This window comes from Dendrobates tinctorius, unplaced genomic scaffold (assembly GCF_039654945.1).
Source record: "Dendrobates tinctorius isolate UK_male_01 unplaced genomic scaffold, ASM3965494v1 ptg000007l, whole genome shotgun sequence".
In the NCBI taxonomy this organism is placed as follows: Eukaryota; Metazoa; Chordata; class Amphibia; order Anura; family Dendrobatidae; genus Dendrobates; species Dendrobates tinctorius.
In genome coordinates, this window is record NW_027361675.1 from 6221353 (window position 1) to 6293441 (window position 72089).

Genomic DNA, 72089 nt, shown 5'->3' on the forward strand with positions numbered 1-72089 from the left:
TTAGATGGTAAGGTGCAGAGGAATGCGGGGAGAGAGGAGAGAGGACGACAAGCATTTTGCGTTACTACAATTGATACGAGCTGAAGGCTGCTATCAAAGCAACCTGGGCTTCCATAAAACCTCAGCAGTGCCACAGGCTGATCACCTCCATGCCAAGCTGTATTGATGCAATAATTGATGCAAAAGGAGCCCCGACCAATTACTGAACATACATGTCAGTAGGCCAACATTTCAGATTTTAAAATGATTTATCAAGATGATGTTATAAAGTATTCTAATTTACTGAGATAATGACTATTGGGTTTTCATTGGCTGTAAAATATAATCATCAACATAAACAGAAATAAACACTTGAAATACATCACTCTGTTTTCTAAGGACTCTACATAGTATATGAGTTTCACTTTTTGTATTGAAGAAGAGTCCTGAGGAGATCATGTGCATGTTCCCAGTGCCTTCTGGGATAAGTGAAGAGTCTCCGCGAGCTCAATGATCACTGGATTTTGGCCGCTGCAGCTGAAAAAAAGGAAATCGGTAAACCGCGCGCTGGCTCATTTTTCATCATTTTGAAATCTCTATAGCTATAACAATATGGAAGAGGCCTGGAGCCATTTGGTGAGCTGCACTTCTTGCTACATGTTCACAATCTTACCAGTGGAAAAGCCAAACTTCACATGCCACAGATGCAAGCTTGTGTCCTTGTTGGAGGAAAATCTCGAAGAGAGGTTAGCTACGTTGAAGATCATTAAGGAAGGTGAAGAGTTCTTAGACAGAGCAGAATTATCTCTTCCTGTTACAGAAAGAGAAGAAATTCGAAGTGCACCTGAAGAAACAGAGGAATCGAAGCATGTGACCCAGAAAAGCAGAAGGATCGGGAGGCAGTCAGCACCCATACTTCTCAGGAACCAGTACCAGGCTCTCACCCAGGAGAATGATGAAGAAATACATCAGGATAAGACTTTGCCCACAAACAGCAACCTTGTATTCCTTCAGAATTCTCCTGGATGGAGAAAGAAAAATGTTGTGAAGAAGAAACGGAGAGTGATAGTCATGGGGGATTCCCTGTTGAGAGGAACAGAGGCCGCTATCTGCAGACCGGATATAACTTCAAGAGAAATGTGCTGTCTTCCAGGTACAAAAATTAAAGATGTGTCTGACAGGGCATCAGGACTCTTCATACCTACAGATGACTAACTATTCCTGCTAATACATGTGGGGACAAATGACACAGCAAGAAACGACCTGGAAACCATCGGCAGTGACTTTGAAAACTTAGGTAAGAAAGTGAAAGAACTGGGAGCGCAGGTGGTCTTCTCTTCCATCCTCCCAGTGGATGGCCATGGAACAAGGAGGTGGAATAAGATTCTGCATGTGAACAACTGGCTACGTCGATGGTGCCATCAGCAAGGATTTGGATTTCCGGATCACGAAGTGAATTACCTATACGATGGACTACTTGCTAGAGATGGGGTGCACCTTACGAAGACTGGAAAACATGTATTTGGAAGTCGCCTTGCTACACTCATCAGGAGAGCTTTAAACTAGAACAATGTGGGAAGGGAAGCAAAAGGCCAGAAAAAGCCATACACCTGGCAAATGCTATTGGGAACTCTGCTATTAGAAGTGGAAAGGAAAAACAAAGACAAAAGAATCTAAATAATAAAAATATTGGAGAAAGAGAAACCAATCACAAACTAAAATGTTTCTATACTAATGCACAAAGCATGGGCAACAAACAAGGAGAAATGGAACTACTAATGCAGGAAAAGAAATATGATGTCATTGGAAACATTGAAACTTGGTGGGACAATACACATGATTGGAATACAAGGCTAGAAGGATACAACTTATTTGCAAGAAACAGACTTGATAAACGAGGAGGAGGTGTCGCATTGTATGTTAGAAATGCGTATATCTGCACAGAGATTGAAGCTTCAGAGACTGGGAGTTCTGTGGAAACTGTTTGGGTAAGAATACAAGGACAGAACAATGGAAAGTACACCATTGTAGGCATTTACTACAGGCCGCCTGTGCAAGCTGAAGATATGGATGAACTCTTTATGCATCAAATGGCCAAGTTCTCCAAAATATATGACATAGTTGTCATGGGAGATTTCAACTATCCAGACATTTGTTGGGAATCTCTCTCAGGCAAAATTAACAGGTCAAGGAAATTCTTATCCTCTCTTGCTGACAACTTTATCTTCCAAAAGGTAGAGGAGAAAACAAGGGGATCTGCTACCTTGGATCTAATCCTTATAAACGGAGGAAATGATTGAGGAGGTAAAAGTGGCTGGGACCCTAGGAGGTAGCGACCATGCTATTTTAGAATTTTGGATAACTAAAGGAGGAAGACCTGTGAAGACTCAGACGTCAAGGTTAGATTTCAGAAAGGCAGATTTTAAGGGATTCAGAAAGAGAATTGGAGGGATCCAATGGCTGGATATCCTTAAAGACAAAAATGTCCAGGAAGCATGGGAAATCTTGAAAAATGAAATTCTCAAAGCACAATTGTTAACAATTCCGAAAAGAGGGACGAATAGGAAGCATTTAAGGAAACTAGGATGGATGAACACAGAACTTAAGCACATGCTAAAAAGGAAGAATGAAATGTTATAAAATGGAAAGAGGGCGGCATATCTAAAGAAGAATATAATGCTGTCTGCTGAACCTGCAGGGCACAAATCGGATTATTTAAAGCTGACAATGAATTGAGGCTTGTAAGAGACGTCAAAAGCAATAATAAAGGATTTTGAGGATATGTCAAAAGTAAAAGAAAAGTCAAAGATACTATAGGATTTTTACAGGATGAAAATGATGAAATGGTAAGACAGGATGTTGAGAAGGCCGAACTTTTAAATTCCTATTTTGCATCTGTTTTCTCTCAGAATGGAAATGTAACACCAACTGTTCTTCACTGTCCTATTAAGGGAATAGAAGAATCCAGGATATCTATAAACAGAAAGATAGTGAGGAAACACTTAGCTAACCTAAATTAATTCAAGTCTCCAGGTCAAGATGAATTACACCCCAGAGTACTGAAGGAGATAGCAGAAGAAATTTTTGAACCCCTCTCCATAATCTTTGAAAATTCTTGGAGAACAGGAGAAGTCCCAGAAGACTGGAGAAGAGCAAATGTTGTTCCTATCTTCAAAAAGGGGAAGAAGGTGGACCCAGGCAATTACAGGCTGGTGAGTCTGACTTCTATAATAGGAAAGATCTTTGAACAAATTATTAAACAACATGTATGTCAGTACCTGGATAAGAATGAAGTGATTAAACAGAGTCAGCATGGGTTTGTAACTAATAAGTCATGTCAGACTAACTTAATTTCCTTCTATGATGGAATCACTGATTGGGTGGATCAGGGAAATGCTGTAGATATAGTATATCTTGACTTCAGCAAAGCATTTGACAAAGTATCTCACACAATCCTTATTGAAAAAATGACTAGGTATGGAATGGACAAGGCAACTGTTAGGTGGATTCATAACTGGCTTAGTGATTGGACTCAAAGAGTGGTCGTAAATGGCTGCACATCCAGTTGGAAGAATGTTTCAAGTGGGCTACCACAGGGCTCTGTCCTGGGCCCTGTAATGTTCAACATCTTTATTAATGATTTAGATGAAGGAATTAAGGGTAAACTGATTAAGTTTGCTGATGACACAAAGCTAGGAGCGATAGCTAATACTAGAGAAGAGAGAGAGAGGATTCAAAAAGATATAAATAAACTGGAGCAGTGGGCAGCAACTAACAGAATGGTTTTTAACAGGGAAAAATGCAAAGTACTACATCTGGGAAATAAAAATGAAAAAAGCATATACAGAATGGGAGGAATAGGGCTAAGCAACAGCACATGTGAAAAAGACTTGGGTATACTAATAAATCACAGACTGAATATGAGTCAACAGTGTGATGCAGCAGCAAAAAAGACAAATGCAATTCTAGGATGTATTAACAGAAGCATACAGTCTAGATCACGTGAAGTCATTATTGCCCTCTACTCCTCTTTAGTGAGACCTCAACTGGAATACTGTGTCCAGTTTTGGGTGCCAAATTTTAAAAAAGCCATCAACAAACTGGAGCAAGTTCAGAAAAGAGCGATCAGAATCGTGACCAGTCTGCAAACCCTGTGTTAGGGCTGGCGGAACACACCAAATTATAAAATAATAGTAGGTGCGTTCGCAGCCCGAGGTCCATCGTGCAGTGGTGGTACACTGCTGCTAAGTAATGGCGGAAGAATTAAGCGGTGTGAAACCAGTCACACGTGGGTTACGTCACACAATGTGAAAAGGGCGAACTCTGTTACTGCACAGAGCCGCACCACCACTGAAAGTAGATGCCGGAGCCTGGTAACTCACAGAGCTCGGCCAAAAGAGCGCACAGTGTACGGCCACAGAACTCTACCCCAAGGACATGGGGTTAAAGTCCTTCTAGGCCCACTGAATGCGTGGCGTTGCTGCCGCGAGCGCCGCTATAAACGCTGGCTATGGAGCACATGCACTGAGGCGTGCCGAGTCCCTGGTGAGGCCAGATGCCTGACTCAACTACAGACCTACCTACGTCTAAGCCTGGGCGCTAGAAGGCTAGGGTGCACAACACATGCGTACCAAGGGTAGGGGTTTCTTAATGAGTCATTCACCAGAGACATTCATACGTGCATACATCACTCACTCCACATAGTCTGTAAATACAGTCTATACTAGCGTATGGGCGAGAGGCCATGTGAACCTTTTATAGCCATGGGCATCAGGGACCTTCCTGGCTTCTCGGATGGGCCAATCCGAACAAGAGCAGGACCTGAGAACGTGACCATCGATCTCCAATGGGAGATCACTCCACGGGCATGCTCAGTGGCCCGACATGAGGACTTAGTCCCTGGAGAATCTTGCTACTGAGCAGCATGCATTGTCATTGCTGTACCAGAGGTGGCAGCAGCAAGCAAACCTACAGAGTTTGCCTGGGCAGAGTGCCGGGACCGACGAATCTGCTGAGCAGGCTCCACTGCGGCCGAAGAAGAATGGGAGACCACTAGGTGCAAGGCTCTGGATTCCTGCTGTGCAGTGGCAGGAACCTGATGCCTAACATTACCTCCCCAAGGGCCCCTTCCCCTTTGAGCCTCGCTATGCTCAAACGCCGCAATGAGGAGCGGAGCGTGGATGTTCTCCACTGACTCCTAGGTCCAAGCCTCTGGACCATGACACTTCCAATCCACCAAATAAAACTTTTTGCCCCGCATCACCTTGCATCCCACGATGGCATTGACCTCAAACTTGCCCGAAGACAAGTCTATTGTCCCGGCAGATGACTCGGAGAACCGTGACAAGTGAACAGGCTTAAGGAGGGACACGTGGAATGTATCAGAGATAGCCAAGTGTGGTGGAAGAGCCAGACAGTAGACCACAGTGCTGATCTGCTCGAGGACCTTGAAGGGGCCAATGTAGCGCGGTGCGAACTTAGCGGACTCTGCCCGCAGCCTGATGTTTCGGGCGGAGAGCCACACCAAGTCGCCAGGGGCAAAAGTCGGAGCAGGGCGCCGCGTGTGTATGAGGTGTACGGAGCAGAGCCGCATGTGTATGGCGCTGAGCCGTGTGTACGGGTTGAACGGAGCGGAGCTGCGTGTGCGCGGGGTGTACGAAATGGAGCCCTATGTGTACAAAGTGTACGGAGCTGAGCCGTGTGTTTGTGGAGCGGAGAAGAGCCGTGTGTGTACTGGGTGTACGGTGTGGAGCCTCATGTGTACGAGGTGTATGGAGCAAAGCCGCATGTGTACGAGGTTTACGGAGTGGAGCCATGTGTGTAAAAGGTGTACAGAGCGTGGCCACGTGTGTACAAGGTGTACGGAGCAGAGCCGCATGTGTTTGAGGTTTACGGAGTGGAGCAGTGTGTGCGTGAGGTATACGGAGCGGAGTCGTGTGTGCACGAGGCATACAATGTGGAACAGTGTGTGTATGAGGTGTGCGGAGGCATGCATGTTCAAGGTGTATGGTGGGGAGCATTCATACCTCCCAACCGTTATGGATCCAACAGGACAGTCCCGATGTTGAGTCTGCCCCACTGCCCCGGCCGGGAGGTTACTTTTCCCATGGACACAGGAGTGCACAATGGAGCCCCGAGGAGCACTTTAAAATTCGCACGTGACATTCCACCGGAAGCGACATGCTGGAAGCTTACCGGAAATTAGGTAATTTTGGGAGGAGATTGTTATGGAACCATAGAGGCACTTCAGAGAATGCTTCAGATCCATCACCGTTTCCTTCTCCAACAGCGGGATTGCATTGGAATCGGGGATGCCAGCCTTGTGAGTGGACCATGATATGTCCTGCATCAGGATGCTCATGGGGACTACATTGTGAGCTGGGCTGCTATAGTATCTTTATAGAATCTTTATTTCTTTCTATCTCTGTTTCTTTCTTTATTTCCCCTTTTCCTTTCTCTATCTCTGTTCCTTCTTTTGCTCTGTTCTTTCTTTCTCTCTCTAATCTTTCTTTCTCTCTCTGTTCTTCCATTCTCTCTCTGTTCTCTCTTTCTCTCTCTGTTCTTTCTTCCCCTCTTTCTTTCTCTCTCTCTGTTCTTTCTTCTCTTTCACTCTCTTCTTTCTTTCTCTCTCTCTGTTCTTTCTTTCTATCTCTCTCTGTTCTTTCTTTCCCCTCTTTCTTTCTCTCTCTCTGTTCTTTCTTCTCTTTCTCTCTCTTCTTTCTTTCTCTCTCTGTGTTCTTTCTTTCTTTCTCTCTCTGTTCTTTCTTTCTTTTTTTCTATCTTTCTTTCCCCCTCTTTCTTTCTCTCTCACTCTCTGTTCTTTCTTTCCCCACTTTCTTTTTTTCTCTCTGTTCTTTTTTTCTCTCTGTTCTTTTTTTCTGTCCACTCTCTTTCTCTCTCTCTGCTTTTTTTCTTTCTTCTTTCTTTCTCTCTGTTTTTTCTTTGGCCTCTTTCTTTCTCTCTCTCTGTTCTTTTTTCTGTCCCCTATTTCTCTCTCTCCGTTCTTTCTTTCTGTCCCCTATTTCTTTCTTTCTTTCTTTCTTTCTTTCTTTCTTTCTTTCTTTCTCTTTCTTTCTCTTTCTGTTCTTTTTCTTTCCTCTCTTTCTTTCTCTCTCTCTGTTCATTCTTTCTCCTCTTTCTTTCTCTTTCTTTCCCCTCTTTCTTTCTCTCACTAATCTTTCTTTCTTTCTCTCTCTAATCCTTCTTTCTTTCTCTCTCTGTTCTTTCTTTCTCTCGCTTTTCTTCCTTTCTTTCTCTGTTCTTTCTTTCTTTCTCTGTTCTCTTTCTTTCCCATCTTTCTTTCTCTCTATCTCTGTGTTCTTTCTTTCTCCCTCTCTCTGTTCTTTCCCCTCTTTCTTTTTTCATTTCTCTCTGTTCTTTCTTATGTCCCCTCTTTCTTTCTTTGATTCTTTAGGACTGATTTATGACAAACCAGACGAGGTCAGGATGGCAGAGGACATGATCATGGGTCTTTCCCAGGGTAAACTCACTGCTGAGTAGTACTGTTCAGGGTTTAGACGTGGTCCACCGAAGTGTCCTGGAACGACTCTGCGCTAAGACGTCAGTCCAGGAGAGGACAGTCAGATCATCTTAAGGATGCTCTGGCTCTTTGGAGGAGGCCATGACTCAGACCATTTGTATGGATCGGAGGTTGTGGGAGAGAGGCATAATTCTGCGAGAGGTTCCTTTTGCATCCTGCTAATTCTTGTCATGGTATAGGACATGGTTATGTCCTGCTCTCTCAGGGTTAATTTTTGCTGGCCTCCCTTTGGATCTGGGGTGGTATTTATACTCACTACAGACTAGGATTCCCTGTCAGCTATATTGTCGTTCTGTCTGTGTGTCTGATCCCCTGGTGTGCTTGTATACTGCCTTGCTTGATTGCCTCCCGAGTATTACCTGGTCTGTACACTCAATCTGTTCTCTGTCTCATGTTTTGGTACTATTGTCTTCTCCAGTTCTGACCTCTTGGCTTGGCTATTGTTACTCCATTACAGTTTGTCCCTATTGTATGGTCTATTGCCCGTTCTGGTTTACTGATCTCTTGCTACGTCCTGACTATCCGCTCTGTCTTATCCTATGGTACTGTCATGCTATCTCGTGTTTGACCCCAGCCTGATCTGGTTTACGTCCCTGTCTATGCCCCTTGGTAACGGTGTCCCATAGTTACCCTTCTAGGAGTTTTCCTTAAGCTCCTAGCTCTCCGGAGCTTAGGCCACGCCCCCAGCAGTCAGGTGCTTCAAGTCCTATCTGGCCTGAAACATTCTCTCTCTGCTCCTGCTTCCTCTGAAAGACCTGTGTCAGGCTCTGCACCTTGGCAGTCACATGCTTCAGGTCCTGTTTATCTGAAGCACGCATCTTCACCGTTGCTGCCCCACTCCACAGGTATCTTTGAGCACAGTTTGTTTTACTCAGGACACTCGAACTGGCTCAGTGAGCAAGTGCAGTGTGGTGTTCATGACAATTCTGAAGTGACGGCATATATGGAACCTATGGAGGTTGGGGCAACTAATCTCAAGGAGAAAGAGCGGAAGCGACAACGTGAAGGGAGATTATGTTTTTTATTTTGGAAGTCCTTGACAATGGAAAAAGAACTGCCCTCTTGCCCACCGACTAACAAGTTGCAGGGAGACGCCTAAGTCTGGGTGATTGCCGAGGAGGTCTCCTAGACTCTTAGGTACCTTTTTCCTCATTTCAAAAGATTTTCTTGGAGGTGGAACTTTGCTGTGGGAATGGTTACACACCAACTTCAGCTTTTGAAATGAAAATTCAAATTGAAATGAAATTCATGGATTCAAGCTTGGTGCCCAAGAGTAAGAAAGGGACAATTAGGCTTGAAACCCCAATCCAAATCATTGCCATTGATAAGGCACCGCTGGTTAAGAATATTGTTAAGTTTGTCTCTGAGGAGTTTCTCGGCAAGGTGAGTTCCTTGCATCAGGAATGAACTTCATAATATGTTCTAGATAATCTTCCAGCTGGACTGGTGTTGAGATTCCCCTGGTTACAGTTGCATAATCCTGTTATTGTCTGGGAATCTCAGGATATTGTGAAAAGTGGTCCTAATTGTTCAAATGGTTGTCTTTCTGCTGTTCTGGTGTCGTCCATTAATCTGGAGGGTATTCCGGAGTACCTTAAATATTTTAAGGACGTGTTTTCCAAAAAAGAGGCTGAGGTCTTGCGACCACATCGCCCCTATGATTGTACTATTAATCTCATTCCGGGTGATAAATTGCCCAAGACCCATTTGTACAATCTTTCCGGCCCGGAACGTATGCTATGAAAGATTATATCTCAAAAAAGTTTACGAAAAGGTCACATCCATCCCTCTGTCGCTCCTGTGGCTGCTGGGTTCTTTTTTGTAAAAAAAAAGTTGGTGGTTTATGCCCATTCCTCGATTTTTGGGAAAAATAAAATCAATAAAGTTGAGCGAAACAGGTAAGTCATATTCAAAAGTCGGCGACTTTCGCTGAAGTCGGGTTTCATGAAACGAAACCCGACAATGGCATGAGGTCGGCCACGAGATCGGCGACCAGGGCTCCAAAGTCGCGTTTCAAAAGATGCTTCCAGCGCCCTTTTTCAGCCAATGATGGAGGACGCACACTGTGGGCAACGCGATGACATAGGCATCGGTCACCACCATCTTTGAGAAGGGCATGCAAGTGATTGGCTGGCTTTGTATGGCGTCACAGGGGCTATTAAAGGGCGTGAATGCCGACCGCCATCTTACTTCTGCCGATCTTAGCATTAGGGAGAGGTTGATGGCTGCTGATTCAGAATAAGGGAGAGCGTTAGGCAGGGAAGAGGAACCAAAAAACTGCTTCTGCTGTTAGAGATTTCCACTTACAACACAACACTTTGTGTGCAGTGACAGGGGGGGCTCTATTTTTGTGCATCAGCTCTGTTGGTTATTAGGCTGCCTTATAAGGCTCCCTGATAGCTGCATTGCTGTTTGCACACTGCTGTGCAAACTGCTTTTTTAAAAGCAAAAATATTTTTCTTCCTCTTTTCTCCACAGTTACCATGCGTTCATTTTTCCACCCTTTTGTGTGTGCAGCAGTCCTGCTTATTAGGCTGCCTGCGTCCATACTTGGATTGAGAGCATCATTGTCAGCGTCCTCAAATCTCTAGTGAGATCCAAATTCTCACCAATCCTATAGACATCCTCCACCTTGTCATACACCATCCAATTTCAGCCTGTTACATTGAGGTGTAATCTCTCCTGGGCCTGAGACAATAGTTCTGCGTCCTCAAATCTATAGTGAGATTCAAAATCTCACCAATCCTATAGACATTCTCCACCTTGTCATACAACATCCAATTTCAGCATGTTATATTGAGGTGTAATCTCTCCTGGGCCTGAGACAATAGTTCAGCATCCTCAAATCTATAGTGAGATTCAAATTCTACCGATTACTCCATGGAGCTCTTTTCACATGCCATGCCTAGGTTAGCAAGTCAAATTGTGAATTCCCCAGTCCAAGATGAATTTGACATGGAGTGCACTGATGCACAGCCGCTGCTAGAATTTTCTGCTGGTACATTCACTCAGAGCACTACATTGTCCTCGCAGTGTACTGAGGCAGAATCTGACCCTGATGAAACTCAGGTGCCCCTTCCCGCATACTATACCACCTTACATGGTGACACAGAGGAAGGTGCACATGAAATTGAAGAGGAGGTGATTAATGACCCAGTTGTTGACCCATATTGGCATCCATTGGGGGAAGAGGGTGCCACTGCCAATAGCTCAGAAGAGGAGGAGGAGGATCCGCAGCAGGCAACAACATCGCAACAGCTGTTATCTGGCATGACCGTAGCAGTCCAAAAACATGTTACAAAAACCAAAGGAGTTGCAGGACAGCTTGGCCAGATGGTGCAAGGTCTCAGATTGTCTTCTATAATAGGAAGAGTGCAGTGTGGCAATTTTTTGAACAAAATCATAATGATCAGGCAAAAGTTATCTGTAAGAAGTGTGCAAAGACGTTTAGCCGAGGGAAAAATCTGAGAAATTTGAATACCAGTTGCATGCTTAGACATTTAACCACCATGCACTTGCAAGCGTGGACTGACTACCAAACCTCACGTACCACATGTGCACCTGCTCCGAGTGAAGGTAGTCAGCAACGCTACATCGCTTCCCCCACCTTAAGCCCACCGGTTAGCACACCACCAGCAGCAAATGTCGAGGTGTCGTCGCAAGGGCAAAGCAGTCATGGAATCACAATGTTATTGCTACGAAAGACTGAATCTATGCCATCTGCAACACCACCAGCACCATCACCATCACCAACCCTCTCTCAGTCCGCCATGTCCACCGCTAGTTCCACCATATGCAGCTCTCAAGTCCAGCTCACCCTACCAGAGACTCTGAGTAGGACAAGAAAGAACTCATCCTCTCATCCGCGTACACTGGCTTTTAACGCCCACATTGCCAAACTAATCTCGTTAGAGATGATGCCCTACCGGTTGGTTGAAAGCAAAGCTTTCCGCGAGCTCATGGCCTACGCAGTACCACGCTATGACCTACCCAGTCTGCACTTCTTTTCGTGAAAAGCCATCCCAGCCCTCCACGTGCATGTGAAAGACTGCATTGTCCATGCACTCAAGCAATCAGTGAGTGGAAATGTGCACCTAACAACAAATGCATGGTCCAGTAGGCATGGCCAGGGCCGATACGTGTCCATCACTGCGCACTAGGTTAATGTGGTGGATGCAGGGTCCACAGGGGACAGTAGCGGTGGGACAGTGCTGCCTAGCCCACGGTATAGGAAACAGTTGGCTGTAGGCGTTGGACCCTCCACCTCCTCCTCCAGAAGCGAAAGCTCGTCCACAGAGCGCAGTCTAACGAGCGCTCCATCCGCAGCTGCCAGTGTTGCACACGAGTTGTCCCACTATCGAACAGCTAGTGGTAAGCGTCAGCAGGCTGTGTTGAAGATGATGTGTTTGGGCGAAAACAGACACACCGCTGAGGTACTGGCTGACTACTTGCAACGACAAACTGAGTCATGGCTGGGCGGTCTACATCTTGAGGCAGACAAGGTAGTTAGTGATAACGGCTGGAATTTTGTGGCAGCCATAGCCCTTTCAAAACTCAGACACATACCTTGCCTGGCTCACACCTTGAACCTGGTGGTGCAGTGCTTCCTCAATAATTATCCAGAGTTAACACCACTGCTCCATAAGGTGCAAAGACTGTGTTTTACATCTGCTGGTTGCCCGTACACTCCAGTCGTAGGCAGAAGCTGCAGCGATTGCTCCACCTTCCCAAGCACTGCCTAATTATCGTCGTTGCAACAAGGTGGAACACCACCCTGCACATGATTCAGAGGCTGTGCGAACAGAGGCAGGCTGTAATTCATTTGTGGGAGGATACACGGGCAGGCAGTTTGCAGGCAAACATGGAGTTGTCTGGTGTGCAGTGGTCGAAGCTGAAAGACCTCTGTAAAGTCCTTCAGTGTTTTGAGACATGCACATGGCTGGTAAGCGCAGACGACGCCATCAAAAGCATGAGCATCCCACTTATGCGTCTGCTCATGCAAACTTTGACGCACATTAAGGAGCAGGCATCTGCAGCCGAGGAGGAAGAGTTGGAGGGGAGCCTTGATGACAGTCAGCCATTGTCTGCTCAGGGAAGTCTCGTGGATGAGGTGGAGGAAGAAGAGGAAGAGTAGGAGGAGGAGAATGATGGGGATGATAATTTTGGGGAGGAGGATGCTTCTCAGGGGGCAAGAAAAAATGTTGACGTGGCAAGGTCAGGTGCAGGGTTTGTGCGTGACTGGAAGGATGTTGATTTGCCAGAAAGTGCTTCTCCACCCTGCACTCGCAGTGCATCATTGACACCTGGAACATTGGCCCACATGTCTGATTATGCCTTGCAGATCCTAAAAAGGGACCCCGCATTGCCAAAATGATGAACGATGACGACTACTGGTTGGACAGCATCCTGGATCCACGCTACAAAGGCAAATTCCAAAACATCATGCCACAGGAGAACCTAGAGCTTATATTGGCTAGCAAACAAGCAACTCTGGTAAACCATTTGTTTGAGGCATTCCCAGCACACAGCGGCCGTGATGTTTTTCCAATGAGTCGTAGGGGGCAACATGGAAGAGGTGTTTGTGGTGCACACAGCCGAAGTGGCGTTGGACACAGGGGTTTCATGACCATGTTGTGGACAGATTTTTCAAGTACCGCTCACACGACTGGTAATACTGCATCGATCGAAAGTGACAGGAAACAGCAGTTGTCAACTATGGTAGCAAACTACTTCTCTTCCCATATCGATGTTCTCCCTCACCGGTCATTCCCCTTTGACTATAGGGCCAGGAAACTTGACACTGGGCCTGAATTGGCACAATATGCCTTACAGGAGCTCGATTGCCCTGCTGCTAGTGTGTTATCTGAACGAGTCTTCAGTGCTGCTGGATCAATCCTGACAGAAAAAAGGACCCATCTGTCGACCCAAAATGTTGATGATCTAACCTTCATTAAAATGAACCATGCATGGGTTTCAAAAGATTTTGTCCCACCCTCCCTTGCTGACACGTAGGTTGCCAGAAAAATGGCTTGCTTTTGTCCTCTTTTTCTGCAGACTTCTCCAATTACTCCATTTGCAGCTGCTGAATGTCCAACATCAACATATGCCATTTTTTCCACCTCCCTAACTGGGCTGTCTCCCCCCACAGGGCCGGGGTCACCACCTGGCGCACGCACCCGTGTGAGTGCCGTTGCCCTGGACAGGTGGGTGGGAACACTCTTTGGCAACGGCACTGGCACAGGGCCCCTCATAGAACGCAAAAGAGTCTCTGCCGGTGGGAGAGCCCACCCGCCGTCAGACACACCTCCGTACTATGAGGGGCCCTGTGCCAGTGCCGTCGCCAACGAGTGGGCCCCCCTGCTTGCTCAGGATCACAGCACTTGCAAAGTTGAAATACCTCTCCCTGCTCCACCACCGTGACGTCTTCCGCGTTTCCTGACAGTGACATTCTGGTCAGAGAGCACGATGACATCATGTCTGTACGCCCTCTGCCTAAACAATCCAAGTGCAGTGAGATGGAAGATGGGGACGACGAGGAGTCCAGACTAGTACAGGGATTCCCTATCGAGTAGACTTATTTAATTGTTTTCAATGTTGGGACAGCTATTTTTGGGGAGCACTATACTCTGGAGAATGATATATAAGGCCCACCATACACTGGAGCATTCCAAAGGTGGACATCAGACACTGGAGCAGCATTTACAGGGCCCATTATGCACTGCAGCATTAGAAATGGGGCCCATTATATATGGAGCATTATTTGGGCCCATAACACAGTGGAGCTTCATCCATGGGGACCAACATATACTGTAGCATTATGTGGAGCTCATCATATACTGTTTCAAACATTATATGGGACCAATGATTCTGTATGGAGAAATATATGGGCCTCATTACTCTGTATAGCGCACTATGCGGTGGCCATAATACTGTATGGAGTAATTTACTGTCCGTTTTTGAAGCTATTGGAGAATTTAAAATGGATATCAGTCATGAGTGAAGTATTTTTCATTGTACTATACCGCTATTTCTCTGCCGTATCAGAGGATCATGAATTGTGGCATGTGTTAAAAGAGCCCAGTGACACTCTTTGACCCAGGGCCAACGAAAATCTGGAGCCAGCCCTACCCCCCCCACAACTTTAGCCAAATAACCCCCAGTTTTCAATGCCTAACTATTATTATAAAGTAAATTAAGGTTGACAAGCTTAAGTAATAAGATTTGATGTTTTTGGCATTAAAATGGGCACTGTAGGTGTGTTTCCTGTCCTCCACTCCCTGCTGACCTTGGTTCCCCATTGACTTGCATTGGGTTTCGTGCTTCAGTTGGCCTTCGACTTTTCATGATAATCGTCCGATTTTGTTCGACCCAACTTTTGAGAAAGTCGGGTTTCATGAAACCCAACTCGACCCGAGAAAAGGCAAAGTCGCTCATCTCTAAAAATCACGGTGAGAAATACTTACCCCCTCCCGCTTATTTCAGATCTTTACAACCAATTATCTGGGGCTAAGTGGTTTTCCAAGTTTGACCTCAGGGGTTCATTTAATCTTATCTGTATTCGGGAGGGGGATTAGTGGAAAACAGCATTTCTCACCTCTGAGGGTTTGTTTGAAAATTTGGTCATGCCCTTTGGTCTCACGGGCGAGCCAACAGTATTTCAAAATTTCATTAACGATGTATTTTCTGACTTCATTGGGTGCTTTATGGTGATAGATCTAGATGACATTCTTGTATTTTCATCTGACAAAGAATCTTACATGGGTCATTTACGTGCAGTTCTTCAGAGGTTACAGGAGAACTCTCTGTTCGCTAAACCTGAGATGTGTTCATTTTGTGTCCAAGAGCTGTCCTTTCTGGGGTTCATGCTTTCTGCCAAAGGGTTTTGTATGGACCCTGGAAAGGTACAGGCCATTGTTTATTGGGTGCAACTCAGAGACCTCAAGGGTCTTCAGCATTTTTTGGGTTTTGCCAATTATTATCGCAAATTTATTAAGGGGTTTTCTCAGGTGGTCAAGCATCTCACTGATCTCACTCGTAAGGGGGCTTATCTTAAAAACTGGTCGTCTCTGGCAGTTGAAGCCTTTTCTATTTTGAAAAAATGTTTTATGTCTGCTCCTGTGTTGGCCCAGCCCGATCCGTCTGAACCATTCATTGTAGAGGTGGACACATCGGAGGTGGGAGTTGGGGCAGTGCTGTCTCAGGGACCCGTCACTTTGACTAACTTAAGCCCTTGTGCATTTTTCTCCAAGAAATTTTCTCCTGCGGAGAGAAATTACGGTGTCGAGAATCGGGAGTTTTTAGCCACAAAATTGACTTTTGAAGAATGGAGGCTTTTTTTGGAGGGGGCTGTTCATCGCATCACGGCTGTTCTTACTCCATCACTGGTTGAATTTTTCTGAGTGCTTTTTCCAATATAAATATGAGGGAATTACATTGTTCATGCCACAATTTTCTTTACTGACAAACTTAGTTGCCTCTTCAAATGGCCTCAGTAGATAACATGAGTATCTCAACAGCAGGCAGTAGTGAATTTAAAAGTTACCCAACATATGCAGCATTGAATTATTTCTCATTGCAATGTCAAAAATAAAAAAAAATGTCACAATCAAATTGAGGATAGGCCCCGTGGAAGTAGCATGTGTAATTTGGTACAAACTTAGCGCAGCCACATTCTGGTCATGTTTTGCTTGCTACATTAGCTAGATGTAGTGGACGAGAAACCATCCAGCGTAAGATATGCTGCTTAAGCTTACAAGAACAAAAAGACTAAAGGGATAGAGTGGACAAGATGTTCTGCCTTCTTGCTGTTAGATATAGTGTGATGAAAGATGATCTGAGCTCCTTGCCTCCTCTCCAGATTACCACTAGTGGTGAGCGAATATACTCGTTGCTTGGGTGGTCTCCGAGTATTTTGGCATGCTCGGAGATTTAGTTTGTGTCACTGCAGCTGCTTGATTTGCAGCTGCTAGACATGCTGAATAAATTTGAGGGTTTCCTGTTTGTTAGGCAATCCCCTCATGCATTCAGGCAGTATAGCAGCCGCAAATCATGCAGCTGAGGTGACAAAAACTAAATCTCCGAGCATGCTAAAATACTCAGAGACCACCAGAGCATGCTCAGGGAAACCTGAGTAATAAGGCACAGAAGAAGCACACAGTATGACAAAACGTGCATGAATACTCTGTTGTAAAATATATGTAACAGTAAGCAGCAAAGTGCTAGTAAAAGATGATAACAAACACAGGGTATTTAGTTGATGCGTTTTTTGCAAAAAATGTATACTAAGCCACTCCACCACGTCACGGTAACCCTTCACAGATCAGTCCTATCTAATGTATTTAAAACCTGATCATGTGAACAATACCTACATGAGCAGGGTTAAGAAAGGCGCTGCACGGTATGGGTATGCTAGGTAAAATGGCTTTTTATGCACGTCCCACAAGAGAGAGGCGGGGGTCTCCCAAAGCTTGCATAAGCAAGAAATCAATAGATTAAAACACATGAAATGTGCACAAAATTGAACAGGTCAGTAAGAAACTGTTCACACCACCCAAAGACTAAGACACAGAAAAAGCACACAGTATGACAAACGTGCACAGTATGACTAGTATGCCCATACCATGCAGCACCTTTCTTAACCCTGCTCATGTAGGTATTATTCACATGATCAGGTTTTAAATATATTAGATAGGACTGCTCCGTGAAGGGTTACTGTGACGTGGTGGAGTGGCTTAGTATACATTTTTTGCAAAAAATGTATCAACTAAATACCCTCTGTTTGCTATCATCTTTTACTAGCACTTTGTTGCTTACTGTTACATATATTTTACAACAGAGTATTCATGCACGTTTGTCATACTGTGTGCTTTTTCTGTGTCTTAGTCTTTGGGTGGTGTGAACAGTTTCTTACTGACCTGTTCAATTTTGTGCATGTCTCATGTGTTTTTAATCCATTGATTTCTTGCTTATGCAAGCTTTGGGAGACCCCCCGCCTCTTTCTTGTGGGACGTGCATAAAAAGCCATTTTGCCTAGCGTGCACATACCGTGCAGCACCTTTCTTAACCCTGCTCATGTAGGTATTGTTCACATGATCAGGTTTTAAATACATTAGATAGGACTGCTCCATGAAGGGTTACCGTGATGTGGTGGAGTGGCTTAGTATACATTTTTTGCAAAAAACGTATCAACTAAATACCCTGTGTTTGTTATCATCTTTTACTAGCACTTTGCTGCTTACTGTTACATATATTTTACAACAGAGTATTCATGCTCTTTTGTCATAATGTGTGCTTTTTCTGTGTCTTAGTCTTTGGGTGGTGTGGACAGTTTCTTACTGACCTGTTCAATTTTGTGCACCTCTCATGTGTTTTTAAACCTGAGTAATGAGTATTCTCGCTCATCACGAATTACCACCTCTACATTTGCCCTCAATGCTGCCACTGCCAATTTGTTCATGACTACCAACAAAGCTAGGTGTTTGAATCATGTCTTCTATCTTTTTACAATCTCATTGAAGTACAAATGCTAACTGTATTCATCCAAGAAATCAACTGGCAGAAGTTGCTGTTATATATCTTCCCTAGTATCCGAAGTGCTGTGGCTTAGGTAACCAAGGTCAGAAAAGACAGACAGAGATGCAATTGGCAGAATTGAAAATCTGCAATAAAAAATAAATCATTATGACGCCGGAGGATAAGAGCTCTGAAGAGCACTTACTGAAAGTGATGATGTCACTGTCAGAAGTAACACATAATCCTGTTATGACAAAGATGCATGATTTTCCATAACATCCTCTGCTGCTGTAGTGACTTTTCCCCCACTATAATGCTTCTGTAAGGAAATTAGGAAAATTGTTTTGTAGTACTACTACCATGACTGCTGATGCCATGGGTGGTGGTGGTGCTGTTGCAATTTGTGGCACCGATATTCTTACTGCAGATGCAGTGGCATGTGTAAAATACTGTATATACATTAGTATGGCCAAAATCTATACAGACTCCTGTGAGAAAGCGAGTGCAAAACGCACGTTGGTGCGGTCCCTGGGGATCACTGGTTTGCACTTGCACCTTAAATATTGGTAAGCTATGTCCTCAGAGGAATATACATTGATGCAATATGCACTTTAGATACTTTAGATATATCTGTTTGAGCTACCATTACACATTACCTCTCTTAGGATAAGTATATATAGAGAAGCTATGGATGTACTTGAGTTATACAGATACATTTTGTCTGCTGTGGCTGTTTTCCTCTCTTTTGAGCTAATGTACATTTATTTGCTGGATTTATAATATCCTTTATATACTTTCAATTATTCCTCTGCTATGACAGCCCAAGTACTGTGAGTGCTCCCGAGGTGACACCTTTGTTTCCTTCCTGATGTACACCCTGTATATATTTTCGTTATTATTGATTTTGATTAAATAAAAAAATATATTTGTGTATATTTGTGATATCAGCACTACATTTTTTCTTCAGTTTCATATGTGCAAAATATGCATACAGTACAGTTTATGACATGCACACATTGTGAGGCAGTCACAAATGTATTTATTTTCCTAACCGCAATATTGGTAGCTTTCATCTGCATGACCACAAACCACATATTGATATTTCATCTCTACTTTTAAATACATGATGTCTGATATCGTAATTTCAAGAGATTCGTGAAACATCTGCTAGTCAGATATCTTTTGAATTTCCATTGACAGTGACCAAGATTGCATAATATGTACCAGAGGCGGACACTGACATCTTGGGGCCCTTGTGCAAGAAATGTGTCTGGGCTTACCTCCTTTTAATGCAACAAAGATTCATATAGCTGTATAGCCACACACACATACATGTACATATATATTACATAGTTTCCTTTATTATATATATTGCCTTCTCTCATTGCACAGTGCCCTTTCTTGTTATGTACAGAACCGTCCCTTATATATTGGAGTATATAGAACCTTGTTATTTATTACATATCATCCTGTCTTGTTAGATATATATTGCAATGATGGCTGATGGAGCACTGGAAAGCTTCTTTTCTAATGGAGGAGCTGATGGACTGGTCGACTGGTCACCAGCTGCTCCATCAGCAGTCATTTTATATCTAACAAGAGAGGGGACTATGTAATAAAAGAGGGCACTGGGAATAACAAAAATAACAAGAATACACTATGTAGGAGACAGAACTGTACATAGCAGCAGAGGAAGCTATATGAAAAGGGACGTAACATATATAACTAGAGGTGATGGTACATAATAGGGGATGGCATTATATATAACTAGAGAGGATGGTACATAATAAGGCATGGAGTTATACATAATAAACGAGGAAACTATGAAACTAAGAATGGTGTTATACATAATAAGTGAGTATACTATATACTAAGGGACTCTTCTATACATAATAAGTGAGTACAATTTATACTAAGAAACTGTGCTATACATTATAAATGAGTACACTATACTGTATACTAAGGGACTGTGCTATACATTCTTGCATCTGTGTGCTGCCCGCATTTACGGACGCGTTGAGCATGTCTTATTCTGATCCTCAAAAGCGGATCAAAACCGAACATTCTCTGACCCACACGGATCTTATTCTCAGATCCATGATTTTCATGTATGTGTGAATGGACCTATACAACTCTGAGACCGTGTGCCATTTGATAAAAAAAAATGGAAGCACATGGACATTTCACACAAATGTGAGAATGTAGAATGAGGGATTTTACAAAAAAAATTATCACGTCATGTCACACAGTGCAGATACAGAATAATATCAACATCCAGGCACTTACCACTGACGTCTCGTCTGATTAGAGCCACTTTCTCCAGTTTCTTCTCCATCTGGTCAGATCTTCATGTCGACATCTCCCAGCCACAACTCGTCTTGTCACGATGATCTTCGCAGCCCTGAAAATAACAAGGTCACATACAGTGGGTACGGAAAGTATTCAGGCCCCTTTAAATATACACTATTTATTTCATTGCAGCCATTTTTTAGATTCCAAAAAGTTCATTTTTTCTTATTAATATACACTCTGCACCCCATCTTGACTGAAAAAAAGCAGAAATGTAGAAATTTTTACAAATTTATTATAAAAGAAAAACTGAAATATCACATGGTCATAAGTATTCAGACCCTTTGCTCATTATTAAGTAGAAGCACCCTTTTGAGCTAGTACAGCCATGAGACTTCTTGGGAATGATGCAACAAGTTTTTCACACCTGAATTTGGGGATCCTCTGGCATTCTTCCTTGCAGATCCTCTCCAGTTCCATCAGGTTGGATGGTGAACGTTGGTGGAGAGACATTTTCAGGTCTCTCCAGATATGCTCAATTGGGTTTAGGTCAGGGCTCTGGCTGGGTCAGTCAAGAATGGTCACAGAGATGTTCTGTAGCCACTGTGTGCTTAGGGTCATTGTCTTGTTGGAAGGTGAACCTTCAGCCAAGTCTGAGGTACAGAGCACTCTAGAAGAGGTTTTCATTCAGGATATCTCTGTACTTCGCCGAATTCATGTTTCCTTCAATTGCAATCAGTCATCCTGTCCCTGCAGCTGAAAAACACCCCCCATAGCATGATGCTGCCACCACCATGTTTCACTGTTGGGATTGTATTGGGCAGATGATGAGCAGTGCCTGGTTTTCTCCACACACCATTTAGAAATATCACCAAAAAGTTATATCTTCATCTCATTAGACCAGAAAATCTTTTGTCTCATAGTCTGGGAGTCCTTCATGCGTTGTTTAGCAAACTCTATGCATGCTTTCATATATCTTGCACTGAAGAGAGGCTTCCATCGGGCCATTCTGCCATAAAGGCCCGACTGGTAGAGTCTAAAGTGCCATCAATTTCCACAGAGTAGAAATGGTATAATTGGCCTCTGACACGCCTTCAGCAGCAGTAGCAACAGCATGCACAGAAGACACCACAAAAATGGCACAGACTGCAATAACGTGAGATCAATACATGGCACTAAAAATGACACCATCACCGAGCCTGCCCAATTCACGACTGGGGTGCAAAAGTCATCAATTCATGACTTGTTCATTTTGATGAAAGTTAGGTGGTCTACACTTTGAGGGGACAGCCGGATGTACTTATGTCTCAGGACACCACTAGCAGAACTGAAGACACATTCTGAGAGAACACTGGCTGCCGGGTGTTAGGGATGGCAGAACGCACTAAATAATAAATAATAATAAATGTGTTCGCTGCCCAGGGTCCACCGTGCAGAAGGTGTTACACTGCTGCTATGTAATGGCAGACACACTACATGGCGGTATAACGCACGCGGGTTGACCGTCACCCGCAGTGCACTGGGTGGTCTCTGTTCCTTCACAGAGACACCGAGGCATTAAACACAAAGGCTGAGCCTGTTGATGTCACAGGACTCAGTGGAATGCACGCACGGTATATGGTCACAGGACTTGGGGCCAAGACACAGGGTCCCCGTCCCTCTAGACCTACCGTGCGTGCGGTGTCGCAACCACGGATGCCAAGGAGTACTGCTGACTGCAGCGCGGCGACAAAAACAGCCGCTATACGACAATGCCCGGAAGCAGGCGCACTGTCAGATGCTAGCACTGTGGAGGATGTGTATTGTGGCCTGTAGCTTGCCACTGGCTGGCGCTGACTCTAACACTAGTTCCCTATCCACACATGTAATATCAAAGGGAGGGGAATCTTAATGAGTCATTTGCAAGTCCATACATCCATCATCATTCACACAGTTAGCAACCAGAGTCTATACTAGCGCATGGCCGAGCGGCCATGCGAACCTTTTATAGTCGGGACCTTACGGAAGCTTCCAGATCCCTGAGATGGACCAATCAGATATGGAGAAGGACCTGTGCATGTGACTCCCGATCTCCAATGGGAGATCGTCTCGTGAGCATGCTCAGTGGAGCGATGGAAGGACTTAGCCTCTCGAGCGGTTTGCTGCTGAGCAGCCTGTATTGCTATTGCTGACCCAAAGGTTGCAGCAACAGCCAGACCCACAGAGCAGGTCTGGGCAGAGCGTCGGAAATGACGGGGCTGCTGAGCAAGCTCCTCTGCGGTCGATGGAGAATGGGAGACTGCAGAATGTGAGGCTCTGGATTCCTGCTGTGCCGCTGCAGGAACCCGACGCCTAACACTGGGCATGACAAAACCTACAAGTCATGACAGGCAAGCCCAGACCCAGTGCCCAGTCAGCGAGATGTAATGCCCCTGCCCATGTTTGCTCGTCCAGGAGTCCGTGGTGAAATGCACCCTGGCAGAAATAGATTTTTTTCAGGCGACGGATGATGTTGTCAGGGACATGATAGTGCAGCACAGGTGCAGCTTTCTTAAAGTAATGGCAACTGGGCAACTGGTATTGGGGGACTGCAACAGCCATCATCTTTTGGAAACCGTGTGTATCCACCAGTTTGAAAGGCAGCATTTCCGTGGCCAACAGATTGGAGATGGTGGAGTTCAAGCTCTGACAGAGAACGGAGTATGGTGAACCGAACAAACTGCTGGACTTTAAGTGAGGTGCAGGTGAAGTGGTTATAGTAGATTGAGAAAGATGTGTTGTGCTAGATGACACAAAAACAGCAGCTTCTTCTGTAACAGCTGACCGGTTCTTTAGCTAAACAATTGTAGTTTCTGTTGCCCTAGACCTGTCAGAGAAGACTTGGAGTGGTGATGGAGGAGGAAGAAGCAGCAGATGTGGTTGATGGGACAGCCGGTGGTTGGTGAGGCCCTCTTGTCTGCATTTTAGCACAGTGAGATTCCCACACTAAGGCATGTTGATCGCGCATGTGCCGATTCATGCATGTCGTTGTCAAATTATTGCAATTTTTGACTACTGAGGTTTTTGCAAATTTGAAAGATAACATGTGTTGGGTCATCCTTTGTTGTCTCAAAAAACGTCCAGGCTAGGCAACCCTTGTCGCCACAGAGAACTGCACACTGCGACCGGTGCGGTGCTGGTCATAGCCAGAGTTGGGGCTGAGGATGCAGTGCTTTTCGTGGATGCATCTCTGTGTGGGAAGCCACGATGTAACCTCCTTATCTTTATCCTCAACCTCCTCTACTGAGTTACATAGCTGCGTAACTCTGGGTTCACACCAAGTCGGACATACATTCTCATAATCATCCTCTCTGTTCTCACACTCCTCACTCTGAGAGTCACCCTCCTCGTCTTCCTGCCCTGACACCACAGTAAAGTCCACATGCACCTCCGGTGTCTGAGTCACGTCATGATCACCTTCACCCTTGGTGGTTAACATCTGGTGACAAGGATCTGGATTCTGCTTGGACCCTACTTTGTCCAGCCCTGGATCCAACATGGAAACATTTTGGGCATTGGCGCAGATTAGAGATGAGCGACTTTGCCTTTTTTAGGGTCGAGTCGGGTTTCATGAAACCCGACTTTCTCAAAAGTTGAATTGAACGAAATCGGCTGACTATAGGGAAAAGTCGGGGTCCGACCGAAACACGAAACCCAATGCAAGTCAATGGGGAAGCAAAGTCGACAGGGAGTGGAGGACAGTAAACACACCTACAGTGCCCATTTCAATGCCAACAACATTAATTTTTATTACTTAAGCTTGTCAACCTTAATTTACTTTATAATAATATTTACTAGAGTTAAGCGAAATGGGTCGGTCAATTTCAAAGATCGCCGACTTTCACCAAAGTCGGGTTTCATGAAACGAAACCCGACCATAGCGTGAGGTTGGCAATGATGTCAGCGACCCGAGCGCCAAAGTCGCATTTCAAATGATGCTTCCAGCGCCTTTTTTCAGCCAAAGATGGAGGACGCACACTGTGGGCAATGCGATGACAGAGGCAGTGGCCACCACCATCTTAGAGAAGGGCATTGAAGTGATTGGATGGCTTTGTGTGGCGTCACAGTGGGTATAAAAGGATATGACTGCCGGCCGCCATCTTACTTCTGCCAATCTTAGCATAGGGAGAGGTGCTGCTGCTGATTCTGAATAGGGAGAGCGTTAGGCAGGGATGAAGAAAAACAAACTGCTTCGGCTGATAGCGCTTTTCACTGCACAGTTAGTGTGCAGTGAAAGGGGAGGATTTTTGCTTTTGTGCAGCAGCGCTAGTGGTGATTAGGCTGCATTGTAAGGCTACCTGCTAGCTGCATTACTGTGTGCACACTGGTGTTAAAACTGCTCTTTTCAGAACACTCCAACTTTTATTATTTTGTCCTGGTGAGTTACTGAGCGTTCATTTTTTCACAGATCGTATAGCAGTGTGCGATCCTCACACACTACCGTGTACCGGCTGGTATCACAGACAAATAGAAGCTATCTGGGTGTGACTCTGGAAGAAAAAGCCGAGGAGTTTGCACATTTTTCCAGACCTACACCTTAGAGTGCTGTCCACTTTTCAAACAGTTTCATATATCTGCTGTTTGAATATGGTGAAAACTAGCCAGAGACAGCGTGTGTCAGTCCCTATACAAATAGACGGAGATTGACAATTTTCCATGCAGACTCCGTAAAGGGGTGTACGATCCCCACACACTACCGTGTACCGCCTGGTATCACGGACAGATAGAAGCTATCTGTGTGTTACTCTGGAAAAAAAAGCCGAGGAGTTTTTCCGTTTTTCTAGACCTACACCTTAGAAAGCTGTCCGCTTTTCAAACAGTTTCATATATCTGCTGTTTGATTACGGTGAAAACTAGACAGAGACAGCGTGTGTCAGTCCCTATAAAAATAGATGGAGATTGACAATTTTCCATACAGACACCGTATAGCGGTGTATGATTCTCACACATACAGTGTACCAGCTGGTATCACGGACAAATAGAAGCTATCTGTGTGTCACTCTGGAAAAAAAAGACGAGGAGTTTTTCCGCTTTTCCAGACCTACACCTTAGAGTGCTGTCCGCTTTTCAAACAGTTTAGTAGATCTGCTGTTTGTTTACGGTGAAAACTATACAGAGACAGCATGTCAGTCCCTATAGAAATAGACGGAGATTGACAATTTTCCATACAGACACCGCATAGCGATGTACGATCCTCACACACTACTGTGTGCCGGCTGGTATCACGGACAAATCGAAACTATCTGTGTGTTACTCTGGGAAAAAAAAGCAGAGGAGTTTTTCCGTTTTTCCAGACCTACACCTTAGAGTGCTGTCCACTTTTCAAACAGTTTCATATATCTGCTGTTTGATTACTTTGAAAACTAGACAGAGACAGCGTGTGTCAGTCCCTATAGAAATAGACAGAGATTGACAATTTTCCATACAGACACCGTATAGCAGTGTACGATCCTCACACACTACCGTGTACTGGCTGGTATCACAGACAAATAGAAGCTATCTGTGTGTTACTCTGGAAAAAAAAAGCCGAGAAGTTTTTCTGTTTTTCCAGACATACACCTTAGAGTGCTGTCCGCTTTTCAAACAGTTTCGTAGATCTGGTGTTTGATTATGGTGAAAACTAGACAGAGACAGCGTGTGTCAGTCCCTATAGAAATAGACGGATATTGACAATTTTCCATGCAGACACTGTATAGCGGTGTACGATCCTCACACACTACCGTGTACTGGCTGGTATCACGGAGAAATAGAAGCTATCTGTGTGTTACTCTGGAAAAAAAAGCCAAGGAGTTTTTCCGTTTTCCCAGACCTACACCTTAGAGTGGTGTCCGCTTTTCAAACAGTTTTGTAGATCTGCTGTTTGATTACGGTGAAAACTAGACAGAGACATTGTGTGTCAGTCCCTTTACAAATAGAAGGAGATTGACAATTTTCCATACAGACACCATATAGTGGTGTACGATCTTCACACACTACCGTGTACCGGCTGGTATCACGGAAAAATAGAAGTTATCTGTGTGTTACTCTGGAAAAAAAAGCCGAACAGTTTTTCCTTTTTTCCAAACCTACATCTTAGGCCTCTTTCACACATCAGGTTTTCGCCATCAGGCGCGATCCGGCGCTTTTGACAAAAACCGGATCCGGTGAAATGCAATGCCGGATCTGGTTACCCCCCCATTGACTTGCATTAGAGCCGGATGGAGCCTGATGGCCATGCGTTTCATCCGATTTTCGCCGGATCCGGCAATGTGACGCGATCCGGCGTCTGGAAAAAACGGCTACTGTAACGTTTTTTGTCTCCGGCGAAAAAGCCGGACACGCCGGATCCGGCGTGTCCGGCTTTTTCATACAATGAAAGCCTATGAGCGCCGCAATGCGCCTGATCCGGCGACAGCCGGATCCGGCGGCCGGATCCGGTTTTTTTGGTCTGAGCATGCTCAGTAGCTCTGCCCACAAGACATATATAAAAGCAAGACAGTGGGACCCTCAGCCACACCCAACATGACACCCAAGCCAAGAACCAGGAGCAGGAGAAGGCAGCAGACATCTGCAGCAGCACCACCCCAAATGGAACAGCATGCTGAACAACGGGAGGGGAGTCCAGCAGCAGATGAGAGACGGTAATTATCAAATCCCCCATTCCTCCAAACTAGGGCTATGGAATATCAAGATATTCATTGGCCCTTTGTTTCTCTTTATTCAACAGCCGCCCAATAGATGCAGCAGCAGCAGCAATGGCAGCAGCAGAAACACCACCCACAGCCATGGAGTCTGGCCATGAGGAAGACAGCACATCTTCTTCTGGGAGCCCTCCCTCGCATCGTCAGCGTTTGACGGTAAGTTTTTATTTCCAAAATCCATCATCTCTGTAATATATGTCTATTCATTGCCTTTTACTTCAAAACAGGAATCACAAGATGAAGAGGAGCTCCCAGAAGAAGAAGGAAGGGGTGGACAGACACTTGGAGTGGGCTCACAATTGGTAAGTTTTTTGCATCAAACGCAGAAACACAACATCACACTACACACAACACATAGAAAACAATGTTCTGCAGACCACACACAGCAAACAAATGCCTACATCCAAAGACATAACATTTTTTGTTTTCTTCTCTAGTCTTCCCAATCTGGTGCTCGGCCAAGAGGTCCTCGCAGTGCCTCCCGGGGTCGTCGGCGACAGCAACGCGGCGGTCACCAGCGTGTAAGTATAAATATTTTTGCTTTGTTTTTTTTGCACTTTTTATTTCATTTCTTTTGTGGAGGCTAATTATGTTATTTTTGTCTTTTTCTTTAACAGCCTTCACAGCGTGCTCCCGACTCTGACGGTGAGGATGGAGGGATTGATGTGGACCGCCTCATCGATCTCGTCAGAGAAAGGGAGCCGCTCTGGAATATGGCTGACCGCCGCCACGCTGACCTTATCGTTACCCGACGACTCTGGGAGGAAATCTGTTCACTCCTTGTGGACCGCTGGGAGGACCTCGAAGCTCGGGCCCAGATTAAAGAGCGTAAGTATATACAGTACCGGTTGCTTGATTTAAACCAGTGTTTCCCGAACTCCAGTCCTCGTGGTCCCCACGGATCATGTGTTCAGGATTTCTATTTCCTTTGGAAATCCTGAAAACATGACCCCTGGGGACCATGAGGACTGGAGTTTGGGAAACACTGATGTTGTATACTAACCACTTTGTCCTTTCTCGTTTCAGGGGAGAGAATTGTGAAGCGGTGGCGGTCTGTGAGGGATCGTTTCAAGAAGGAGTTCAATAAAGAGATGCGGGCCCCGAGTGGATCTGGAGGACGCAGGAGCAAGTACAAGTACGCACGAGCCCTGTCGTTCCTCCAGGAGACAATGCTCACCAGAAGGTAAATATTACACACCACATGTGACAAAAAAATGTTTAGATGTAACTTTTTTTTTTCAGCCGGGGCCATACCATGTCACTATTTTAATTGTTTTTTTTTTCTCTTTATTCCACAGCACGGTGAGCAGCACTCGGGAGCCTGCACGATTGGACCCTTCTGAGGCGATCCCTGAGGAGACCGGCACCGAGGGACACTTCGACAGCCCCGGTACAGCTGCATCTTCCCAGCCTTCCCACACATTCGACCCATCTGTCCCATCCACCAGCACAGGAGCATCGTGGCCGCCTACATTACATGAAGCTGCTGGTGAGGAGATCGCTTTCCCTTTACCCCACCCTTCTGCCCCTGCCACCTCTAGTACACCTGTGGGTACTGGGCGGCAGCGGCAGAGGGGTCAGGAAAAGAGTTATGCGCCAGAGTTCTTGCATCTGAATGCATCTTTCCAGAACTGTCTAAAAGTCTTGTCAGAGCAAATCTCGGCAGGCTTTCAGCAGATCAACTCCAGCATTCTGGAGGTGAAGACACTTCTGCAAACCATGCATTCAGAAGCAAGATCTTCGCCAAACCACACCTTTTTCAGGTCTGTTGTGGAGCTCATGGCAACACTATCTCCTACCCAGCAGATGCATGTAATGCATTCGTGCCACGGTGCTCTACAGCAGGTTACCTCCCAACCTCCACCTCCCACCACTGTAGTTCCTCCACCTGCACCCCCTCCAGCCACTTTCCATCTTCCCCCTCCTATTACATCTGCACCCCCTCCAGCCACTTTCCATCCTCCCCCTCCTATTACATACCAGCAACCTGCCCAGTACCAGCAACCTCCCCAGTACCAGCAACCTCCCCAGTACCAGCAACCTCCCCAGTACCAGACATCTCCCCACTTCCAGCAACCTGCCCCATATCAAACTCCTTCCCCGTACCAAACTCCTTCCCCATACAACTTTCCATCAACATCATCTGCTCCTACAGTCCCTGCCCAACCCTCCACTCCACCGCCCACCACCTCTTCTGCCTCCCACATGTCCACCCATTCTGTAGCTTTTTCCACACCATCACCTCTAACTGTTCCTTCCCCACCACGATCCCAGTCCTCTCTCCACACTCCCATTGTCGAAGTGTCCCGCAGCCCCTCCAGCAGTATTTCCACCCCACACTACACAGATTTGTAATGTGTGTTTTGTAATAAAAATGCCCAGTTTTTTTTCAAACCTTTATTAAAAAAGTTTTTTTTACTTTAAAAACAGTTTACAAACAAAAAAATATTTTAAATAAAAGTTAAATTATTGATTACACTGGTTGTCTGTCATTTCTTTCTGCGGCGAAATATGTTTAAAAAAAAGGTTAAATAAAGGGTATTTAAAAGGTAAAAAGGTATTCAAAACCAGGTATATAACTGTGGGTAAATTTTAGCTTTTTGCCACAGTTGTGTTCCTGGTTGTGTTTGAAGCAAAGTATTTCACCTAAAAAGTTGTGTTTATTGTTGGTGATTTCCTAACAATGTACACAACTTTTGTTAAAAGGTGAAATACTTTGCATAAAACACAACCAGGTACACACCTGTGGCCTAAAGCTAAAAATAGAGACCATGACAAGATAGCCAACTTTGGTTGGCAAAGGTATATACTGTTGGTACAGAAGGTACACAAGTTTGGTTAGGGCACAAATCTTTCACACTCTGTCATCTTGCCAGTGTACTCTGCCTTGAGGTGACATAAAGTATAGTGCAAAATTGTCCCTCATTACTGAAACCGTCACAGAACTTCTAGTGGTAATGTCATGGTAATCTTGCAAGGTGGTTTCTTCAGAGGTGTCCTCAATGGAAATGGGTTCCTTGCAGATAACAAAATTGTGGAGTACCACGCAAGCTTTGATCACCTCGTCAACAGTTTCTGTCTTGAGGTTGATCGCAGTCAATAGGACCCGCCATTTGGCTGTCAGAATACCAAAGGTACATTCAACCATTCTTCTTGCTCTTGTGAGGCGGTAATTAAAAATGCGTTTTGGTCTTGTCAATCCTCTGCTAGAGTACGGTTTCAAAAGGAGTTCTGACAGCTGGAAGGCTTCATCCCCTACACAGACAAATGGCATAGGTGGACCAGATGTTTGCGGCAGCGGTCTAGGTGGTGGGAACTGGAAGGTGTTTCCATACAGTTTACGCCCCATGGCAGACAGTTTGAAAACTTGAGAGTCATTGGAGCGGCCATAGGCCCCAATATCAACAGCAATAAATTTGTATTCCGCGTCAGCGATGGCCATGAGGACAATTGAAAAATATTTCTTGTAATTGAAATATTCCGATCCCGATCTGGCTGGCTTTACAATGCGGATATGTTTCCCGTCCACGGCGCCCAAGCAGTTGGGAAACTGACATATCTGTTGAAACTTGTCAGCAATTTCAATCCACCTCTCTGTTGTGGGCTCTGGTAAAAACTCTTCATCTAAGGAGTCCCACAGTGCACGGCATGTGTACTTCACTATTCCTGATATGGTGGAAATCCCGAGTCTGTACTGGAAATGCAGTGATGAAAGGGATTCTCCAGTTGCAAGAAATCTGTGGGGAATTAAAAAACAATCAATTAGTTTAAAATCACAGCATTACATACCAAAACTCAGCTATAACACTTGGAGATACAAACTACCACCAACAAGATTGCAGTGAAAGTGTGCTCTGATGCGATCACATCCAATAAATGTGGCTTACCTTAAAGTCACCATCAGACGCTCTGCGGGTGAAACAGAGAAGCGGCAATAGGTGTCCGCTTTTCTTATGAGGTGTGCAATGCGCTCCACCAAGTAATCAAAATTCTCCATTTTCATCCGAACATATCCAAAAAATTTCTCCGGGTTTCGTCGAAGGTCCATGCAGAGTGTAGAATAGACCCCACGCGTCATTCTCTTGGCTGTGATGGGGTGGATCCACAAACGTCATCTACGATGCCTGATGCACTGCTGTCTCGCTCTCTCCTTCTCCAGAACAATCACCCTCAAACGATTCGCCTCCGCTATAAAATCCGCCAAATTCTTCAAAATATTTCCAATCACAACATCCATCTTCGCCAGTAACTTGCTCTTCTCTCCAACCTGCACTTTCTCCTCGACAACCTGTCAAAGAAGGGCTGTAGGAACACTCTATATATAGTTTTCCAGTAGCCAATCCCGTTCGGAAGGCCACAAGGGTCAATTTTAAAAACTGGATCCGGCGTAATCCGTCGAAAAATGGATAGAAAAACGGATGAACTGGATGAGACGGATCCGGTTTTGTCTGTCAAGAACAAGACGGATCCGGCAGAAAACCGGATCCGGAACATCAGGTTTTACAAAACATTTGCCGGATCCGGCGTTCCGGCACGATGCCGGATCGCGCCTGACGCCGAAAACCTGATGTGTGAAAGTAGCCTTAGAGTGCTGTCCGCTTTTCAAACAGTTTCATATATCTGCTGTTTGATTACGGTGAAAACTAGACAGAGACAGCATGTGTCAGTCCCTATAGAAATAGACGGAGATTAACAATTTTCCATACAGAGCAGTCTAATTCTCAAACAGTATTGTATATCTGCCGTTCGCATTACAGTAACATTTATACAGAGTCAGCATGTGTGTGACACTCCGTAAATACATATACGGAGATTGTTACTTACAATAAAAACGTATACAACTGTATACTTCAGATACAGTTCCGTATATCTGCTTGTTGAATTACGGTCCAATACATAGTGTGAGAGCATCTGTGACTAACAAAATATATATGTAGATTAAATTTTTTTCATACACCTTACACAGATTGACGCTCCTCATACAGTACCATCTCTCTGCTGGTATTTTTGGTACATTTTCCCAAACATGAGGAAGTATGGTGGAAGAGTCTGCGGACATGGGCAGGGGGGCACAGCTGGTACTGATGGTGGTGGTGCATCGGCTGGTTCTGGCAAAAGCACATTGCCGAAAACAGCTACCAGCTCTATTGTCTCCTCTTCTGAATGTTCTAAACCTGCAAGCACAGAGTCGTCAGTGAAGGGTTCTGGTCAGGAAAAACACTTTTCCTTGTGTCCTTCACCCCCACCAAAAGTTAAGGATGCAGCAGCCCACAATTCACATTACTCTTTGGAGCTCTTTTCACATACCATGCCTGGGTTATCCAGTCAAATCCAGAATTCCCCAGTCCAAGATTCATCTTTAATGGAGTGCACTGATGCACAGCCACTACTAGATGATTCTGCTGGTACATCAACCCAGAGCCCTACATTGCCCTCGCAGTCTATTGAGCCAGAATCTGACCCTGATGAAACTCACGTGCCCCTTCCCGCATACTATACCACCTTACACGGTGACACAGAGGAAGGTAAAATGTAAAGAGCAGATGACTTTGAAAAGGAGGTGATGGATGACCCAGTTCTTGATCCGAATTGGCATCCATTTGGGGAGGAGGGTGGCGCTGGTAATAGTTCAGATAAGGAGAAGGATCCACAGCAGGCATTGACATTGCAGCAGTGGTTATCTGGCAGGCCCGTAGCTGTCCAAAAACGGGGAACAAAAACTAAAAGAGTTGCAGGAAAGCTTGGCCAGACGGTCAACTTAGCACAGCGTGCAAGGCCAGAAAATGTATACCATAGTAGGAAGAGTGCAGTGTGGCACTTCTTTGTCCAAAATCCTACTGATGAGTCAAAGGCTACCTGTAAGGCTAGTTTCACACTTGCTTTTTTTTGCAGCGCGTTTTTCCCGCAAAAAAACGCATTAAAAAAACGCATACAAATGCATACAAACGCTGCGTTTTTTTCCAGCATTTTAATGCGCATGCAGGAAAAAAACGCAGCGTTTTTGCGCGTTTGTATGCGTTTTTTGTGCGTTTGCGTTTTTTTACAGATTTTGGAAAAACCCCACAAAAAAGAAAAAACAACCATTCAACAACACACAAGACCAATGGGACTTCATTGTGGGTGTGGTATGTTAATATATATACACCCTGTCTACAGTATTCTTCACATTTGCTTGATTCTTCTCGTGACCATGGATCTGCGCTGGAAGAGTTTTCACTTCAACTTGGATTTGGACATCGCGATGGCTCAGGCGTATGCAGTTGCTTGCCATGAACAAAGGAAGAGAGAGAGGCAGCGAAGACGGCGGCGTATGTGGATACATCCGATTGTTGAACTCCGGGAGAGCCGTGGGGCATACCATACCCTCTACAGCGAGCTCCAGTCAAACCCGGAGAAATTTACAGATTATATCCGGATGTCCCACGAAAGTTTCATGGATTTGCTTGCTCGTGTCCAACAATCCATCCGGAGACAGGACACACAGCTCCGTCGTGCGATTCCTCCTGAGGAACGGCTACTGGTGACATTACGGTATGTTTTAAAAACAAAGGGGTGTGGTCTGATGTTTTTTTTTGTAAATTTAGTATTCAAAACCTTGGGTAATTAGTTTTCGTGAATGTACTAATATTTTTTTTATAGTTTTTAAAAATAATATACATAAATATTAATTTTACTTCTTTGTCTGTTCACAGATTCCTGGCGACTGGAGAAACCCTATCCTCACTACACTTCCAGTACCGTATTGGAATCTCTACCTTGTCTGGAATTGTTGCTGACACCTGCCGGGCTCTCTGGAATGTTCTTTGCCCAGAATTTATGCCCCTGCCCACCGCTGAAAAGTGGATGGAAATTGCTGACAAATTCTGGACAGTATGCAATTTTCCCAACTGTTTGGGAGCTGTTGATGGGAAACACATACGGATCATCAAACCCCAAAGAACGGGATCTGAGTACTATAATTACAAAAAGTACTTTTCAATAGTACTCATTGCAATTGCGGATGCCGGATGTATGTTTGTAGCAGTGGACATTGGAGCATTTGGCCGTGGTAATGACTCGCAGGCTTTTAAAAACTCAGACATGGGCCGGAGGTTGTATGGCAACCAATTTAATTTCCCTATGCCACGGCCTCTTCCTCACACCGAAGCTCCGCCACTGCCCTTTGTAATGGTTGGCGATGAGGCTTTTCAAATGTGCGGAAACTTACTGAAGCCCTACTCCAGCCGGGACTTGGACCACACCAAAAAAATTTTTAATTACAGGCTGACCAGGGCCAGAAGAACTGTCGAGTGTGCTTTTGGGATTCTTGTTTCCAGATGGCGAATTCTGGGCACGGCCATTAATCTTAAACTTGAAACAGTCGATGAGGTGGTGAAGGCCTGTGTGGTTCTACATAACTTTGTGATGGCTAAAGAGCACCCGACCTTTGAACTGGACGATGATGCTCCTAACCCATTGCCTGAATTCACTCAGCACACTCTCAGGTCATCCGTTGAAGTTGGCCAAATGAGGGACAAATTTGCGGCCTACTTTATTTCTGATGTAGGACGGGTGCACTGGCAAGATGAAATGGTGTAATGTTGTTGTTTATGGTAATAAAAATCCTTATTTGATACCATTACTGAGTGCACTATATTTTTTAAACTCCGATTAATTAAAAAACTTCCCATGTATAACTGAATTTTGTTATGTTCACACACCTGGGCAGGTAAATACACATACGAGTTAAAATGCAGCATTGCTAGTCTGCGTGAAATATATTGGAATGAGCAAAGCTGCAGGCCATGAATCAGGAAACCATTTTTTTTCAAGATAAAATTGTGCAAATAATTTAAAACAAAGTATGTGATTTTCTCAAAACACAACACTCAAAACCCAACCCCAATGAAAGTCCATGGGGAATACAAGTCAGCATTGAGTGGATGAATGTAATCTGCTCCATTAAAAGTTATTACACTAGGCCTTTGAATTGACTATACTAGGCCGTGGTATTTCAAATATGAGTATACTAGGCCTTGGGGCTAGTAGTATAGTAATATGTGAAATACCACGGCCTAGTATAGTCATACCAAGGCCTACTGTTATAACTCGATTTTTAACAACTAGCATCTTGTTTCAACAAAAACAAACTGGTGAAACTAGAAAGAAACTTATTTTTTAGACAAGTTTCAACAGTTTGTTTTTCATGAAACCAGATTCTATTTTGTAAAACTAGAGTTATTACACTAGGCCTTTGAATGACTATACTAGTCCATGTTATTTCACATATGACTATACTAGCCCTTGGGTTGGTTTTTAACATGTATTTACCCATCAGTGTGTGTGAGCGGCGCAAACAACATTAATGAAACTTATTAATGGTGAACCACAAATGTAAATTTATTTTTTATCACAAAAAAAAAATTTAAAAATTATTTTTTACGGCGTTTGGGGGCAGATGGTTTCAATTTGGGGGTGTGCAGGGAATATGCAACACTTGCAGTTGAAGACGGTGTTTGAGGGGAAGGGGCAACAAAACTTGTGGGGGAAGGTAGTCCAGTTAAGGGAATTAAACTTGGAACACTTGTAGGAGAGGAAATCTGTTCAGTTACATTAGTTGTAATGGCATGTCGCCGTAGGCTTGTGTGCCTGGACCGACTTTGGCCCAATGCCCGCCTTGATTGATTTCGCCTTGAAGTAGGGGCAAATATGGAATGTAGGTCCCCCGTCTGCTGGTATGGCTGCTGCTGCTGAGGTGGCGGCTGCTGCTGCAGAGGTTGCGGCTGCTGCTGAGGTGGCGGCTGCTGCTGAGGTGGCGGCTGCTGCTGAGGTGGCAGCTGCTGCTGAGGTGGTTGCTGCTGCTGAGGTGGTTGCTGCTGCTGCTGAGGTGGCGGCTGCTGCTGAGGTGGTTGCTGCTGCTGCTGAGGTGGCGGCTGCTGCTGAGGTGGCTGCTGCTGCTGAGGTGGCGTCTGCTGAGTTGGCTGCTGCTGCTGCGGTGGCTGATGCTGCTCTTCTTGTTCAGTGCTCGTCCTTGCAGGAGGACTGGTGGCGGCAGTGATGGCCCAGGTTTGCAGAGTGGTGGTGGCAGGGCTACTACATGTTGTTGTAGCGGCAGGGCTGTTCCATGTTTGCCTAGTGGTGGCTGAGCTCCACGCATGCATGGGATTGGCGGTGGTGCTCCAGACAGGAGCAGCGCTTGCCATGGTGGTGTCGGTGAAGTGACCAGCTGCACTCAGACTTGTGGTGGTGTAACGGTGGGTGTCCAGCCTTTGAAGAGAGGTGTCCGTGCAGTGGTATGCAGCACAAGTCGGTAGTGAGGTGAAGCGAGTCAATGGTGGCACAGGTGGAAAGGACACCACTGACTGCTGACCGTACCGATTATGCTGCATAGCCTGCAAGAAAGCATTGTTGCAGGCCTGCAGCACATTCAGCTGTTGATCAGGACTAAGGTGTTCCGCCATGCCCTTTTCAATCTTACTAAAAAAATGGTGTGCTGGTCTGTTGAGGTCGGCCTCCAGACGGTCAAGGCGCTGTTCTACAGAATTGAAGCGGTGTTCAAAGTGGTTAAAACCACGTTCCATCAGTGCAAAACCGCTTTCAACTCTGTCGGACAGTGACTTGAGGCTGGAATTAAATGTCTCGCTCAAATGCATAAACTCGGGCAAGACATTCCTGTCCAAGGCCCTCTGCCGCTGGCGGGTAGTGCCCGCATAACCAGTGGCAGAGACCTGGGACAGGGGAACACCTGATGGCCCAGCTTCCTGGTCACCAGCTGTGTGTGTGTGGGACCTGCAAGGTGCTTCCTGGCTGTCGGATGGCTGGGACGGGTCAGAGGACGTCCGACGAAGGACCGCTCCAGGGCCAGGTTGCAGGGTGCTGCTCCAGGTGCTGTGGAAGAAAGGAAAATCATTACTACCATGCCTTTACAAGAAGCATCAGCTGTGGATTAGAAAAACACAGATTAATAAAAATAAAAACCCAAAATGTATAATACTTACGATCTTGTGGCAAGGACCGGTCTTAGGAACTGCAACGCGTGATAGTGACGGTATCTAGTTCTGGTCCTTGACGCAGATCCACTGCGAACCTGGCCCTCAGCACGAACATCACTGTTGAAGCGGTCCTTGATCGAACGCCAACGTGTTCGGACTTTGTCCACTGTTGATAAAAAAAAACAGTGCCGTCAAGTACAACAGTCACTGCTTCACAATTTAGCAATACAATAATCAAAGCAGTCACTGTACACCCCGATGACACTGTTGGGTTTCCTGCTAGAATACACCTAGCACGAAACCCAACAGTGCCGTCAAGGACAACAGTCACTGCGGCACAATGTAGCAATACAATACTCAAAGCAGTCACTGTAGACCACGATGACACTGTTGGGTTTCCTGCTAGAATACGCCTAGCACGAAACCCAACAGTGCCGTCAAGGACAACAGTCACTGCGGCACAATGTAGCAATACAATACTCAAAGCAGTCACTGTAGACCACGATGACACTGTTGGGTTTCCTGCTAGAATACGCCTAGCACGAAACCCAACAGTGCCGTCAAGGACAACAGTCACTGCGGCACAATGTAGCAATACAATACTCAAAGCAGTCACTGTAGACCACGATGACACTGTTGGGTTTCCTGCTAGAATACGCCTAGCACGAAACCCAACAGTGCCGTCAAGGACAACAGTCACTGCGGCACAATGTAGCAATACAATACTCAAAGCAGTCACTGTAGACCCCGATGACACTGTTGGGTTTCCTGCTAGAATACGCCTAGCACGAAACCCAACAGTGCCGTCAAGGACAACAGTCACTGCGGCACAATGTAGCAATACAATACTCAAAGCAGTCACTGTAGACCACGATGACACTGTTGGGTTTCCTGCTAGAATACGCCTAGCACGAAACCCAACAGTGCCGTCAAGGACAACAGTCACTGCGGCACAATGTAGCAATACAATACTCAAAGCAGTCACTGTAGACCCCGATGACACTGTTGGGTTTCCTGCTAGAATACGCCTAGCACGAAACCCAACAGTGCCGTCAAGGACAACAGTCACTGCGGCACAATGTAGCAATACAATACTCAAAGCAGTCACTGTAGACCCCGATGACACTGTTGGGTTTCCTGCTAGAATACGCCTAGCACGAAACCCAACAGTGCCGTCAAGGACAACAGTCACTGCGGCACAATGTAGCAATACAATACTCAAAGCAGTCACTGTAGACCACGATGACACTGTTGGGTTTCCTGCTAGAATACGCCTAGCACGAAACCCAACAGTGCCGTCAAGGACAACAGTCACTGCGGCACAATGTAGCAATACAATACTCAAAGCAGTCACTGTAGACCACGATGACACTGTTGGGTTTCCTGCTAGAATACGCCTAGCACGAAACCCAACAGTGCCGTCAAGGACAACAGTCACTGCGGCACAATGTAGCAATACAATACTCAAAGCAGTCACTGTAGACCACGATGACACTGTTGGGTTTCCTGCTAGAATACGCCTAGCACGAAACCCAACAGTGCCGTCAAGGACAACAGTCACTGCGGCACAATGTAGCAATACAATACTCAAAGCAGTCACTGTAGACCCCGATGACACTGTTGGGTTTCCTGCTAGAATACGCCTAGCACGAAACCCAACAGTGCCGTCAAGGACAACAGTCACTGCGGCACAATGTAGCAATACAATACTCAAAGCAGTCACTGTAGACCACGATGACACTGTTGGGTTTCCTGCTAGAATACGCCTAGCACGAAACCCAACAGTGCCGTCAAGGACAACAGTCACTGCGGCACAATGTAGCAATACAATACTCAAAGCAGTCACTGTAGACCCCGATGACACTGTTGGGTTTCCTGCTAGAATACGCCTAGCACGAAACCCAACAGTGCCGTCAAGGACAACAGTCACTGCGGCACAATGTAGCAATACAATACTCAAAGCAGTCACTGTAGACCACGATGACACTGTTGGGTTTCCTGCTAGAATACGCCTAGCACGAAACCCAACAGTGCCGTCAAGGACAACAGTCACTGCGGCACAATACAGAGCAGGGAAATACTCACTAAACGCCTTTTTGGCGGATGCTGTGGCGCTGTCCCAGCCATCCATCAACGCTGCGGCCACCTCATTCCATAGCCGCCGTGTCACCACATTGTCCTTGTACAGCCGGTCACGGCTGTCCCACAACGGCGAACGCTCCTGGACCAGGCTGATGAGCTGCTCATTATCCAGGTAGACGTCTTCATCCCGTTGTGGAACCTAGACAAAACACATTCATTAGAATAATCAAATTTAAATTGACTAAAAAGTTACAAAAAAAGAAAAAAAAAAAAGAGTAAAAATAGAAGATAAAAAAAAAAAAAAAACATTACAAATCATTTGATACTTACATTACGTATCACCACCGGGACTTGGCTTCGCTGCTCCTGCTGTTCGCCCTCACTATTCCCGTCCGCAGATGATGATGACGATGTCTGAAAGTTGAAAAAAACGTAAGAGATTTGGAGAAGCAGCAGATATACTTACCAGATGCACGAAAATAATCACCTCACGGTCTGCTTGCGCCAATTCCTGCCGCGATGGGGAATACTCCGATTCTGAAGACATACTGCATGTAAAAATAATAAAAATCATTAGTACATACATAATTTAAAAGGACAGGCATATAATGTAATATACTCACATTCTTCGCTGATATAATGTGTTCTTGGTTGAATGTCTGCTCTTCAATCTGTCTAGTGTAGTAGTGGCAGAGTTTTGGCAGGCACCTCCTTTATATAGCCTTTTTTTTTTGGACTTTAGAAGATTCTAACTAGGATAAAAAGTGGACACCACCCAAAAAACGCTGCGCTAAAAAAGCGCATACCTGCGCATGCCAGTGCGCACGTATGCGCATCCATAGGCTATAATGGCCATTTTTAGCGCAAAACGTGCGCATACGTGCGCATGCGATTTTTTCAAGGGCCAAAAAATGCAACATGCAGCGTCTGGAAAATACCATCGCACACCCCAAAAAAACGCAGCGCATGAAAATCGCATACATGCGCTTACAAGTGCGCAGGTATGCGCACCCATGTTAAATATAGGGGAAAAATCGCATGCGCACGTATGCGTTTTTTTCCAGCGCTAAAAAACGCAAATGTGAAACCAGCCTAAGAAGTGCGAAAGGACCTTTAGCCGAGGTAAGCAACTCAGAAATTTGAATACCAGTTGCATGCTTAGACATTTAATCAACATGCACTTGCAAGCGTGGACGGACTACAAAACCTCAGGTAGCACGTGTGCACTTGCTCTGACTCAAGGTAGCCAGCAATGCTCCATCGCTTCCCCCACTGAAAGACCACCGCCACCGTTAAGCACACCACCAGCACTAAATGTGGAGGTGTCGTCGGAAGGCCAAAGCACTCAGGGAATCACAATGGTTTTGCAACACAGTACAGAATCTAGGCCATCACCACCAGTACATCACCAACCCCACTCACTCCGTCCGGTCCACCGCTACTTCCCCCATATGCAGCTCTCCAGTCCAGCTCACCCTACCAGACACTCTGACTAGGACAAGAAAGTACTCATCGTTTCATCCACGTACACTTTGTTTGAATGCCTGCATTGCCAAACTAATCTCATTAGAGATGATGCACTACCGTTTGGTTGAAGGCGAAGCTTTCTGCGACCTCATGGCCTACGCTGTCCTGCGCTATGACCTACTCAGTCAGCACTTCTTTTCTAGAAAAGCCATCCCTGCCCTCCACCGGCAAGTGAAAGAACGCATTGTCCATGTACTAAAACAGTCAGTGAGTGGAAAGGTGCTCCTCACAACAGATGTATGGACCAGTAGGCATGGCCAGGGCCGTTACGTGTCCATCACTGCGCACTGGGTTAATGTGGTGGAGGCAGGCTCCACTGGGGACAGCGGTGGTGGAACAGTGCTGCCTAGCACACGGTATACGAAACAGTTGGCTGTAGGCTTTCGCTCATCCTCCTCCTCCTCCATCAGCGAAAGCTCGTCCACAGAGCACAGTCGCACGAGCACTCCATCCGCAGCTGGCAGTGTTGCACACGAGGGGTCCCACTATCGAACAGCTAGTGGTAAGCGTCAGCAGGCTGTGTTAAAGATGATGTCTTTGGGCGACAACAGACACACTGCGGAGGTACTGGCTGACTACTTGCAGCGACAAGCAGAGTCATGGATGGGCAGTCTACATCTTGAGGCAGGCAAGGTAGTCAGTAATAACGGCCATAATTTTGTGGCAGTCATAGCCCGTGCAAAACTCACAAACAAACCTTGCCTGGCTCACACTTTGAACCTGGTGGTGCAGTGCTTCCTTAATTATTATCCGGAGTTAACATCCCTGCTCCATAAGGTGCGAAGACTGTGCTCGCACATCCGTCGCTCAGCCGTACACTGCAGTCATATGCAGAAGCTGCAGCGATTGCTCCTCCTCCCCAAGCACCGCCTAATCATAGACGTTGCAACAAAGTGGAACTCCACCCTGCACATGGTTCAGAGGCTATGTGAACAGAGGCAGGCTGTAATGCATTTGTGGGAGGATACACAGGCAAGCAGTTTGAGAGAAGACATGGAATTGTCGGGTGTGCAGTGGTAAAGCTGAAAGACCTCTGTAAAGTCCTTTAGTGTTTTGAGGAATGCACATGGTTGGTAAGCACAGACGATACCATCATAAGCATGAGCATCCCACTTATGCATCTGCTCAGGCAAAGTTTGACGCACATTAAGGATCAGGCATCTACAGCGAAGGAGGAATAGGAGGAGGAGGAGGGAAGCCTTGATGACAGTCAGCCATTGTCTGGTCAGGGAACTGTCCTGGACTAGGTGGAGGGAGAAGAGGAAGAGGAGGAGGGGGATGATTATTTTGGGGAGGAGGATGCTTCTCTCGGGGCAAGAGAAAATGTTGGCCTGACAAGGACAGGTTTGTGCGTGACAGGAGGGATGTTGATTTGCCAGAAAGTGCTCCTCCACCCACCACTGCCAGCGCATCATTGACACCTGGAACATTGGCCCACATGTGTGATTATGCCTTGCGGATCCTTAAAAGGGACCCCCGCATTGCCAAAATGATGAAGGATGATGACTACTGGTTGGCCAGCATCCTCGATCCACGCTGTAAAGGCAAATTACAGAACATCATGCCACAGGAGAACCTAGAGATAATACTGGCTAACAAAAAAGCAACTCTGGTAAACCGTTTGTTTGAGGCATTCCCAGCACACAGCAGCAGTGCTGTTTCTCCCACGAGCCATAGTGGGCACAATGGAAGAGGTGTTCGTGGTGCACACAGCCGAAGTGGCGTTGGAGACTGGGGTTTAATGACCATGTTGTGGAATGATTTCTCAAGTACCGCTCACACAACTGCTAATACTGCATCGATTAAAACTGACAGGAGACAGCAGTTTTCAAATATGGTACAAACTACTTCTCCTCCCAAATCGATGTTCTCCCTCACAAGTCATTCCCTTTTGACTATTGGGCCTCTAAACTGGATGCCTGGCCTGAATTTCCACAATATGCCTTACAGGAGCTCGCTTGCCCTGCTGCTAGTGTGTTATCTGAAAGAGTCTTCAGTGCTGCTGGATCAATCCTGACAGAAAAAAGGACCCGTCTGTCTACCCAAAATGTTGATGATCTAACATTCATTAAAATGAACCATGCATGGGTTGCAAAGGATTTTGTCCCACCTTCCCCTGATGACACATAGGTTCCCTGAAAACTGCCTCGCTTTTTTCCTCCTCTTCCTCGGACTTGCCCAATTCCGCCCTTTGAAGCAGCTGAATGTCCAACACATCAACATATGCCATTTTTTAAACCTCTCTAAGTGGGCTGCCCATCCCCCCATGGCTGGGGTCAACACCTGGCGCACCCGGGCAAGTGCCATTGCTCTGAACAGGTGGATGGGCCCACAGATGGCTGACAGCACTGGCACAGGGCCTCTCCTAGTACAATACAGTGTCTCTGACAGTGGGGGGCCCACTCACCATCAAACACACCAGCGTACTATGAGGGGCCCTGTGCTAGTACCGTCAACCACGAGTGTGCCCCCCTGCTTGGTCATGGTCACAGCACTTGCAAGTTGCAATACTTACCTCTCCCTGCTCCACCGCTGTGTAATCTGGGCAGTTAAATTCTTCACAGGGATGGCCACTAGAAATTTGGTGTATTGATCGATGATAGTTAAGATGTAGCTATGCCCTGTCCTGCTGGCCTCTACCTTCAGATGATCTATGGCTACCATTTGTAATGGATGTCAACTTACAAGCGGATGCAGTGGTGCTTTATGATCACCTTTCACAGTTGTGATGGTCACAGACGTGTGACATTCCTGCCACCATTTTTCAATGTCTTCTCTCATGCCAATCAAATAGAATCGCCTACGGCCTGTGGCTTCTGTCTTTGGCACTTCAAAATGACCAGACACATCATGATAGCCAGTGAGGACCATGTGTACATCTGTCCCTGTGATCACAGTTTGATGGAGACAAGTAACGGTGATGTGATCCACGCTACTGCGATAAAGCAATCCGTTCTTCACAAAGAACCGTTTTTGCTGTCTCCACAGACACTGTAATTGAGGGTCTGCATCGCCTCTGCAACATCTACTGGGAGGTTTTCCCACGATGAGTAATTCCAAAATTTCTGATAACACTCGAATTTCCCTCTATACTTGTATCCATGTAGTTTCCAGTAGTGGAGAGTCTGGACTGGCTTACTGAGATTGAAATATATACGAAGATTTAAAAGTACCACAACACTGTATACTGTTGTACGCTTCGACTACCTTTCCCTTTTTCTACTTGTTAAATTCTGGTGTAATACATACTGAGCCTGTGAGTGTCTGTGTCTGACTCCGGAAGTATAGACGAAAATTAACAATTACCCCTATACTGGATACACCTGGTATGTGCTGATACAGTACCTTTGTTCCAAATTTTGTATTATGGTATCATCCATAGTGAGTGAGCATGTGTGAGCGTGTGTGGTTTGCGCCTTCTCTATATACGGTGAATCGGAGATACCAATTTTTACCCTATACTCGATACAGTTTGTATCTTTTTATACAATACCTTTGTTCGACATTTAGTATTATTGTCAAATCCATACTGAGTAAGCGTCTGAGACTGACTACGGGACTACGTTTACGGAGATTTCAATTGTACCCTATAATATATATACTTGCTATCTTGTTATCCAGTACCTTTTTTACAACATTTTTTATTATGGTCAAACCCAGACTGAGTGAGCGTCTGAGGGTGACTCCGGAAATATATACCGAGATTTCAAATTTGCCCAACACTGTATACAGGTGTACGCTTGTGTTACATTACCCATTTACAGCTTTTCATATTCTTGTGTACTCCATACTGGGCCTGAGAGCGTTTGTGTCTGCCTCCCGAAATGTATATGGAGATTCAGAATGTTTACACTATACTATATATACCTTGTATCTGGAGACACTGTACCCTTTTTCCCCTTTTTATTTTATTGGGTAATCCATACTGAGCCTGTGAGCGTCTGTGTATGACTCATGAAATATATACGGAGATTTACTGTTATCCCTAGACTGTATAGAGCTGTACGCTTCTGATACAGTACCATATATCTGCTGGTATTTTGGGTCAATTTTCTAAAACATGAGGAAGTATAGTGGAAGAGGACACGGACGTGGGTGTGGGTGGCCACCAGGTACTGATGGTCTTGGTGCTGCATCTGCTGGTAGTGCCAAAAACACAATAGCAGCTAAGGCAAGAGGTGTTGAGCCTGCGTCATGGTGTAGCTCTGGAAGGCCCGTAAGGCTCCGTTTTATGGGAGTAGGTAGACTGCTTTCAAAGCCGGAGCATCAGGAACTGTTTTTGGCATACATTGCTGAAACAGCCTCCAGCTCTATCGCCTCCTCTTCTTAAGTTTAAAAAAATGCAAGCACTGAGTCATAAGTGCAGGCTTCTGGTCAGGAGCAAAAACTTTACTTGTGTCCTTCACCCACACCAAAAGTGAAGGATGCGACAGCACACACTTCAGATTACTCCATGGAGCTCCTTTCACATACCATGCCTGGGTTAATTAAAATATACAGGAGCATACAAAATTGGGGACATCTGACACTGGAGCATCATCCATGAGGCCCATCATATACTGGAGCATTCTAAATGGGGCAGATCAGACACTGGAGCAGCATTTATGGGGCCCATCATATACTGGAGCATTCCAAATGGGGGACATCTGACACTGGAGCATCATCCATGAGGCCCATCATATACTGGAGCATTCCAAATGGGGCAGATCAGACACTGGAGCAGTATCTATGGGGCACATGGTACACTGGAGCATTAGAAATGGGGCCCACTATATATGGAGCATTACTAGGGCCCATATAACACTGGAGCATCAACCATGAGGCCCGTCATATCCTTGAGCATTCCAAATGGGGGACACTGGAGCAGCATTCACGGGGCCCATTATACACTGGAGCATTAGAAATTGTGCACATTATATATGGAGCATTATTTGGGCCCATAACACACTGGAGCATTGTCCATGGGGACCATCATATACTGTAGCATTATGTGGAGCTCATCATATACTGTATGGAACATTATATGTGACCAATTATATGATCATCTCCATGGATGATGCTCCAGTGTGTTATGGGCCCAAATTATGCTCCATATATAATGGGCCCATTTCTAATGCTCCAGTGTATAATGGGCCCCATAGATGCTGCTCCAGTGTCTGATGTCCCCCATTTGGAATGCTCCAGTATATGATGGGCCTCATGGATGGTGCTCAAGTGTATGATGGGCCCAAATAATGCTCCATATATAATGAGCCCCATTTCTAAAGCTCCAGTGTATAATGGGCCTCGTAACTGCTTTTCCAGTGTCTGATGTCCCCCATTTGGAAAGCTCCAGTATATGATGGGCCTCATGGATGATGCTCCAGTGTATGATGGGCCCAAATAATGCTCCATATATAATGAGCCCCATTTCTAATGCTCCAGTGTATAATGGGCCCCGTAAATTCTGCTCCAGTGTCTGATGTCCCCATTTGGAATGCTCCAGCATATGATGGGCCTCATGGATGATGCTCCAGTGTATGATGGGCCCAAAGAATGCTCAATATAATCTGCCCCATTTAGAATGCTTCAGTATATGATGCACCCCATGAATGATGCTTCATTGTGTTATGGGCCCAAATAATGCTCCATATATAATGGGCCCATTTCTAATGCTCCAGTGTATAATGGGCCCTATAGATGCTGCTCCAGTGTCTGATCTGCCCCATTTAGAATGCTCCAGTATATGATGGGCCCCATGGATGATGCTCCATTGTGTTATGGGCCCAAATAATGCTCCATATACAATGTGCCCCATTTAGAATAAACCCAGGCATGGTATGTGAAAACAGCTCCATGGAGTAATCTGAAGTGTGGGCTGCCGCATCCTTCACTTTTGGTGTGGGTGAAGGACCCAAGGAAAGGGGTTGCTCCTGACCAGAAGCCTGCACTGACGACTCAGTGCTTGCATTTTTGGAAACTTCAGAAGAGGAGGCGCTAGAGCTGGAGGCTATTTGAGCAACGTAAGGCAAAACCAGTTCCTGATACTCCGACTTTAAAAGCAGTTTACCAACTCCCAGAAAAGGGAGCCTTCCGGGCCTTCCCGGAGCCAGACCATGACGCAAACTCAACACCTCCTGCCTTAGCTGCTATTGTGCTTTTGACACTACCAGCAAATGCACCACCACCACCATCAGTACCAGCTGCCCCCCCATGCCCACGTCCACGGCCTCATCCACCTTATTTACTAATTTTTGTGAAAATGTACCCAAAATACCAGCAGATATATGGTACTGTATCAGAAGCGTACAGCTTGATACAGTCTAGTGATAATTGTAGATATATTTCATGAGTCATACACTGATGCTCACAGGCTCAGTATGGATAACACAATATTTTAAAAAGTTGAAAAAGGGTACAGTATCACCAGATACAAGGTATATATAGTATAGTTTAAACATTCAGAATCTCTATATATATTTCAGGAGGCAGACACAAGCACTCTCAGGCCCAGTATGGATTAGACAACAATATAAAAAGCAGTAAATGTGTAATGTACCACAAGCGTACAGCTGAAGACAGTGTTGGTGTAATCTTAAATCTCCATATATATTTCCGGAGTAACAGACAGACATTCACAGGCTTATTATGGATTACACCAGAATCAAAATAGCAAGAAAGGGTATTGTATCAGAAGCGTAGATCTGTATACAGTGTTTGGCAAATTTGAAATCTCGGTATATATTTCCAGAGTCACCCTCAGACGCTCATTCAGTCTGTGTTAGGCGTCGGGTTTCTGTCGCTGCACAGCGGGAATCCTGAGCCTTACTTACGACGGTCTCCCATTCCTCTCCAGCTGCAGAGGAGGTTGCTCAGCAATCTCGTCGGTCCCGACGCGCTGCCCAGACCAGCTCTGTGAGTTTGCTTGCTGCTGCCACCTCTGGCACAGCTATGGCAGCAGCAGCAAGATTCTCCAGGGACTAAGTCCCCATGTCGGGCCACTGAGCATGCCCGTGGAGTGATCTCTCATTGGAGATCAAGGGTCACGTGCTCAGGTCCTGCTCGTGTTCGGATTGGTCCATCCGAGAAGCCAGGAAGATCCCGGATGCTCGTGGCTATAAAAGGTTTGCATGGCCGCTCGGCCATGCGCTAGGATAGCCTGTATTTTCAGACTATAAGGAGTGAGTGGTGTATGCATGTATGAATGTCTCTGGTGACTGACTCATTATGAAACCTCTACCCTTCGTATGCATGTGTTGTGCAGCCTAGCCTGCTACCACCCAGGCTTAGGCGTAGGTATGTCAGAGTTTAAGTCAGGCATTAGCTATCGTCAGTGACTCGGCACACCTCAGTACCCCATGCTCCACACTCCATAGTCAGCGTCTATAGCGGCACTCGTGGCAGCGACGCCGCGTGCTCAGTGGGCCTAGAAGGACTCTAACCCTGTGTCCTTGGGGTAGAGTTCTGTGGCCGCTTGCGGTGCGCTCTTTGGCCGGGCTCTGTGAGTTAAACAGGCTCCGGCATCCATGTTCAGCGGCTGTGCGGCTCTGTGAATTAACAGAGTCCGATCCTGTTCACATTGGGTGACATAACCCACGTGTGACTGTTTTTACACCGCTCATTACCTAGCAGCAGTGTACCACCTCTGCACGGTGGACCCCGGGCTGCGAACGCACCTACTATTATTTTATAATTTGGTGCGTTCCGCCAGTCCTAACAGTCTGGATTTCACCATATTACAAAATGTCGAAAAAAGGTACTGGATAACAAGATAGCAAGTATATATATTATAGGGTACAATTTAAATCTCTGTATAGATATTCCCGTAGTCACCCTCAGACGCTCAGTCAGTATGGATTTGACCGTAATACTAAATGTCGAACAAAGGTACTGTATAACAAGATAGAAGCTGTATATAGTATAGGGTAAAAAAAATTTCTCCGTATATATAGAAGGAGGACAACACACGCTCACTCAGTATGGATTATACCGTAATAAAAAATTTAGAACAAAGGTACTGTATCAGCACATACCAGGTGTATCCAGTCTAGGGGTAATTGTAAATTTCCATCTATATTTCCGGAGTCTGACACAGACACTCACATGCTCAGTATGGATTACACCAGAATATAAAAAGTAAAAAAAGGGAAATGTATTTGAAGCGTATACTAGTATACATTGTTGGGGTACTTTTAAATCTTCGTATATATTTCAGTCTCAGAAAGCCAGTCCAGACTCTCTGCTACTGGAAAATAGATAGATACAAGTACAGATGGAAAGTCCAGTGTTTGCAGAAATTTGGAAATTACTAATCACGGGAAAACCTCCCAGTAGATTTTGCAGAGGTGATGCTGACCCTCAATTACTTTGTCTGTGGAGACAGCAAAAACGGTTATTTGTGAAAAAAGGATTGCTGTATCGCAGTAGCATGGATCCCATCACCGTCACTCGTCTCCATCAAATTGTGATCAAAGGAAGAGATGTAGACTTGGTCCTCACTGCCTATCATGATCTGTCTGGTCACTTTGGAGTGCAAAAGACAGAAGCCACAGGCCGTAGGCGATTCTATTGGATTGGCATGAGAGGAGACATTGAAAAATGGTGGCAGGAATGTCACACGTCTGTGACTGGGAAAACTGTGAATGCTGATCATAAAGCACCACTGCATCTGATTGTGAGTTGACGTCCATTACAAATGGTAGCCATTGATCATCTGAAGGTAGAGGCCAGCAGGACAGGCCATAGCTACATCTTAACCATCATCGAAGAGTTCCCCAAATTTGTAGTGGCCATCCCTGTGAAGGATTTAACTGCCCAAACTACACATTGGTGGAGCAGGAAGAGGTAAGTATTGCAACTTGCAAGTGCTGTGGCCATGAGCAAGCAGGGGGGGCCCATTCATGAGCGACGGTACTAGCACAGGGCCCCTCATAGTACGCCGGTGTGTCTGACGGCGAGTGGGCCCCCCCACTGTCAGAGACACTGTATTGTACAATGAGGGGCCCTGTGCCAGTGCCGTCGGCCGAGAGTGTGCCCACCCACCTGTTCAGAGCAATGGCACTTGCCCGAGTGCACCAGGTGGTGACCCCAGCTCTTGGGGGGGGGCAGCACAGTTTGGGAGGCTTAAAAAATGGCATATGTTGATGTGTAGGCTGTACATTGAGCAGCTGCAAATGGAGGAATTTGACAAGTCCAAGGAAGAGGAGGACAAAAGCGAGAAAAATTTCTGGCAACCTATGTGTCATCAGGGGAAGGTGGGACAAAATCCTTTGAAACCCATGCATGGTTCATTTTAATGAAGGTTAGGTCATCAAAATTTTGGGTCGACAGACGGGTCCTTTTTTCTGTCAGGATTGATCCAGCAGCACTGAAGACTCTTTTCAGATAGCACACTAGCAGCAGGGCAAGCGAGCTCCTGTAAGGCATATTGTTCCAATTCAGGCCAGGTGTCCAGTTAAGAGGCCCAATAGTCAAAGGGAAATGACCTGTGAGGGAGAACATCGATATGGGAGGAGAAGTAGTTTGTAACCATAGTTGACAACTGCTGTCTCCTGTCACTTTCAATCGATGCAGTATTACCAGTCATGTGAGCGGTACTTGAGAAATCAGTCCACAATATGGTCATGAAACCCCTGTCTCCAACACCACTTCGGCGGTGTGCACCACGAACACCTATTCCATGTTGCCCACTTCGGCTCGTGGGAGAACCAGCACCGCTGCTGTGTGCTGGGAATGCCTCAAACAAACGGTTTACCAGAGTTGCTTTTTTGTTAGCCAGTATTATCTTTAGGTTCTCCTGTGGCATGATGTTCTGTAATTTGCCTTTACAGCGTGGATCGAGGATGCTGGCCAACCAGTAGTCATCATCCTTCATCATTTTGGCAATGCGGGGGTCCCTTTTAAGGATCCGCAAGGCATAATCACACATGTGGGCCAATGTTCCAGGTGTCAATGATGCGCTGGCAGTGGTGGGTGGAGGAGCACTTTCTGGCAAATCAACATCCCTCCTGTCACGCACAAACCTGTCCTTGTCAGGCCAACATTTTCTCTTGCCCCGAGAGAAGCATCCTCCTCCCCAAAATAATCATCCCCCTCCTCCTCTTCCTCTTCTCCCTCCACCTAGTCCAGGACAGTTCCCTGACCAGACAATGGCTGACTGTCATCAAGGCTTCCCTCCTCCTCCTCCTATTCCTCCTTCGCTGTAGATGCCTGATCCTTAATGTGCATCAAACTTTGCATGAGCAGATGCATAAGTGGGATGCTCATGCTTTTGATGGCGTCGTCTGTGCTTACCAGCCGTGTGCATTCCTCAAAACACTGAAGGACAGAGGTCTTTCAGCTTTGACCACTGCACACTCGACAACTCAATGTCTGCCCTCAAACTGCCTGCCCGTGTATCCTCCCACAAATGCATTACAGCCTGCCTCTGTTTGCACAGCCTCTCAACCATGTGAAGGGTGGAGTTCCACCTTGCTGCAATGTCTATGATTAGCCGGTGCTTGGGGAGGTGGAGCAATCGTTGCAGCTTCTGCATACGACTGGACTGTACGGGCGAGCGTCGGGTGTGCGATCACAGTCTTCGCACCTTTTCGAGCAGGGCTGTTAACTCCGGATAATTATTGAGGAAACACTGCACCACCAGGTTCAAAGTGTGAGCCAGGCAAAGTATGTGTGTGAGTTTTGCACGGGCTATGGCTGCCACAAAATTCCGGCCGTTATCACTGACTATCTTGCCTGGCTCAAGATGTAGACTGCCCAGCCATGATTCAGTTTGTCGCTGCAATTAGTTGGCCAGTACCTCCGTGGTGTGTCTGTTGTCACCCAATGACATCATCTTTAAAACAGCCTGCTGCCTCTTACCTCTAGCTGTTCGATAGTGGGACAACTCGTGTGCAACAGTGGCAGCTGCAGATGGAGTGCCTGTGCGACTGCGCTCTGTGGACGAGCTTCCGCTTCTGGAGGAGGAGGAGGGTCGAACGCCTACAGCCAACTGTTTCCTATACCGTGTGCTAGGCAGCACTGTTCCACCGCCGCTATCCCCTGTGGACCCTGCATCCACCACATTAACCCAGTGTACAGTGATGGACACGTAACGGCCCTGGCCATGCCTACTGGGCCATGCATCTGTTGTGAGGTGCACCTTTCCACTCACTGATAGTTTGAGTGCATGGACAATGCTGTCTTTCACATGCAGGTGGAGGGCAGGGATGGCTTTTCGATAAAAGAAGTGCCGACTGGGTAGGTCATAGCATGGGACAGCGTAGGCCATGAGCTCTCGGAAAGCTACGCTTTCAACCAAATGGAAGGGCATCATCTCTACTGAGATCAGTTTGGCACCCGGTAGGGCATCATCTCTAATGGGATTAGTTTGGCAATGTGGGCGTTCAAACACAGTGTACGCGGATGAGAGGATGAGTACTTTCTTGTCCTACTCAAAGTGTCTGCTAGGTTGAGCTGGACTTGAGAGCTGCATTTGGGGGAACTAGCGGTGGACCGGACGGACTGAGAGGGGGTTGGTGATGGAGATGGTGTTGGTGGTGATGGCCTAGATTCAGTGTTTCATTGCAAAACCATTGTGATCCCCTGACTGCTTTGGCCTTGCGACGACACCTCAACATTTATTGCTGGTGGTGTGCTGGTGGTGTGCTTACTGGTGGCGGTGGTCTTACAGTGGGGAAAGCGATGGAGCATTGCTGGCTACCTTCAGTCGGAGCAGGTGCACATGTGGTATCTGAGGTTTTGTAGTCCATCCACGCTTGCAAGTGCATGGTGGTGAAATGTCTAAGCATGCAACTGGTATTCAAATTTCTGAGATTTTTCCCTCGGCTAATGGTCCTTCCGCACTTCTTACAGATAACCATTGCCTCATCAGTAGGATTTTGGACAAAGAAATGTCACACTGCACTCTTCCTACTATGGTATAAATTTTCAGGGCTTGCACGCTGTGCTATTTTGACCGTGTGACCAAGCTGTCCTGCACCTCTTTTGGTTTTTGTTCCACGTTTTTGGACAGCTACGGGCCTGCCAGATAACCGCTGCTGCAATGTCGATGCCTGCTGCGGATCCTTCTCCTCATCTGAGCTATTGCAAGTGACACCATCTTCCCCCAATGGATGCCAATCCGGGTCAACAACTGGGTCATCCATCACCTCCTCTTCAAAGTCATCTGCACCTTCCTCTTTACCTTCCTCTGTGTCACCGTGTAAGGTGGTATAGTATGCGGGAAGGGGCACCTGAGTTTCATCAGGGTCAGATTCTGGCTCAGTACACTGCGAGGGCAATGTAGTGCTGTGGGTCAATGTACCAGCAGAATCATCTAGCAGTGGCTGTGCATCAGTGCACTCCATGTCAGATTCATCTTGGACTGGGGAATTCAGGATTTGACTGGATAACCCAGGCATGGTATGTGAAAAGAGCTCCATGGAGTAATGTGAAGTGTGAGCAGCCGCATCCTTCATGTTTGGTTGGGGGTGAAGGACACAAAGAAAGGTGTTTTTCCTGACCAGAACCCTGCACTGACGACTGAGTGCTTGCAGGTTTTGAAAGGTCAGTAGAGGAGGCAATAAAGCTGGAGGCTGTTTTGGCAATATAAGCCAAAACCTGCTCCTGATGCTCTGGCTTTAAAAGCGGTTTTCTTACTCCCAGAAAAGGGACCCTTACAGGCATTCTTGTGCCAGACGATGACGCAGGCTTAACACCTCCTGCCTTAGCTGCTATTGTGCTTTTGGCATAACCAGCAGATGCACCACCACCACCGTCAGTACCAGCTGCCCCACCCCACCCACATTCGCGACCTCTTCCACCATACTTCCTCATGTTTGTGAAAATGTACCAAAAATACCAGCAGATATATGGTACTGTATGAGGACTGTACAGCTGTATAAGGTGTAGGTAAAAATTTAAATCTCTGTATATATTTCCTTAGTCACAGATGCTCTCCCAGTATGTATTTCACCGTAATCCAACCAGCAACTATACGGTACTGTATCAGAAGCGCACAGCTCTATACTGTGTATGTATGGAAAATTTTAAATCTCCAGCTATTTTTTTACAGAGTCACACACACGCTGTCTCTGTATATATTTGACCGTAAGACAAACGCCAGATATATGATATTGTTGGAGAAGCGGACAGCTCTGTACGATGTATGTATGGAAAATTTTAAATCTCCGTCTATTTTTTACGGAGTCCACAGCAGATATACGATACTGTTAGAGAAGCGGACAGCTCTATACAGTGTATGGAAAAATGGAAATGTCCGTCTATGTATTTACGGACTCACACACACACGCGCTGTCTCTGTATAGATTGGACCATAATCCAAACAGCAGATATACAATACTGTTTGAGAAGCGGACAGCTGTATATGGTGTATGTATGGAAAATTTTAAATCTCCGTCGTTTTTTTATGGAGTCAAACACAGATAACATGTATTTGTCCGTGGTACCAGCCGGTACACGGTAATGTGTGAGGAGCGTACAGCTCTATACGGTGTATGTATGGAAAAATGAAAATCTATGTATATTTTTTCCGTAGTCACACAGACGCTGTCTCAGTATGGATTTTACCGTAACCTAAGCAGCAGATATACGGTACTGCATCAGAATCGGACAGCTCTATACGGTGTATGTATGGAAAAATGAAAATCTCTGTCTATCTTTTTACGGAGTCACACACAGATAGCATATATTTGTCTGTGATACCAGCTGGTACACGGTAGTATGTGAGGAGCGTACAGCTCTATAGGGTGTATGTATGGAAATTTTTAAATCTCTGTCTATTTTTTTACGGAGTCTCACACATGCTGTCACTGTATAGATTTGACCAAATTCAAACAGCAGATATACGATATTGTTTGACAAGCGGACAGCTCTATACGGTGTATGTATGGAAAATTTTAAATCTCCATCTTTTTTTTTACGGAGTCACACACACACGCTATCTCTGTACAGATTTGACGGTAATCAAACAGCAAATATACAATACTGTTTGACAAGCGGACAGCTCTATACGGTGTATGTATGGAAAATTTTAAATCTCCATTTATTTTTTTACGGACTCACACACACGCTGTCTCTGTATAGATTTGACCATAATCAAACAAACAGCAGATATACGACAAGCGGACAGCTCAATATGGTGTATGGAAAAATTGAAATGTCCGTATATGTATTTATGGAGTCTCACACACACACGCTGTCTCTGTATAGATTTGACCACATTACAAACAGGTGATATACAATACTGTTTGAGAAGTGGACAGCTCTATATGGTGCATGTATGGAAAATTTAAAATCTCCGTCTATTTTTTTACGGAGTCACACATAGATAGCATGTATATGTCTGTGATACCAGCCGGTACATGGTAGAGTGTGAGGAGCGTACACCTCTATACGGTGTGTTAAAAAATGAACACTCTGCAACTGTGCAGAAAATCAGAATAAATGTTTTTTTGCTTTTAAAAAAGCAGTCTGCACAGCAGTGTGCACACAGCAATGCAGCTATCAGGTAGCCTTATAAGGCAGCCAAATAACCACCAGTACTGCTACACACACAAAAATCCTCCCCTGTCACTGCACACTAACTGTAGAGTTGAAATCGCTATCAGAAGAAGCACAGTTTTTTTTTTACATTGTTGCCTAACGCTCTCCCTATTGAGAATCAGCAGCAGCAACCTCTCCCTATGCTAAGATCGGCAGAAGTATAATGGCGGTTGGCGGTCAGGGCTTTTATAGCCACTGTGACGCCACACAAAGCAAGCCAATCACACGAATGCCCTTTTCTAAGATGGTGGTGGCCGCTGCCGATGTCATTGCATTGCCCACAGTGTGCGTCCTTGATGATTGGCTGTGAAAAGTGCACTGGAAGCATCATGGGAAACGGGACTTTGGTGCGCAGGTCGGCGACCTCATGGCCAACCTCACGCTATGGTCGGGTTTCGACTGGCAAAACCTGACATTAGCGAAAGTCTGCAACTTATGAAATTGACCGACTCGTTTCGCTCAACTCTAGTGCAGATGCTTTCCTCCTCTAGATTCTGTGATTCTTTGGAGCAGACCTCTGATGCCCATGGAATGCAATGTGTGAACAGCTTTTCAGAATGGCCCAACTGAGGTTCCCCACAGTCAGTTGGGCATTTGGAAATTTTTGACGTGGGGGTAAACAATGGTGATTGGGGTGCCACCTCTGAGGATTGTATTGTGTGATGTTAAGGTGGAGGAAGAGGAGAAGAGGCCACTTGATGCAGCGCTTGCCATCCACTAAAACACATGCTCTTTCTGAGCCTCAGCTACAAGATGTACCACTGTGTGGCTGTCAAAGAAAGCGACTTGAGTAGGCCGGCCAGTAATAGATGTTGTTAATGGTCTTTGGATAGGACCAGACAGTATTTGTTCAGTTGAAATTTCATTCACATTAACACCTAATCCAATAAATGTAGAACACCAAGCCTACTTCCCCTTCCGCTACGACCTCGCTTTTTCCCAATCATGTGGTAAATAGCCTTCTGTGATGGTGGGATATGGTATGTGGGTATCATTTTTTTTGTATTAATATTTAACTGATTTTCATGGTGTTCTCTTGTAGGATGAGTTGTTATCTGCCAATTAATGGCTGTTGTCAGGGCCGGACTGGCCATCTGGAATTTCTGGCAAATGCCAGAAGGGCTTGTCTGGTCGTGGGCTTCCTTCACTGCTATATTGTTAACAGAATCTGTGTTCTCAAGGCACCGATACTGTTAAAAGTTGTGACGTAGCACCAAGTCGCTGACTCAGTCACTTACCCCAGCAGGCCACAGGTATCATTAGAAATATTGGTCTTGTAGTATATCTTCCTTTCCTCCATGCAGGGTAATATTATTAATATATACCATCTGGTTCTTGACGAGGGGGACAACATGGGCCTATGTGATTTCAAATGCCAGGGCTGAATTTCAGTCCCAGTCCGCACCTGGCTGTTGTTGCCATCTGATATCAGCCCCCATAGTACTGTACTGTTTGCTAATATGCTAATGACATATTGACCTAGCTTGCTGAAACAATGAGCCCTTATGACCTTTCCACCCGACCTGTGAATGAGGAGGATGACTGAAGATATCAGTGAGGTGAGACAATCTCAGATCATGTGTGGTGAAGTATGATATGAACACAGCACTTCAGAGAGAAAGAAGAGTATATGGACTGTGTTATCCTCTGTCTGCTGGATTGTTGGACTCTCATTTTCCAGGGCTTTTATCCTGTTGCTGAACTGCATTCGGGTTCTGGACTATCTTATCCTTTGTGTGGTGAATTGTATATGGACATTTCATATTTTTGCCTAAATAAAGGTCTTTGAATTGTTCACTATTCTCATGCTCTGTTGATTGTGTGATACAGAAGGACCCCATGACACCTTCCCTTCCTGTACTCTGCTGTTTCACAACCTTAGACCCACAGCTGTCAGTCACCTGTCATTAAATGAACAATTACTATTTATTTTCTTAGATAATGTGCCTGAAAAACACTGTTATGCCTAACGATTTTTAAGTAGAAATCAGGCCTTCTGATTTGCCACTAAAACACAGTTTTAGCACAAACGATTTGGAGTAGTGAATGGGGCTTCTGGGCTGCAACACTATATTAGGCCTAATGATTTTTATGTGGAAATCAGGCCTTCTGATTTGCCACTGAAGCACAGTTTTATGACAAACGATTTGGAGTAGCTAATTGGGCCTTGTGGCTTCACCAGTATATTAGGCCTAACAATTTTTAAGTAGAAATCTGGCCTTCTGATTTGCCACTGAAACAGAGTTTTAGCACAAACGATTTGGAGTAGCTAATTGGGCCTTGTGGCTGCAACACTATATTTGGCCAAATGATTTTTAACCCGTTCCCGCAGACAGCAGTACTAGTACGGTGGCACGATCGCACGGCGTCACGCTGAGCTCCGCGGTGATCATGTGCGGGTGTCAGCTGTATGTGACAGCTGACACCCAGCAGCAATGCCCACGATCAGTGCTAGCACTGACCATGGGCATTTAACTCCTTTGATGCCGCTGTCAGTACTGACAACGGCATAGAGAAGAATCATGCAGGGAGGCCTCCCGTCTCCAAGATGGCCGTGGAGTCCTTCCGGGTCCTGCAGGGAGGTGGCTTGCGAGTGCCTGCTGAGAATAGGCACCGGCAAGCCACCTTCACTGCCTGTTAGATTGCTGATCTGACACTGTGGTATACACTATCAAACATATACTTGCCACAGCCCAGAGTGTAATGAGTTCCAAAAAGTTTCACAAAATAATAAATCTTCAGTTCAATAAGCATAACTCCCATGCAAATAAGCCAGCAGTGGCAAGGAAAAAATGATGCATAAATACAAAAGCATTCGCCAATGTGTGAACAGCAGCAATATGTATGCTGTTCCCCTGACGAAGCTACATGTGTTAGCAACATGCATTGGGACTTTTTGGGCCTCATTACACTCCGGGTTGTGGCAAGTATACTGTATGTCTGATAGTGTATATTTTCTGCAGCTATCAGCATGGGTCAATGTGTGATAAGTAATTGCTGTAAGTAATTTCCATTATGAATTTTGATATTTCTATTTTAGACTTTAATTTGTTTGTATTTTTTTCCCTTCCCCATTTCTTTTTTCCAAGATGTGCAATATTTGTGCTGTTAGAAATTGATTTAAAAGAGGGTTGTCTAGGAGGAATACATATTGCTGCTGTGCACACATTGGCTGAATGCTTTTGTGTTTATGCATCATTTTTTTCTTGCCACTGCTAGCTTATTTGCATGGGAGTTGTACTTATTGAATTGAGGATTTATTACTTTTATTAGACCATTTATTTATACTCTATTGGGAGTGTGTGCATGTCTATATATGCTTTTTATGGATGTTTTTAAACGTTTTATGTTTTTTGCACTTTGTGTTCTCAATATAGCCTTTTTTCACTTGCTATGTGGGGTATGTGCACTTTTATTTGCGCTGTCTTTTTCTTTTTTGTCCATTACATGTTTTCATGCGCAATAGTTGCACCCCTTATTATTATTATTTTGTAACTATTATGAGCGGTGCCCGCTAATCTCTCTTTTCTAAAAAATCAATTCTTACATTCTGAGCCCTGCAGTGTGTCCAAACAGTAGATTTGCCCCACATATTGTTTTATCTGTGGATCGCCCGCCAGGGCAGTGGGGATACTCGTACCGGGCCACTTCTTTAAGGGGAAGTGTCACAGCAGCAGTGACCAGGTCCAAGGCCCTGGGCGTCCAATAAAAGGGATTGTGAAAAAGGGATATTAAAGTGTTCATGATGCCACCTGTGGTATTTGGTCAGGGGACCGACGCTGCTATGCAGATCCTCTGGGATGGTGACAGGGCAGCAGAGATGGTTGAGCTCTCCACAGGTAGAGATGTATCCCAGGGTAGTTTGGATGTAGATGTTAAAGGTGAGGATGGTGAATGTGGTGCAGGGCAGGTGATGAAGGAATAATTTAAAAGACACAGCGGGGTGCAGTTTCCTTTACCTTGTACTGAGCAATGCACGTACAGTCCAGGGCTCATATTACAGATGGTTCTGGAGCCAGTCAGCCTGGAAGCATTTTGGGAATTTCCTTAGTCAGGTGGGTTGTGAGGCCTCCTTTCTAGCGCTATTCTATGAGGTACTTGCTGCTGTATACTCTACTCAAGTCCCTCTTTCTGTCTAATGCTTAGGTAGAACTCCATTCGCATGACAGGCAGCTGGAGCCTGCTTTAGTGTTCGCTCCTGTCTGGCGTCTCCGGCTCACACGTGCTGCTGTGTCATCGAGTATCAGTAGGGGATAGAGGATCTGCGGTCTTCTGCCCTCCGGATTCTGCTGCTGGGGCTTTAGTACCCACACAGCCTTAGGCTCTGGTGCCCGGTCACTGGCGCTCAAGCCTGGGGTGAGCTCAGATGGAGCTCCGATCCCCAGCTCCTCTTCACACGTCCTCTCTCAATTTTGTTCAGGCTCTAACTCTCTTCACTAACTTCCTCCTCCTGACCAGAGAGCAGCTCCCCTGAAGTTGGGTTAAAAGCTCCCCCTGCTGGCCTAGAGCAGGATCTGTGTTGCATGCTGGAACTACCTGGTAAGAGGATTCCTTCTTTTCTTCCAGGCATGACATCACTCCCCCTGGAGGGAGGCAAGGCCATTGTGGCAATCAAACTCCAGGGGTGCCACATCTGCATACTCAAGAGAAATTGCACATCAAATTTTGGGCCATTTTCTCCTGTTACCATTGAAAAAATAAAAAATGGGGCAAAAAGAACATTTTAGTGGCAAAAATGTGATCTTCTTTATTTAACTTCTGTGAAGTACCAAGGGTTTCAAGGTCCTCAGAATACATCTAGATAAGTTCCTCAAGGAGTATAGTTTCCAAACTGTTGTCACTTTTGGGGGGGGGTTTCCACTTTTTAGGCACATCAGGTGCTCTCCAAATGCGACATGATATCTGCTAATGATTTCAGCATTTTTTTCTTTTAAAAATTCAAATGCCTCTCCTTCCTTTCCAAGCCCTGCCATGCTCCCAAACAGTTATTTTCCTCCACATAATGGGTATAGGCATACTTAGAAGAAATTGCACAACAAAGTTTATGGTGCATCTTCTCCTGTTACTCTAGTAAAAATGAAAAAATTGGGGCTTAAAAATATTTTTGTGGAAAAATGTGATTTCTCTATTTTTATGGCTCAACATTACAAACTTCTGTGGAAAACCTGGGGGATAAAGGTGCTGTCTACACATCTACATCTAAGTTTCCTGAGGGGTTCTGTTTCCAAAGTGTGGTCAATTGTGGGGGTTTTCCACTGTTTAGACACATCGGGGTCTCTCCAAACGTGACATAGTGTCCATTGATTATTCCAGAATATTGCAAACTTCCATTGTAGTGACCAATACGTTGTTGTGACCAGTGAGTTGTGCCAAGCTCGTCCTTCTGGAGACATGCACCAATAAATTAAGAGAGCCCTCATCACTATAGAAATGTCAAACATGTGGACCCTAACTGTTGTTTAGGCACACTGTGGTGCTCAGAAGGGAGGGGGAGTTTTAATTTGGGATTGTAGAATTCACTAGATTTCTTTTGGGGGCAAGGATCCATAGCGCTTTTCATGAGCCATTGTGCTACCAGTAATGTGGAAGCCCCTATATTTCCATTGATAGATGACAGAACTTAGAGGGAACTTGTTTTTTTGTGGATTGATTTGAAGCTTTTGTAAGTAACATTTTATACAAAGTTTTGGATCACATTTATTCAGAGCTCTACACTTAGTTCATGTATCAGGGTTTCCATAAAAATCTCTGAGTGACATAATTCAGATTAAACCTCCGAGGTATCCACTCACTAAAATGAGGCAGCAGAGTTCATCTGGAATCCATCTGGTCTCGATTCACCGTTGTCCTTCTTTTCAGAAGTGCACAAAACTGTTGCCGACTGCATTTTTATGCACGTCTAAAAAGACATACACTGCTGGATCGCAGGTCAGACAGCATCCAAGGTGCCTCCAGTTGCCTCATTATTGGGAATCTTCCTCTAGTGGTTTCATCTGAATCATGTATTTCGGAGATTTACACGTAAACCTCGCTGTAAGCGCTCAGCGTAGAGCATGGGATAAATGTGAATAGAGCCTTACTGTGAACTTTAGGTGGAAGAATGAACAGCAGGTTAAGAATTAGTTTTATTTATTTTCTATGCCATTCCTTATGCAGTATAAGTAGTTGGATGTCTTTTTTCTTCTGGTCGGTGCGACGCCAGATTCATAAACAGAAGAATGAACAAACACCAGCAACTCACCAGCAATTGTTTTGTGGGGGTTCTTTTTATGCCATTCTGCCTGCGGTAAACTTGATAATGCAACTTTATTCTTTGGGTCAGTACGATTACCGTACACCGAAGCCCCATTTATATTGTTTTTTTTTGTGTTATGACGCTTTTACACATAAAAACTATTTCATAGAAAAAATAATTATTTTTGCATTACTTTATTCTGAGAGCTATAACATTTTATATTTTTTCTCTGATTGAAATGACATTTTCAGTTGTACCACTTTGATCGCATTTTATTTCACTGGCATGATGATAAAGTATCTTTTTTTTACTCTGTTCACTAAAGGTGTTAACTAGTGGGACAATTTTATAGGTTTCATTTTACAAGGTTTCAGTGTACTGATTGACCCAAGTGTTAAAGGCAAACTCAGCAAGAGGTGCTAATCCACAACAAAACACCTTAACATTTGCTCCAATGATTGATTTATCCTTTCCATCTTTTGGTTTCAAGGTTATAAGCAGACAAAAATGACAAATCAATCCCCAATTTCCTACAAAATGCTTGTGAGAATTTGGAGACAAATTGCATTCCCCTATCAGACACATTAAGAGGAATTCAATGTAATCTCACACCATGGCAAATAAAGAACCTGAAGAGTATCTCAGCATTAGGTAACCTTGATAAAGGAACAAAATTAGCTAATTTACTGAATTGGTCAACTACTACCCAAATAACAATTTTCTCACCAAAGGTAAATCTGTGATGAAATCCATGGACAAATGAGTCCATGGTCTTTCTGGAATTGGCAATGAAGCCAATTGTCTAGATGGCCAGTTATGACAGACTTTAGCATGTGCTCAAATTTACCGGAGCATATAAAATCTTTAATATCATTAAGCAAGGATGGCCACCAAAGGATTCTAGCAATGGCTTTCTGCATAGCTGTGATGCCAGGATGACCCCTCAAGACAGAATCATGACATTCCAGCAACAGACGTAATCTTAGATACACAGGCACAGATAATTTGGACCCTGGAGTAGCAGAAGGAGACAACAACTGGACTTTACGGATCTTTGCTTTAAAACTCTGAGGATACCATAGAAACCACAATACCCTGAATAAAAATCGAGGTTGGAGGTTCTGAAGGAGAAACTGAATTAAAGCTGCATGATAAAGCATTAACTTTTACATTCTTGGTCCCAGCCTAATCATGTTGGAAAAATTGATTCTAGAAAAGAACAAGGACCACTTGGATTTCTTGGGGCTAACTGCTACTATTTAAGCTGGCTTGGCACCATTTGGGTTTTCTCCATCAATCCTTTCTCTTGCATCTTTTGCTGCTTGTATTTGTAATTTATTGTTATTATTATGACTTTTTGATATGACATTAATAAATATTTGCATTTTATATATGTACTCTGTTTTCTCCTTTGTTTATAATTTGTGTGGAGTTTATGCTTTTTCTATTTTTTGGATTATTTTGCACTATTTAGTGCTTTAGCCTCTGCAACGGATATGCTACCTGGTACTGTTATTATGGCGGTAGTTGGAGGTAGAGAGCCAGCTGAACAGCCAGGTAATCACTCCATCAAGGAGACAAAAGGAGGAAACCTTGCATGCCATTTCCCTGTTTGGGCAGCTGGACACACTAAAAAATCAGCATGCCCCAGCTTACAATTGAACAGCTGAGCTGTCCATAATGATACTGACAGCTTACCTGCCCTAGATTGGATGGCTAAACTGTCAGATGCTCTGACAGGAGGAATAGTGACAAATGACACATCTACATTTATAGAAAGTTGTTTTTTTTTCCTTTTTTTAAATAATTCTACATTCTACCATGATTTTTTTAGATAATTTTAGATAATTGAAAAAACATTGCACAATATCTAACTCTAATTTGTTACACTTGATTTTTTAGTCTGTACCAGAATGACAATCCTTAAGAATGCATTTATCTATGATTATTAATTTTAATAAATAACACTGTTGTCTCTTCTAATCGACTCTCATGCGTGAATCAGAATCAATAAATAAAGATTTCTATTATGGCATCATGAGATATCTAGTTAGTGGTTTGTGCCGACGTTGCTATATAACTGCATTAACATGTTTTCTAATTACACGGATCATCTGCAGTGCTTGTAACCAAATCGATTTAAATTCAGACGTCCCTCTGCAACTTCCAGCACACATTTCTCTAGCACCTTGTTACCATGTTACGGTAGAAACTAGGCAACGTTTTGTCTAAAATCACATTTTCCTCTCCGCTTCTGATCAACAGGTAGCATTTCATTGTTTTCAAAGTGAAAATGAAAAATGAAAGTGCTCACTTCAAATCAACCTCCTGCTGAGAGAAAGAAAGGCTAAGAAGTCTGGATATGGAGGATTAATATGAACAGTCACGAAAATCCTTTCTGGAAATAAAGCCCCTCACTGGATGGGACAAGGACACAGACAAACTATTACAGATTCTAAGTAAAGCTTTTACTCTTATGGATCAAACCATAAAATAGCTTATCTTCTAATTGGACAGAACAAGACTTTTAGTTTGTGACTAGTGTTGAGCGATACCTTCCGATATTGGGAAATATCGGATCGGATTGGACCGATACCAAAAAAGTATCGGATATCGACGATTCCGATACCGGAAACCAATGCAAGTCAATGGGACAGAAATATCGGAATTAAAATAAACCCTTTCTTTCCTTGTAGGTTAATTCTACATGAAAGAAAACAACTAAGAATAGTGTAGAATGTATTGGGAGAGGTGGAGGAGACACTAAAGGCATAGAGGTTTAGCCCAATCAAATGGAATAGCAGGAATTAATTTTTTTTAAGACGTTTGGAGTTACAAAGATATTGCCTATGTTAAAGGGGTTGTGTAGCAATAGAGGGAGACGTTCAGAAAAGGCACATGTTGGCGGAGTGTTGGAATGGAGTGCTTCATCTAGCTTGGAGGTTGACTGAGCCCCTGACCCGGAGGACACGGCACGGATGCGGGCACCTGTATGCACAACAGACTGTGAGTAAAGCTTTGGTACTACATGCCCTGGTGTCCTCCAGTTATTCCTGCGCCAACACACTCAGCACTGCTACATCTCTGTGCCTGGCACTGCACCATCTATGTCTCTTCACTACCTCTCCATCTACACTGCCATGGGACTACAGCCCTACCTGTGGAGGGCCACAACATCATTGCTGCACCACACCATCTGTCCCAGAGGATCTGCCTGCATGCAGCGTCGGCTTAACATCTTCATTGCCGAACAACACAGGTGGCGTCATGAATCATTCACTCATAAACTTTAATCATCATCCACACGTTCAACATTTCCCTTTTACAATGGACGCCCAGGGCCACGGACCGGGTCACAGCTACCGTGACATCTCCCATTGAAACCAACGGGCCCTGTACCAAGTACCCCACCAGCCCTGGCGGGCGATTCAACTTGGCGGAAATACATAACAGAGCAGGTTGTCCAGGCTTTTCACATAATCTCAGTGCATATCTAGGCTGCAGAATGCTGACAATAAGTAATTTACCTTCTGTGGCTAGTCTGCACGGTTTCCAAGATATCATCTCTTGCTTCTAAGATAAACGTCCGGGGGGGTGTGTTCTGGCATTGAAACGAGAACTTGTCGTTTCCTCCTCCCTCGCTAATTTCACTTTCCATAGATCACTGTTCAGCGTGTGTCTGGGGGAGGAGCAGCTGGGTGGTCTGCTCGCAGCCAATACAGCCATGCCATTAGTTAACATGCCTACATGCCTAACAGGATGTGCCCACACTTCTTAGGATTCCTCATTGGCTGAATCAAATCAAACAGGCTCATAGCATTATGGGAACTTCCGATTCCGGTATTCGATATGCAAAAAGTATCGGAACTCAGTATCGGAATTCCGATACCGCGAATATCGGCCGATACCCGATATTTGCAGTATCGGAATGCTCAACACTATTTGTGACACATGCTGTTCAACTTTATCCACAACAATTTATCTTTTGTTTTTCAAATAGATCCTATGTAAGGGTACCATTACATTACACTACGCGACACACCAGCGATCCCAACAACGATACAACCTGGTAAGGATTGCTGGTACGTAGCTAAATGGTCGCTCGTAAGCTGTCAAACAGACAGATCTACTCAGCGAAGCAGCAACGATCCGGCGATCCATATAACAACCTCGGCGGTCATTGGGACCTTGTCACACAGCAGCTATTCTGACGACTCCCGCCTGCGTCCCTGAGTTCTGAGTTGCCAATGAAGTTGTTCGTCAGTTTCAAACACTGGCCAGCGGGACACTAGTGATCAAAAAATGGCCCAGGACATTCAAGCACGATCAGCGAGATCGCAGCAGGGGCCCGGTCACCGCTATGTGTCACATTGTAGCGAGATTGCTGGCGAGGCCGCTGTTGCGTCACAAAATCTGTGACATTTCAGTGATCTCGCTAACAATCTCGCTATGTGAGACGGAGCCTTAAGAGAAGTAGTAATAAACATTGGCTTTTCAATAATTTATCATAAGTGTCAATGCCACCCAACATGTCAATCAATATTCTGAAACCAATGTACAAATACTGACTTTTACGTGCTCTGGTAACCTAAGTACAATTTTGTAAACAGATTTTCTTTACTACAGTTGCTATCACATGACATTACACTGCACGATTATCCTAGGAGTGTCCTCCCAATAATCTGGCAATGTGAACAGACTGTTAATCACCTGACAAACAAGCAAAGTGTTCTTTAATTGGGTGAAACGATCTTTTTGTTTTCTTAAAAGATCATTGCTCTTTCAAAAAATGTTATGTAAAAGGACAAGTGCAGTTTACGTATGTTTTCTTTTATTGTCTGGGGTGTCAGTGGACTTATATACAGCAGTACTTACTCCCAAAATAATGTAAAAAAAAAAAATTGTCGCATTGGTATCTCAGTATCAGATCATATCTGTGCGTGCTCAAAGTTTGGCAAGTTTACGGCTGATTTCTCGTTCTAGTCCTGGGTGTCACTGGACTTAGATACAGCAGTATTTAGCCAAAAAAATTATAAAAATACAGGCCACACAATATTTGGTGTGGTATCTACGTGCCAGCTCATATCTGTTTGTGCTCAAAGTTTGGCCAGTTTACGGCTGTTTTCTTTTTCGGTCCGGGGTGTAACTGGACTTACACACAGCAGTATTTAGCCACAGAAAAAATAAAAAAAAACAAGAAAAAGTGGTAGTGGTATCTGCGGGTCAGCTCATATCTGTGTATGCTCAAAGTTTGGCCAGTTTAGGCTGGTTGTCTTTTTTGGTCCTGGTTGTCACTGGACTTATATACAGCATTATTTAGCAAACTATTTAAAAAATACAGGCCACACATTTTTCAGTGTGGTATCTGCGTGACAGCTCATATCTGTGTGCTCAAAGTTTGGCCAGTTCATAGCTGTTTTGTTTTTTTTGTCTGGGGTGTCAGTGGAATTACAAACAGCAGTGTTTACCCAAAAAAAAAAATTGTGGCAGTGGTATCTCCATGCCAGCTCATATCTGTGCCTGCTCAAAGTTGACAATGAGGAAGAGGAGGAGGAAGAAAAGGAGCTACTTTCATGCACTAAAGATGGGCCTACAACCACAACTGTCATACCAGTCTGGCACGCATGGCTGACTTTATGTTGCGCTGCCTTTCCCGTGACCCCCGTATTGTCAAATATTTGGTAACAGGCATTACTGGCTAGTGACACTTTTAGACCCATGCTACAAGGATAACTTTGTATCTCTTGTTCCAGAGGCAGACAGGTGTACCAAAATAGTGCAGTACCATAGGGCCATCATTGCAGATTTATTTAAAAAAATTCCCTTCTCTAAACACATGCAGCAGAGATAAAATTTCGGTGGCCAACCAAGCAGGACAGATGACACAGGCACAAGTCCACTCCAATAGAGGCATGGGAACACTGGCAAAGTTCTGGGACAGTTTTCTGTGACCCTCCCATCGGCCATGCACTGAGGCGCGGGTAATCTCACAAGGAATGCTATCTTTTCTAAGATGCTGAGGGAGAACCTTGCTGACCATACCAACGTCCTCCATGCTTCCTCTGTGCCTTTTAATTATTGGGTATCCAAGCTGGACACGTGGCATAACCTGGCTCTCTACGCCTTGGAGGTCCTGGCCTGCCCTGCTGCTAACGTTTTGTTTGAGTGGGTTTTAAGTGCTGCTCTTGGCATTATCCCAGATAATCGCATTCGCCTTTCTATGGAAAATGCAGGCAGGCTGGCTCTTATAAAAATGAACAAGGGATGGATTGGGCCTGACTTCGCAACACCACCAAATGATGACAGCGAAGCATAAACTCCAATGTAGTGGGGGCTTTTTAGGTGTATTCACATGCACCTCCTCACAACCAAACATGGATATACGCTTCATGTTTTTTGCTATTTGGTGTCCTCGTCCTCATCCTCATCGTACACCAACACTTGAACACCAGGGTGAACGTATTCAATCATGCTTCAGCCACTTTGTGTTTTTGCAAGGGTGTTATGATGGCTGTCACCAAATTTAAAAAAAAATATTTAAACCTCTAAGGGGAAATGTTTGCGAGCCCATACACTAAGTGTATGAGCATTCCAAGTGTAGGATACCCACTCCTTTAAATTGGGCCAATTTTTAATCAGGCCTTCCTCCAAGTCTCATCATCCACCCCCACTAGCTCAAAAGGATTTATGTGTTCGTGCAGCTACAGCCAGTGTCGAACTTGTAACAAGGGTGGGTATTTAGGCTGTGCGTCAAATACGTGTTCTGCCAAAGGTTGAGATGTACCCCACAGGAGAAATGTTTGCCAGCCCATACACTAAGTGTATGGGCATTCCAAGTGTAGGAGACCCGCTCCGTTAAATTGGGCATAGTTTTAAATCAGGGCTTCCTCCACGTCTCATCATCTGCCACCACTAGATCACCAGTGTTAACGTGTTCCATGCTGCTACAGCCATGGTCGAATTCCGAACAAGAGTGCGTGGTTTTGCTGGGCGTAAAAGACTTGTTATTGAAAAGGTTGAGGTGTACCCCACAGGGGAAAATGTGTGCCAGCCAACACACTTAGTGTATGGGCATTCCAAGTCTAGGAGACTATCTCCTTTTTAATGGGACATTTTTGGTTAATAGGCCCTCCTACATGTTTCTTCCAAGGGGGATTAGGGTTATTGGGGTGCATATGACTTGGTAGCAGGGCAGGCCTTGCAGTCTATGCATAAGAAAACAGAATGGTATTGCAAAATTAATAATGTGAAGTGAATTTTACTGTGTCCATCCGGTATGTGGTTTCAAAGGCATATTGGGGTGCAGATAACTTGGCAGCAGGGCAGGCCTTGCAGACAATGCATAAGAAATTAGTTTGAGATTACAAAATGAATAATGTGAGGTGGATTTTCCAGTGGACATCCAGTACGTGGCTTGAAAAGCTTATTGGGGTGCATGTAACTTTCGGGCAGGCCAGGCCTTTCATTCAATGCAACATTTTTTCAGGAAGCCCTCCTGTACCTCTTGTGAAAGGGGTATTGTGGTGCGTTGTAATTCTTGGCAGCCCATACTCTCACTGCATAGGCAATAAGTTTAGGAAGCCCACTGATTAGTCATGGCCCTTTAAGAGGATTAATGCCGCCTGATGGCCCTGTAAAAATAGGCTCTGTGACTTTAAGAGTCCATCCATCTTAAATTAAACAAGATGTGTCTGCTTATGTGTCACACATCACATGGCCAGCTAGGGTTGGTAAATGTTACAAAGATATTTCCCAGTGAATGCATTTGGATTGGTTGAAAGCAATGTTAAAGTTGAAAAACGCTTCAAAAACGCTGCATCTGAACATAGCCCAAGTGGGGGTGGAATATTTTGGTCTGGGGTTAATTATTTTGCCTTATATACAATTCATTAACTGGAAAGGATGTATCTTAACTTATTTCCCAGCAAAATCCGTTTTGATTTCGTTTTGGTATGTTTTTGTTGCACCGATAAAAATGGCATGAAACTCTGAAAAAATTGTTTAAAACTGTGAACTAGGAATCAGGAATGCTTTCAGGGGCGATCCCCATGATGTCCCCGTGTGATTTGAGCAGTGTTTCCATCATTTTCAGGGGTTTTTAGACCTTAAATGGACCCCTGGGGGGGGATGGTGGCAAAAATGCTCGGGTCTCCCATAGACTTACATTGGGCTCGTTGTTCTGTCCCAGTACCCGAGTATTCCAATTTGTTCGACCCGAGCAATTTAGTGCTCACCCATTACTAATCCCAATTCTCCAATAATAGAATAAAGAGAAAATGCTACAGAAAATAAAATATAATAGGAGTGGACCATAGTGCAGCTGCAAGATTAAAAAAAAATAGACCTTACCACTTGTTTGTCTGCAGGTACAGTGGGGAAAAAAAGTATTTAGTCAGTCAGCAATAGTGCAAGTTCCACCACTTAAAAAGATGAGAGGCGTCTGTAATTTACATCATAGGTAGACCTCAACTATGGAAGACAAACTGAGAAAAAAAAATCCAGAAAATCACATTGTCTGTTTTTTTTTTCATTTTATTTGCATATTATGGTGGAAAATAAGTATTTGGTCAGAAACAAAATTTCATTTCAATACTTTGTGATATATCCTTTGTTGGCAATGACAGAGGTCAAACGTTTTCTGTAAGTCTTCACAAGGTTGCCACACACTGTTGTTGGTATGTTGGCCAATTCCTCCATGCAGATCTCCTCTAGAGCAGTGATGTTTTTGGCTTTTCGCTTGGCAACACGGACTTTCAACTCCCTCCAAAGGTTTTCTATAGGGTTGAGATCTGGAGACTGGCTAGGCCACTCCAGGACCTTGAAATGCTTCTTACGAAGCCACTCCTTTGTTGCCCTGGCGGTGTGCTTTGGATCATTGTCATGTTGAAAGACCCAGCCACGTTTCATCTTCAATGCCCTTGCTGATGGAACGAGGTTTGCACTCAAAATCTCACGATACATGGCCCCATTCATTCTTTCATGTACCCGGATCAGTCGTCCTGGCCCCTTTGCAGAGAAACAGCCCCAAAGCATGATGTTTCCACCACCATGCTTTACAGTAGGTATGGTGTTTGATGGATGCAACTCAGTATTCTTTTTCCTCCAAACACGACAAGTTGTGTTTCTACCAAACAGTTCCAGTTTGGTTTTATCAGACCATAGGACATTCTCCCAAAACTCCTCTGGATCATCCAAATGCTCTCTAGCAAACTTCAGACGGGCCCGGACATGTACAGGCTTAAGCAGTGGGACACGTCTGGCACTGCAGGATCTGAGTCCATGGTGGCGTAGTGTGTTACTTATGGTAGGCCTTGTTACATTAGTCCCAGCTCTCTGCAGTTCATTCACTAGGTCCCCCCGCGTGGTTCTGGGATTTTTGCTCACCGTTCTTGTGATCATTCTGACCCCACGGGGTGGGATTTTGCGTGGAGCACCAGATCGAGGGAGATTATCAGTGGTCTTGTATGTCTTCCATTTTCTAATTATTGCTCCCACAGTTGATTTCTTCACTCCAAGCTGGTTGGCTATTGCAGATTCAGTCTTCCCAGCCTGGTGCAGGGCTACAATTTTGTTTCTGGTGTCCTTTGACAGCTCTTTGGTCTTCACCATAGTGGAGAATGGAGTCAGACTGTTTGAGGGTGTGCACAGGTGTCTTTTTATACTGATAACAAGTTTAAACAGGTGCCATTACTACAGGTAATGAGTGGAGGAAAGAGGAGACTCTTAAAGAAGAAGTTACAGGTCTGTGAGAGCCAGAAATCTTGATTGCTTGTTTCTGACCAAATACTTATTTTCCACCATAATATGCAAATAAAATGAAAAAAAAAACAGACAATGTGATTTTCTGGATTTTTTTTTCTCAGTTTGTCTCCCATAGTTGAGGTCTACCTATGATTTAAATTACAGATGCCTCTCATCTTTTTAAGTGGTGGAACTTGCACTATTGCTGACTGACTAAATACTTTTTTTCCCCACTGTATCTGACGCACAGATAATGCGGTGCCCCAGGAAACTCCACTTGCAAGGGAAGCAATTAGCAGCTCGATATTAAATGCTGGTTTTAGGTCTAAAATTGTTCAGTGGGGGAATATACACCAATTACATACAAGATGAGGAAATTTAACTCATATGTCTTTCCCAGACCTTGGGAAATATATTACATGCTATAACTAATGCTTTGCTGGAAGCCAAGATGTTAATAAATTATGTAATTTTTTTCTGATTCTTTCCTTTTCTTGCACAGATATTCAAGGTTTGTGATTCATGCTGGGGAAATTAGTCTTTTAGTACAGGTTGAATTTAGATTATAGGTATGTGGAATTTTAGGGATGCTGCTGCATTGAACAATCAGAGTTGTTTTTCTGCTGAAAAGAAATAACAGCATGCCTAGTTGCTACTACAATATAAAGTCAACATATCACTGCCATTTTAGTCATTGACATACGTACTGCCTGTTCCTTGGGTACATACTTTTTATTTCACAAAGTAACTTTTAAATCACTTTTATGTTTATAGTATTTGATATTTAATAATTTTGTATAAGAATACATTTTTGTATTGAAAATCACTCCTCTTTGTAAAAATATTAATATATGACATGACCTTTCTGTGCATAGTATGAATAAGTACACTTTTATTTTCCAATAAGACTACTGTATATGACTTGCTATACCCACTCTATGGACAGGTGCAGACAATGTTGTAGTCTCAAATTCAAGAGAATGGGTCATTTA